The sequence below is a fragment of the Lycorma delicatula genome, chromosome 3 (assembly GCF_047948215.1).
Source record: "Lycorma delicatula isolate Av1 chromosome 3, ASM4794821v1, whole genome shotgun sequence".
Lineage (NCBI taxonomy): Eukaryota > Metazoa > Arthropoda > Insecta > Hemiptera > Fulgoridae > Lycorma > Lycorma delicatula.
Genome location: NC_134457.1, coordinates 203,980,982 through 204,034,756, shown reverse-complemented (window position 1 = coordinate 204,034,756; position 53,775 = coordinate 203,980,982). Strand labels below are relative to the sequence as shown.

The following is a 53,775-nucleotide window of genomic DNA, read 5'->3' as shown; positions in this document are numbered from 1 at the left end:
GAAATGGTCGTCTTTCGTCTTACTGACAAATCATTTCGTGTAAAAAATCGTTATCCATCCACGGCTTGCTTTAAAATCAACTTTATTCAACGATTTAGCGATTTCACGAGCATATGATTGGCACATTTCTGTCGTGACAGCATAACCGTATTTTCTTTTTTCCATAACAGTCATACAATTTTTTTCCTTATGTCTATGTATTTTGGTTTTAAGCCACGAAAAGCCCTTTTATTACCAATACCTTTCACCAGAAGTTGTTTCTTCTTACGCCAGTTTCGAATGCAGCTTTCATCTACGTCAAATTTTCTTTTTGCCGCCCGATTTCCAATTTTTTCAGCCTCTTCTGTAACGCGCAGTTTTTCATTTACTGTAGAAGATCGTAGACGCTGTCCTTATCTACTCATTTTAATGCCGTAATTAAAATAAATCATCGTATTAAATTTTACAAGATAAACTAAACAGATAAAATTTACATAACCGTCCACATATACAAACAGTACAATGACTACGGCGAATAGACAAGACGACGATAGGTAAATGTGTCATTAGAAGCGCGGATGCAGCATATACTGAATGAATCAGTTTTATAAAAATACCGTAACTTCATTCCTATCGATAATATAAACAGCATCTTAATAATCAAGGATGCATTCTGTATAAGCGGCATCCGGTATTGACAAACGAAAGCATAATGTAACTATACTTATGTGATTGAATTTAGGTACTTCTAAGAAGACGTTTACTTTACATAAATTATCCTGGCTAAAGGCTATGTTTCAAGTAAGCCCCGTACCCTTATTTTTTCTCCCCAATTCCAAGAAAAAAGTGCGGGGGTACTCGAATAAATACGGTATTTGGTTAAGAGGCTAGTTAGATTGGTTACTGACTTTATCATCAACCGCTAGTAATATTATTATACAATAATCCTTCAGGAACGATCTAATTAGAATGTAACAGAGAAGAATTTTGTGTAGAAATTGTTTAGATACTGAAGAAACAAAAAAAAAAAATTGGTGACACGTAATTCACTGCAATTAAATTCAAAATCTGAACCTGATTTGAACTTAAGAATACGAGAACACTCTTATTTTGGTTATACGTATCGGCAACCCACATTAAACGTTGCAATATCTCAAACCGACAAAATGTTTTTTGTCGAAATATACGAAACTTTTGTTACGCGACGTTCTAACCCCTATAACCTATTGAAAATTAAATAAAACGTAAATTTAATGTTTACTAACATTTAATAAGTGTTATAAAAGAGAATACAATGGTATAATAAACTTTTAAGCCATCTACCGAAAGCACCTATTCTACACGCGAACTTGCCAACCTCGACGTTCTGTATACATATATCATAATTTTAATCCAAATTTTCTACAGTTTGAAACAATTTTGGTAACGCAATGTGTAAAAAATGACTTTCTTTTGTATGTTTTCACCAAAATAATATACTTAAGTGTCACTCATATGACCGAGATTAATTATTTGATACAATTTTATGAAAATCAGCCATTCAGGAGTTACAAAGAACTAAACAAAACAGACGGATCACCCAAACACATTATAATGCTATTTATTATAATTGAATAATAATAATACAAAATAATTTCAGAGTGGAAAGATTGTAAAACTAAAAACAATTGCCCTTTAATTTGTTGACATTTCAATTTTATTAGTATAGAGAGAAAATTAATTTGAGATATATGCTAAAATTCCCTTACAAATTCTCTATGAATAACAAATAGGTAATCAAATACAAGAGCAGGATACAGCTGATGATTTCTTCTAAGTGATTGTTTTTATCAGTTGCTTTTTTTAAACAATTAAGTAAACTTCTTTGTGTTTATTTGGTCATATGTTGAATAAATTTGTACCGTATAATGTATAATTTTTATTAAATAAGTTTTAGAAAATGATTTGCAAATAGTATTATCAATATGTAACACATCAAATTTTACATTTTAACTACAAAATGAAACCAACATTTTCTTGACATTTAATACACTGGATTATCAATAAAATTATCACTTAAAAGCTCCTGTAAATATTTATACATATTAGTTAACTACATACTTTTTGATATTAGTGAAGTAAAAAAATAACCTTAAATGATGTAAGAAAGCATAATAAAGTAAGACATAAATTTAATTGCATTAGAATAATTTTGATTTGATATGATTTGATTTTAATAAAAATGAGCAACCCAAATGATCTTGTGTTGTCTCTCAATGATTTGAAAGATTGTGTTAAGGATATTGATGTTGAGGGTAAGAAATTACATAGAACATCTTGCATTGAAAGAATAAAATGTAAACAGTCATGGAAAAGAGGACTTCCTGTAAAATCAAGAAAACATGCTTTAAATGTAATTAAATATTCAAATATATATTATAGTTACATGCAAACATGTGTGCGTGTTGAGGGAATAATACAATGTGTTGAAAATTCTATAAAAAATGAAAAGATTATAGAAAATGCAACACAATACATTAAAGAAATATATCGTCTGTTAAAAGATGAAAAATTTGATGGAGCAAATGAAACAATGGATAATTTTGAAAAAGAAATTGGAAGTCTTAAAGTAAGAAGTTCAATATTAAACAGTAGTTCAATATTAAACAGTAGTGTAAGTAGAACTATGAATGAAAATCCAGATAGGGATGTAGACAGTCTAATGCAAGAAATAGTTGAAGAGATACGAGAGGAAGCAAAAGAAAGAATTTCTATGCAAATAAATGAGGCAAGTAGTGAAAATGATATTGAAAAGTTCCTTTCTTCCTTCAAAAAAAATATTGATTGAAATAAATTGTTTTAAATAAAAACCCAACAATGTAGAATCACAACTCTTTTAATTTTGTTTTTATTTTCAGGCAAATGTTTTCTTACCCAACATTTCCAAATAAGTGAAATAATTTTCAAACTATTAATTTTTTAACAAAAACGTGAAAGTATTTTTACCTATGTCAAGAGTACTCTCACTAAGTATTACTACAAATGAAGTTAATTGAAAGCATTTTTTTTATGAGTTATGTGGTTTAATATCAGGATGTGATTTAAAAATTTATTGAGTTGATATTGAGTCATGTTATGAATGTTTTTTTTTTTAGTTTTTTACTTCATCATCAAAAGGGTTTCTTATTTATGAATAAACTGCATAACCAGAATGTTAGAATGTTGTTTCTCAGAGATAGTCTGCAAATGTGTCTAGAATAATGTTGAATTTCTAATTGTTCCTGTTGTATCTACCTTCTTCAGGATATCCAATTTTGAAAGCACAAAATAAATATGTGCTTATAGGTTAGCTTTTAACTATTTGTCTAACATTTTTGAACCCTTGTTAAGTATTAGAATTTATTCAATATTAATTTTTGTAAAAACATTCACAAAAACTTATTTACCAAGTGAAAGCCATTCAAGAAGGAACTATCTATATAAAAAAAATTAAGTAAATACTGCACAAAAAGAAAAGATATTACCATTGAATGGAAACTTACAATCATATCAGTTAGCTGATGAAACATGTACACTATTATCAATTCAGTATTTATTTTGAAAACCAAGTAAATTAATATTAAAAATACATTGCACACACAATATTCATTTTGAATAATGCAAACATTAAAGATTTCCTTGACAAGTACCTTATTGGCATCATGCAACCCCTAAGACATCCAGTCAATTGTTTTCCATTTTTCATACCACCATCCACTGGTTACAGATAGTTACTCAGTGACATGTTCTAGATAGGGGATGCAATTTATCATCTTACTCAAAACATATAACAAAATGAGAATACTGGATTTTATTATTTGTTCATCTGTAATAAAACACAGTGAAATTTGTTTCACTTAATCAAGTGTCATTTGAATAATTATGACTTAAGGCCAGTAAATGTTTTCTGTATAAATACTTCCTTTCCCATATCATTTGTTAATCTTGTCTTTTCGTACTGGTTTTGATTATAGTGGAATAATTAAAAACATTTTCCTTTGATGATTAGGCACCCAATTTTAAAAACCATATTGTAGAAAACGTCAGTGTGTATTTATAAAAAAAAATATGGCTCACCATGATGTGTTATGTCATAATTCATGAGGTTTTGACTATGCAGCACCTCATAATTCATAAGATGCTGCATAAACAAATATAAAACCTGCTATGTATCATTTAGTAAGCACTGTTTTTAAACAATTAAAGAACATCCATCTTGATTCTGATTCACTTTTTCGAAAAATAATTTGTTAAATGCAAAAGATCTACAAGCTCTATTTAGTACGACCATTCATCCAAAAATGTTTGAGTTCCAGTAAGACATGGCATATTTCATTATGCTACAACACTTCCATTCCATATAACCATGCAAAAGCTTCTAAGTTAGTAAATTCATCTACTAAAAATTTTGCAGCATTACTTGTCACAATGTTTTAAATTGATCTACATAATTTCAAATCACTACCTTTTAAACTTCATTTCTTTTTGCATCTTGTTAAGAGATTTCTATAACTACACACACAGACAATCAGTGTGCCTCATAGGGACGCACTGTGTTATTTTATAATTGTGATATAAACACAGAATGAAATTGCAACAAGCAAACATCTCATTACAATTTTTAATTTATTGTGAAATGGTGCTTTGAGGGGAGGGGCAGTGAAACAGGGTTTTACTGCCAGTTTTGATTTCTGGTTACTAACCCTTAAATATCTGGGAAAAATCTTTTTTTTGTTATCAAAGCAGTAGAAAAACGTAGGTATTAATGTAGTAGGCAATCTACCATTGTAATTAATAAATAAAATTATAAATGTAATCTAACCTAATGCTTGCTAATCTTAACTAGCGAGCAAAGCGAGTGTAGGTTAAGTTTGATAATAATATGTGATATTTATATATTGTGATAAATGGTATTAATATAGTAGGTGATCTACTACTGCAGTTAGTTCTTAGGTGCAACTGATACGCTATATTGAAATAAGAAAATAAATAAATAAAATTATAAATATAATCTAACCAAACTTAACCTAACGCTCACTAACCTTAATTAGTGAGTGAAGTGAGCATAGGTTAATGGTGAGATTATATTTATAATTTTATTTATTTTCTTATTTAAATATAGCGTGTCAGTAGCACCATCTAAGAACTAAGTGCAGCAGTAGATCACCTACTACATTAATACCAAAACTTATTTATGTTTTGATGTGTGGTCACAGTATATTTAAAACAAAGTTAGCTCTGCGAATTTTAACAAATATCAAACAGGAGAAGGTTTTCAATTTGATGTACATGTAACTTATTTTTATGTCATCAAATTTTTCCATTTTTTGATTATTTTTATATTTTTTGAAGTTCTTCTGGAGGTCCTGTTGTCTTTTATTCAAAACTTTATGGGGACAATTTTTTAAATGGCAAAATTAAATTATTTACATTAAAAATGTTAAAATGTCCTTTTTTAATCATTTCTGCATCATATTCAGTTATTGCTGAATAGCATAACCTAATATAATTGACATAAAAATAATTTCACATGAAAATTAGTGGAAAACTTAAGATAAAAAGTTAGTGTATGAAAGAGATTAAATTTCAAGACTTACTCCATAACTGCTCACCACAAATGGGATCATTTGTGCGTATCTTGTGTAGCGTAAAAAAAAGGATTGCTGGCTGGTGGCTAAGTCTGCATCAAGATAGAGACCCTGCAACAGACAGCATTCTGTGCTCTCCTTTTTAACAACTGTTAATTCATGATAAGTGTATAATTTTTATTGACAGTACATCAATAACCTGTACCTCCTACTGTTCAGAACATTCAACATTGGCAACAACAGTTTCACGACCAGGATGTTTGTATAAAGCAAAATGTACAAGTCATCCTGTGAGTTGAACGAAGACAATGAACACAACCGAAAGAGTTTTCCATGTAGCCCAGAAAAGTCCACACACTATTCCTCATACAACTGACTGGCATGTTTTGTTTTGCAATGATGTTTGTTTCTCAAACTACACAAGATTGAACTGGTATAATCCCTTTGCAGAGGTGATAAACATAAACTGTGAGTTTTGAATATTTATTCTTGACCAGCAGCAAGAAGATTACACTTTTCTTTCACACTTAGTGTTCAGTAACAAGGCCAAGTCTATTTAAGTGGATAGGTAAACTGCCACAATATACGGAGACCAGAGCCACAACTTGCTATAACTGAGCACCACCAAGATCTCCTTATTCTTTTTTCTTGTAGGGATTTCAGAAACACACTCCATCTATCCACTGACTACTATAATCAATGATTTACTAGTCTTCCAACTCATGTTATAACAGATTAAATTAAAGAAAAATTAATATTTTTAATTCATATTTATCAATCTATTGTTTGGAATTAATTTGTCCAATGAGAAGTTAACAATACATATTTATTGATAGAATACAAATATATTTATTTTATTTATATATACATATTTTTAGTAATATATTTACAGGTTTTTTTTTGCAATGCACAAAAGTACACAGACATCAATTAGATGCCTTAAACAATTAATTATAGGTATGGTCAACTCACTCTATAGTTATTATTTGGTACTTGCTTATATATCATTATCAAATCTTGTTTGTTCATTTATTAATTTATCATTGTTAAAATATATATGGTGTACTTTTCTAAATTATTGGTAATGTGTATATTGTTTGAAAAATTGAGTATGTCAATAAAATTTTCTGGGTTATAATTATGGTTGTTATTTATAATATGTTTAGCAAAATTAGATTTTTCTATTAGAACTTTATTTTATACAATTCACATGTTCTCATACTCTAATATAGTGGACCGATTGGTCTTGCCAATGTTTTTTAATTTGCAATCTGTGCATTTTAACCTATATATGTCTTGTCCATCTAAATTAATTTTATTACTGTTTTTTATTGTTTTAGATGGATCTATATGATTTAAATATTTTATTATTAGTTACATATGCAGTTTTTAAACCAAGTAATTTAAATATTTTGTTGAAATTTCTATAATTTGTTATACTTGATTTTACAGATATGTAATTTATCTATTAAATTTTAGTTACATCTGTTAGTTATGACAATGTATTTGATATTATTTATTTCATTTTTTAATTTTATATCATATTTTAAAGCTATATATATATATATATATATATATATATATCAAGGTGTTAAAAGTGGCCATTTTTTGGTTAGGATGAAAAGATTTGTAATGCATTATTGTATTTTGCTTGGTGGGTTTCCTAAAAATATCACTATTCAATTTATTTTTATATTTAAAAAATCTATACTATTATTTTCCTGAGATAAGGTAAACTTAATATTATTATTTAAAGAATTCATTTCATTTAATATTTTATTTCATCATAGTTGCATTGTTGCTTATAATTAAAATGTCATCAAAGTATCTTTTATACAGTAAAATTTTATATTTTTTAATAATTCTGTGTAAATTTTTGTTTTCTAATCGCTTATAAACGTACAGGCTAATATTGTTGAAAGTGGAGAACCCATGGTGAGACCACCATGTAAATATTATATACAAGAAAAAGGTCTCCACTTTCAGTAATATTGGCCTACATATTTATCAGACTTAGAAAACAATAATTTACACAAATTATTAAAAAATATAAAATGCACTGTATAAAAGATATGTACATGACATTTTAATTATTTATAAAAAACAATGCAACTATGATGAAAATAAAATATTAAATGAAATGAATTCTTTAAATAATATTAAATTTACCTTAACTCAGGAAAATAATAATAGTATAGATTTTTTAGATATAAAAATTATAAAAATAAATTAAATAGTGACATTTTTAGGAAACCCACCAAGCAAAATACAATAATACATTACAAATCATTTCATCTTTATAACCAAAAAATGGCCACTTCAACACCTTGATAAATATACAGCCTTAAAATAGATGATATAAAATTAAAAAAAAAACAAAATAAATATCAAATACATTGTCGTAACTAATGGATTTAACTAAAATTTAATAGATAAATTAGTTAATAGAATAAAAAACAAAATTTACATAAAAGATTATTTGTTATTAGTTAATTTTATGTTATCTTTTTTATTTTATGTTATGATAATATCTGTACTAAAATAGTGTAACATAAATTATAGAAATTTCAACAAAATATTTAATTATTTAATTTAAAAACTGCATATGTAACTAATAATAAAATATATAAATAACTTAGATCCATCTAAAACAATAAAAAACAGTAATAAAATTAATTTAGATGGACAAAACATATATAGGTTAAAATCCACAGATTACAAATTAAAATACATTGGCAAGACCAATCGGTCCACTATATTAGAATATAAGAACATGTGAAATGTATAAAAAAAAATTCAAATAGAAAAATCTAAACATTATAAATAATAACCATAATTATAACCCAGAAAATTTTATTGATATACTCAATTTTTCAAACAATATTACACATTACCACCAATAATTTAGAAAAGTACACCATATATATTTTAACAATGATAAATTAATAAACGAACAAACAAGATTTGATAATGATATATAAGCAAGTACTAAATAATAACTATAGAGTGAGTTGATCATACAGTTCCAATTTCACTTTACTATAACGGTGGGGACATTTATAATGACAGCTGTTATATTTTATATCCAAGAAAATTACAACAAAATTGTAAACAATAAGGTAACAGTCTCACAGTTATTTCTTCTGCTCAAAAAACAAAAATTTCTGTAATACATATAACTGTTTTTAACAAAATGATACTGACATCAAATTTCTATTATCAAAATTTGTCATTAATTTAGAATTTTCTTTAAAAAATTAAATACATGTTAAATATATGTAGACAACAGATAATGTTTAAGCATTACATACAATAAGAAAAAAAGAAAAATTTTTTCTAAAACTCTTACCGGCCCGATTTCATTTATTAAACAACAAATAATACATATCACATTTACAGAAATAATACAATTCTTATGATTATTCATTGTGTTTAATAATTGAAATTGGGCTGGTAAGTTTTGTAACAATTTTTTATTTTTTCTGTTTATTTTATTGAGCGCATCAACACTGTTTATTATCTATTATTGTATATCTATTGTCTATTACATATTTTTTTTTAAACAAAATTCTAAATTAACAGATTTTGATAATAGAAATGTGTAGTGTTCTTACTTTTTTTTGATATCAGTATAATTTTGTTAAAAAGTTTTATATTACAGAAATTTTTGTTTATTGAGCACAAGAAATGATATCTGCCAAATTCTTACCGTACAGTTACAATTTCGTTGTAATTTTTTTGGATATCACTGCATTTTATTAGACTATTCTTTTATTTTTTTAATGAATTACTGATTGTTAACTTATGGAATTATTATTCAAATTTATTGCCTTTCTAGAACAAATTGAACTCCATGGCCTTTTTTTTTTTTTGTTGGTCATATCATTCACTTCATACCATATTTTTACTTTTTTAATAAAATTAATATAATGACCTTTACGAAAATAAAATCCGTGACGTAACATTGCACTTATTACTTTGTAATTGTAATTTATTATCTTTGAATTTTTATCGTTAAATTCACCAATCGAATTTGTTTCTGTTTTATTATTCCTTTTTTAATAAAACTAATATAATCTCTTGTAAACTAATACGTTTATTTTTTTTATAAGAAGTGATGGGAATTAAAAAAACTGTTTCATCTTCAGTACACTTACATAACAGCATGAATATTAAAACAAGCATACTAGCTTGTTTTAATGGTAATGCTTGCATTAATATTAAAACAAGCTAGTATAACAAGTAGTATCTTCATCTTCTATTATATTTTATTATTTTTAAGTACATTATCAAATTTTTGTATGCTACCTAGTACTATCAAATGGCGCAATTTGTAAAGTTACATTTAAAAAAATGAATAAATTGACATATTCAAGTACCATTGTTCAGCAAATGAAAAAAACATTGTCTAACAAAATTTGATGTATTTTTTGAAAGTATTCTTTATTACAAATCTAATTGAACTGAAATATGGTTTTACGCTTATTTTTTCTACCCCATTTTCATTTCATTATTAGGTTAGGTCATGTTCAGAACTGTAAACGTAGTTCATTGACTTCTAACAAACTCCATGATACTTTATATAAACAACTTTACATATGACAATGAAGTTTTAGTTTCATTAAGAATATAATAATCATTTTTAAGTTCCTAATGATAGAATTCTATTCTGAAAGAGCTTGAACGCATAAAAAAATGTTAAGTGGGTTTTTTAATTATTAATTATATAATCATATCATGATAAAATTATAGGTAATCTGTTGCAACATGAAGATGGAATAAGTCATGTCTGAAAATGGTACTATCATTTTTATTTTTTAACAAGCACTTGATGACTGCCTTACTAGGGGAAAAATCTCACCAGTTAAGTATAACTTCCATTGGTTCTTCACTTAACACACTTGCAGACCAACATCCAAGCCTACGAAATTAAAGTCTTACAAAGTCATGTTAACTACATAAACTGACTGAATAATGAATATTCAACCAGTCCATATATCAATATTTTAAGAAAAGCAACTTTGGCCAGGTTTCTTGTAGCTAAGATTTTTAAATCAAAAAATTAATGAATTTCTGTGATAAAATGGTACGAACATTTTTTTCGTGTTGAAACATATAAAATAGACCCAAGAGATAGACATGCTCATACACACATTCTGCAATACCCAAGAGCATAACTATACAAATATTGTGATAAATATAAATTATGAATAATTTTTAAAAAATGAAGAAAAATTTTTTTTTAAATTTATTTTTAAAAAAATACTTTTTTAAAAATGATTCATAATTTATATTTATCACAATATTTGTATAATTCTGCTATTGAATTAATTTATTGGATATATCCAACAAACAAATTATTTTTTTCTTTAAATATTATAAATGATGAAAGAGATTGGAATGGAATGCAAAGTTGGCGGCAGTTTATTACTCCCTACTTTATCGCAGAACCTGGACAAAGTACCTTGCTGCTGGATGATTCTATCGGGCGTGTTTTTAAAAGGATTATTTTTAATTGGCGGGTCTAATTTTTCAAGTTTTCTTTATTATTATTTAGTATTTTAAGACGGATTTAATTGCATTCCAATCCGTTGTTGAACCAGCGTTATCGAACCCATTTCATGGGCCGACCACGGAAGGCTAGGCTTATAAAGCCTGTCCTCCCGACGCAATTCCCCTTCAGACCGTCTACTGAAGTCCTTTCGGTGCTAACGCTTAATAGGCTAGCAGGAATACGCCACAACGGGGCACTAACTATAAGGAGGGAGCAATGCGACCCCTACTCCGGAGGAGTCGCAATTGCTGGTTTGTTTTCCTCTTACTTGTAAGCTTTAAAAGGAAAGGTTGTGTAGAAGCTCTTCATCCGCTTCTGCTATGGCTGCCCTTCAGGTCACATCTCTGCTGGGCTCTGTTCCGGACTCCAGTCCGCGATGTTGGGACGAGTAGTGGGTCTTCCTTCTTCACCTTCTTCTTCCGAAGACCTCTTCATTCTTCTTTGGCCTGCACTTTCCAAGAATTGGCAGTAACCGAAGTTACATACCGTTAACCTTGAAATTCCCGAGGCCCCGAAGGGCTGAACGGGGGAAAGTGCAGGTTTCTTCGTTCTTCCGTGCTGTCAGTGGCTGCTGGGCTGATGGCTGCTGGGCTCGTTCCCTTTTTCTTCTTTCTTGAAAGGAAAGGAAGGTAATAGGGAACTTACAAAATGGTGATACCTATTCGCGATCGCGGTTTTGGGGCGGCGGTTTTCTTAGAAGAAGTAAACAGAAATCATTCACTCTACGTAATTATTAACCTTCAGACACACGTGTGTCCGAGAAGGGGTTGGGGGGACCGCGTGGCCGCAGTGAAGAAACCATTTGTTTTTGTGGTGGCTGTTGGTATCTGCAACAAAAGAAGCAGAACACACACAGACGAAGAAAAAAATAAATAAATAAAAATTTGATTTTTACTTTCCTTTGGACTGGCAGGATGAGAGGAAGGAAAGGCCGTTTCCCAAGACGGCACGACGAGTCGTTCCACATCCACGTTTCTGCCGTTTTTGAAACAAGAGAAACAGAACAAAACACACGCGGAAAAAAAAAAATTAGGACCGCAGTTTTGTTTTATGCGCGACTTCTATTTGTATTTGACATCTTCAGACTATATAACTCGCGAAAATTACGCACTCGCGACCCCGGAAACGCCTCTGACGCGCTATTCCGTTTATGGCTCATGCGATATGGAGGCCCCTAAGCCTGGTTTGTCGATTCTCGGCTCCCGCACCGCACCATCACGGTGGTTCGTCCAGTACGGCGTGAGGCCGCTTCCTTACAACTGTCGGGGTTGGGTCCTCTCGGCAGATGTCCCGAAGATGACTGTGTTCGGACACAGGCGCTCTCCCGAACAGTCTGCGCGCCTGCGCCACCCCCACCTCGGACACGGATTGAAATCTCGCATCAGATCGGAGAGTGGCGTTCCTGACGAACCACGGAGCTCCAAAGATCGTCCGCAACGCGATGTTTTGGACGAAAGATATTGACACACAATACCTTGCATAATGCACTAAGGTGCAGTATAATAACATTAAAATAAATAGTAAATTATCAAAACACAACTTACTAATATGTTTTATTCCATATTAACAGGAAAAGAAATAAATTTATAGCTAGTTAGTATTAACACAATGTTAGAATAACAAAATGAACATATTGATGTATTGATAACATATTGATAACACATATTGAAGTAAGTAAGCATCCAACTAATATTCATGTGTGTAGAACATATTACAAATGTTAAAACATTAACGACAAATTTATACAAAGATTAAAAAAAATCACAGCAATTACTAACAAACATATCTTAAAAACTATGGAGTAAGCAGGAACATAATCATCATCAATTTGCCATAGTAACCCTCTGTTGATTATTTATTAAGGTTGGACAAGTAGCTTTAACATCTGCCTTTAATCTCCGGAACAATAGTATGTGCGGTTCTGAAAAATAAAGAAATCAAAAGTTATCTCATAATCGAACTGCTAACAAGGTTATTATTGATAATAATATTGACTTTTTCTAAATTATTAATTCACAACATTTTCTTGTGATCATTTAAGTCGTAAAAGTTTTCAACTGACTAAAACAATCAACTTTAGTTGCAGTAAATATTAGTACTTAGTTGCAGTTAAAATTAAACTGCAATAGCATTATTTATTACTAATGAAAACAGGACATTTTTTATCATTACTTAAACATACTTAGCAACACTTTTATTGTTCTAAAATGGTAATCATTAAAAATTCAATATGAAAATCTTATTGTCAGAAACAAATTGGGAAAATATTAAGATTAACTTTGATGATAAACTTAATAATTTTATTAATTTTTCTGTAAGCTTTCTTTTTAGCTTTCTAAAATGTACTAAAGGAATTGTAAAATCTAGCTCCATGTCAAAAACAGATCTAGAATTACATGGAAAGTTATCAAAAGTGAAAAATAAACTGGAAATAAAAAGGTCAAAAGCTTCACCATAACTCAGTAGGACTCCACTTCTGCTATCTCATCCCCTATTTTCATGTAGCAGGAATTTAAAATATCACTTTAAAATAATATTGATCCATTTCAAACAGCACCATTTTTTTCATCTTGAATGGTTTTGTTGATGATTAGTATTTTATTTCTTGCTGATATCTAAGTAGTTAAAACTTGTATTTTAAACATAGAATAATCATTCATTAGGTATTGAAAAAATTCCTACTAGTATTTTGAAAGAAATCATAGATGCTATTGACTTACAAATTATTCAACAATGGAAAAATTCCTAGCTGCCTGAAAGGCCCTGGTTGTTATTCTATTCCTTGAAAAACGCTGAGCCCTTAATTTACAAAATTATAGATAAATATTGTTTTTGTCCATATATTCCAATAAATTGAAAAAATGATTAAAAATTTCTTAAATTGCAATTGATTAAAATCATAGCTTATTATCTGTAAACACCTAATCAAAATTTTTTTATAAGAAAGAGAGTTCTTGAATCTGATACTAAGTTGGCAACAAAGGTTTTCCATTTTCCGCCTTGGCAGACACATCAAAAACTACTTGTATTTTTGTTGTAGTGCTATTTTCTTTACACATCACATGATGTGGTAGATAGTATGGATTCTCAATATTACTGCTATATGTTGAATAATCTTTTTGTATTGATGGTGGAATCATCTGCGTATGACCAAGATGAAGAAAGTATTCATTTATAAAATTGTTGTAATCAGTTCATACGGTACTGGCTTTGTTCAGCTTCTCCAATGCCAGGACTCTATGTTAGGCATTGTTAAGAGTTGCCTAGAGGAACATGGTTCGGAATTCTTGGAAATCACACAATATATCTTCCATCTTCATCTCTCTTCAGGTTTTCTAAAAAGTGCTGTTCACATAAGTTTTCTACTTTGGTGCGAGTTTTAGTAACAATCTCTTCTAATTCCCAAAACTTCAATTTATTTTGAATATTCGTTTAATGTTACACAAGGAGGTTTATCTTCTGTATTTGTGGATGGTAACCTTCCACCAATTATTCAATCTAATTTAGTTTCTTGAATAACTGGAAAATGTTTGCCTTTCTTGATTTGACCCTTTTTAATTAAATGTAAGAATAATTCAGATCCAACTAACATGTCTACATTACTGCGTGTATTAAAATTACTATCCGCAAGTGTCACAAAGTTTGGAAATTTCCACGTATTTGTATTTATATGTACAGTGGGCACCAAACTTGTAATATAAGTAGAGTAATGCTCATAGTTGAAATACAATTCAACATTTACACTATATTTTGTCATTGTGAAATGTTATCTTCTCATGTCATTCTAATGTAAATCTTCTCGCTGTAGTTTCAGTCTTAAGCGCTGCACCATGTTTTTGGTAATAAAATTGGCCTGAGAGCTGGCAAGTAATATACGGCAGCATTGTAATCAATTGTCCAAATCTTTAATCCTAATGACGGCCGAAGCAAGAAAAATCTGAGTTACACTTTGAATTTTTAAACTACAATTGCTACTTGCATTTGTATTAAAATTAAGAGCATCATTTTCAACAGTGCATCTGTTGTCAATTTCATTTTTGCCGTTTGAATCATTCTCAGTAGTTATGATTAAACTCAATTTTAGCTTATCATTTTAGAATTTTCGCTTATCATGTAGAATTGAATGGTGTTCTTGCTTACAATATTTACAATAATGAGTTATAATAATCCTTAACATTGTGATTGCTATTAAGGCAATTAAAGCATAGTTTGTGCTTTTTGACAAATGATATTTTACCACCAATAGGTAACTTCTCTTTCAAGGTTGGTGGTACAGCATCTGTACCACCAAATTCTGATATCTCAAAGCATGGTGGTACATTATTTGTACCACCATGTTTATATGGAAATATCATTTCAGCATGACGGTCTAATCTCTAAACCACTTTCTGGATGTCTTTCACATAGTTTTACTTACTACCAACAGATGGCAGGTGCTTGTAGTAGATGATTTTTTTGATATATACCACTTTGCTGTTATGAACTAAGCATGTTCTTTGGACTTCACCACATAGGATTCATTTTATATGGTTAACATTTACAATTTCAAGGTAAGCGTAACTTATAAATTGTTAACATTTTAGTGTTATTTCCATTTAAAAGAATGCAAACGAACTATGTATATATATATATGTTGGACTCTTTTATATGAGTCCAAAAACTGAACCACCATGCAATAAGTGAATCTGAACAGTTATGTTCATGAAATTGTCGATTGACATATGATATTTTAAAAATTCTTTCAAAGCAAACAAATTTAAGCAAGGAATTTTAATTTAGACTTCACTATCATATTTATTTTGAGGGCACAAAGTGACTTTTATGGGGCCTGTGTAGTGTAAGATTGGAATTGAATCATCCTATTTAAAAGGGAATGATACAAAAAGTTAAATAAGAAATGCAATTAATTTATAATTTATCTATTCTATTGTGGTGTGGGTAATGGCTTACTATAGAAGAAAGAGACTAACAAATGGCGAGCTAGAGTGGATTTGTACAATGTTATTACATCTGATGACGAATCTATCTTCAATGATTACAACGCAGATCCAGATTTAGTTGAAAATGAGATTGTGTTATCCAATAGCAGTTCAGGTGATTCAGATTACATTCCATTGAAGCAAAGAACAGCGAATAAAAATATAAGTGTAACAATAAAAATGTCAAAAATGCAACTGGTCCATCAGCATTAAGTTCTACAGATGTAAATATAGACATCAACAAAAGTACTAGTGTTATCGACACAAATGCTGCAGGGCTATCTGGAAGTGTAAATGGCCATCATACCCTATCAGTTTCACGAAATAGTGATACTACTTCTACCTCTACTATCACTAATACTATTAATAATAAGAACAGTGTCCAGGCACCTGCATGGGTCAAAGTAAATAAACCCCAAAACACTCCTGCATTTTCATATGAAAAAACACCTGCAGCATTTGTGAAAGCTCTTGAAGAAATAACGCCATTTAACATGTTCAAACTTTTCATTTGTAAGAAAATTACAGACATGATAGTGTATTAAACTAATCTATATGCAGAACAAAATTATCAGAAAACTGGTGAAACATATACACCTACAAATGAACAAGAAATTAGTACATTTATTGGTATAAATATTCTTATGGGCATAAAACAGTCACCAAGTTACAGGGATTACTGGAGTACTGCCCCTGAGATGAACAATAACTATCAGTAAATTGCTAACAGTCAACTGATTTGGATAGCTGCTATCAAATATTCACATGAATGACAACAGTATGGTGCCAAAGTAAGGGGATTAAAATTATGACAAATTACCTAAAATTAGATAATTAATTTTTCTGACTCGGACATTTGAGAACTTCAAAAACACTCTGCAACTCAGCAAAACAATGGCTGTTGATGAGTAAATGATAAAGTTCAAACGTCATAGCTCATTAAAGCAATACATGCTAAAGAAACCCATAAAGAGGGGTAATAAGGTTTGGATTTTAGCTGACAAAACAGGCTACGCTTGGAAATTTGAAATCTATACAGGAAAGCAAGACAATACTGTAGAAGAACAGCTTTGAGAAAGATTTGTAGAGTTTGGTGTGCGATATCAAAGACAAGAGATCATATAGTTGTCACAATATGTATTGTGACAACTATTTCACAAGCATAGGTCTAGAAGCAACAAAATATCATGCTTGTGTAACAACAAATCCATCACGAAAGCACCTCTCAAACATGCACACTGACAAATCAATGAATCGTGGTGAGTGTGACTGGTTTACGAGTAACACGGATCTTGCAGTAATGAAATGGAAAGACAAGAGAGCTGTACAATTTCTGTCTAATTTTCACGATCCTGAACATTACGGAAGTAACAAAAAAAGACAAAGATGGCACGCAAAGTAAAGTTCCATGTCCCAGAACTCTATGGGACTACAATGACAACATGAACTGTGTGGATAAGTTTGATCAACTGAAAGGGGTTTAAAAAAGAGATAAGAAAAGTAAAAAATCGTGACACCATATCTTCTGGTACTTCATTGATGCGAGTGTTATGAATGCTTCCATTGTATACAAAGAACTGGACACTCCTGAAATGACTTAAAGATTTTTGTAGGAGCATTGCTACAGATTTCATAAGTTTTCTCTTGCATCTTCAAGAAACAAACTATCATTGAAAAGAAGAAATTCCAACAGTCCTGTCCAGATAAAAGGAAAGAAATCATTTGTACCAAAGGCAGTGCATTTGGAGAGCTCGGCGCATCAACCATGAGGCACAAGAGAACAATGAGCTAAATGTAGTACCAAACTTAAACAGATGTGTTGTGAATGTGAATAAAAGTGGCAATTTGTCTGGGAAAAGCAAAAATGTGTTTCTGGAATTACTATACTTCATGAGGTCATTGAAACATGTGGTACAAATAGTAACACCATCTATCTGATAGATGCACCACCTACTTAACTAAATAATTATGATAGATTGTTTTTAAACAACATCAATTGATTAATTACCTATTTTTCTTTAAATAAACAAGTTTTCTACTTATAAAATGTTTAAATTATATTTCTGTGCAAGTAGCCTATGTAAAACTACAATATTCCTGTGCTTCAAGGAGTTAAGAAAATTTACACATTGAGAGAGATTGTTTGCAATACGGGCATTGTAAATTAGTTTTGAAAGCATAAGCATGCGCCTGATAGAATGATTTTTATCCTGCTTGGATTGATTAGAATGTTTCAAAGAAGAAGAAAACTCCAAGTATTTTTGCCGTAGATTTCTTTGAAATACAAAGGCAGAGCTTTCTAACATTTGTCTCCATTTTTAAAAAAAAAAAAACAATAAATTCATCGATAGATGGTAAAGAATCAGCTGTCAAAGTTGATTCCAAAGATCGAAGAGTTGATTGTTGATTGATATAAGCATTGTGCAAATAATTGAATTAATATATATTCTGCACAGTTCGTATCGATTTCTAAGGCCTTTAAAGCACTTATATTACTAGAAATTGTGTCAATAAAATTAGCCAAGCCGGTGGCAGATTCTTTGAGAATAATCTGTATATCCAATATTTTGCGAGCACATAATTGTCGGCTATAAGTGATAGATTTTTAATTAACTGCCAAGCAGAATCTATGAAGGATGATGCTAAATAATGAAATTTTTGGACTAATGTTAACTTATTGTCATGAACAACTGTGCAGAAACACTAACTAAAGGCTAACCAATTCTCATAAGAATCATTTAATTTAGGTAGATCAATTTGAGGAAGATTAAGCGATGCTCATTTTTTAACAAATATTAGTTTTTAAGTAAATTAGATGCTTTTGAGGGTAATGACTCTTCACAATTAGATTTTTTTACATTTTCACATGAAGATTATGTATGTCTTTCTTTTCTTCCCTGTCTGCTTCAGTTTTCAGCATTATATTCTAAAAATGTTTGGACCTCATTGTATTTATGCCCAGGTCGAGATTAAATGATCGAATTTGACTTGCAACAGTTCAATATCTTCATTTTCCATGCTAAATGATTCCATAAACTTTTTTATTCACGTGATGGAACCGTTAAGTGTACCCCTTTGACGATTTTGTGTGTTTATTTGGACTGGAAGCACATCTATTGCACATTCACCTTCACTAACTCCCTCATTCATATCAGACATTTTGTATAATACAAATAAAAGAGTTAATTAAGATTACATTTTCGTAAGGACATGTTTCAAAGAACAAAGCTGAGACATATGAGTGAAGGAAATAGTAGGTTTGAATTACGAAGTGATAATCTGAGCATAGGATACAAGTCAATAATTTTGTAATTAAGGCCAAAATATTGACAGAAACAGTCATTAAAATATAAGTATTACTGCTTTAGATAGGCAGTTAGCTTACCACATTGGAATCCAAAATATCTAGTGATGATGAAAATACATACTTTAGTTACGAATTGCAATCAGCATATAGCCAGTTAATTAGTTAGCATACAAATCATCACAAAGCCAGCACTAATTAAAGAAACACACATTTTCATGTTCACAGATTTAAGTTTTGTTCTTATAAGTAAGTAGACTCATATACATTTGATTGCTTCTGACTCCATGATGCTTTAATAATGTTAAATTACACTCAACATTATAAATTTAGTTGATTTCATTATGTAATACATTCCAAATATCCGGCCCGGAGGACCAAATTATGCTTCGTTTATGTTAAGTGGACTGTAAATAAAACAATACTAATTTGAATTAGCAATTGCATATTAACATGTTCATGATTTAATTTAATCTGTATTACATTGTTAAAAAATATATACAAATATGTGTACATGTCCATTGTATGATGTGTAAATTTTTACTAAACAATACGAGTCTTCAAGTAATAGACTGAGGTGAGACTAGCTAGATGAGATGAAACTAGACTGCCAGATTCTAGTGCTGAGCCGGCTTATGTAGTGTAGATGGAGCCAAGTGAATCATCAAGAGCTGTGTCTCGACATACTGCCTGCCATAATTTAACACACCTTACAATAATATAATAAGATTGAATCCAACAAGCTTGGCAACTAGGCCGTATTGTATGGTTGCATGTTATAGACAAACAATTAATGAATAAAAACACATGTTTAACAAAATACAAACAGATTATCTTGAAAAGAAGGAAAGACTAATATTTAACATCACATGGTGCCAGACAGCAGTGCTACCAGAAAATGATGGATTTAATTTGTAAATCGCTAATTATTTTAGAAATTATTACAGATTACAACAGTAATGGGCCACCTATAGAGGGCTAATCCAAACTTACTTACTATCACCACCAGATAAACTGTCAGACACATGATTGCTAACTATGAATAAGGATTTGAAAATGAAGTTAAATGAAATGTCATTACACTTACACTTTGATTAACATAAAAAACTGTTTTATAAAAACTGTGCAACATGCAAGTACATGTTCACTCTAACAGACACTAGTTGATACAAATGAAACTGTTTTACTAAGACCACTTTATCCTAGAATGTATGGATAATTAGAAAAAAAATGAACTATTTGGAGTCTCCTTCTAAGTGCAGTATCTTGAGCTAGTAGAATCTATCTTTATTTAAAGAAAGCTGCACTTGTAGATCTAATACAGATAAATCCCAGATATTTTTTTTTGTAATTCATCAGTCACAATGGGGTCTATCTAACAATATTCATAACCTTCTAGAGAATAGTCTGGGTCATTCTCATCCACTCATGGCAATATATAACTGCATCTAACTTGCTGTATTCAGTATAAGTACATTGCTTTTAATTATTTTTAAAATGGGCTCTACAAAACTTAATTAAATATACATTTTTCTTGATCGTCATAAAATGTTTCTCAATCCATCTCATTTAACAATTTGCTCTAGTTTTGATAATTTATTATTTTAATAAAATAATTTTTTCTGTAGCAGCAGCTGAAACTATTTTACAACTAGATGTAAAATATAATTAAACAGAAAATATACTTTATTGAAAACAGCTTGTATTTGTCTTTTGTGAAATATTTAGCTTAAAATAAACTTTTCCAAAGATTACAACAATAAAAATTACTTTTTATGTATTTTTAAACTGAAACCAACATAAAATTAATCTGAATTCCTATATTTATAAAATTTTGTTATTATCTAAAAGTAAAGATTTTATATTACTCAAACAATATTCTGTAAAATTTATTTTATTTATTTGATTCACATCAGATTATTCTCTGAAATTTTGTTTCTACTAGTATATCAACATTAAAAAAAAAATCAGTAAAACTTTCTGTAGACACTACATGAGGTCTGTCTAGAAAATATCTAGTCTTATTCGGTAACTTTGAATGTAGAATTGTTACACGGATGCACTAGTTTTACAATGTTGCCAAGACCAACATGAATATGCCCACCAAACAGCATGTCAATCAAATTATTCATTCAGCAGCAGTATGTTATAGTGTAACCATTGACATTTGTGTCCATTACATTAATTTCATAATGTAAGAAAACAAAAAGCAATAAGTCTACATTAAATGTAACAAAAAACTTAGACATTCTTGTTCAGAAATCATTACTATGATACATAAAGTCTGTGCCAATGAATCTACAAATTAAAGAATGAGTAAGAAAATTTAGAAATGGTTATACTTAGATTGAAAATTATTTTCAAAACTGTTCTACTTTATGAAAATTGTTGTTTGACAATTCAAGAAATAAAAAAATACCTTGGGAATATCAGAACTTTTGTGTCAAGAATTTGGGATGAGTTAAACTGCTGGAAAATTTGTTCCATGGTTATTGACAGAAGACCAAAAGAATTGAGGTTCAATTCTTTGAGGGTTGAAGACCCTGAGACTAAAGTAAAATTCTTACAGTAGAAGTCTAAGCAGCCATGAGCCACTAAAGCACAACAAAGCTGAATCAACATCAAAGCAAAGCTTCTGTTTTCTTAACTGGGAAGGTATTATTCACCATGAATATGCTCCAAAAGGTCAGACAGTGAACAAAGAATATTAACTTGAAATTTCTAATGGATTACGTGATTCAGTAAAAATGAAATGCTCTGATTTGTAGAAGAATGGTGACAGTACTTTATAACAACAAACCTCCCAATTTATCCAACAATTTTTAATGAAATGCTGGATTTTGCAATTTTCTAAAACCCTGTACAGTCCCGACCTGGCTCCCTGTGACTTCTGAAGAATCCTGATTTAAAGAAGACTTTATGACATACAAGAAATTAAAAAGAATGCAACAAAGCAGCTGTTAGCTGCTTTGTAACATGGTGCAAGAGGAACATTGAGGAGAAATTATCACCATTGACAATTAATTCTTTTGTCAGCTGCAGCAAATGGTAGGATGTTTATGTGGCACATACACAATGTGTAAAATGAAGTTTATTCCTGTATTTTGGTTTATCTGTTTTGGATGAAAAAGTCAATCATGCTTTAAAAATAAATTCAATACATTTAGAGTAGGTTTGCATACTTCTCATGTAGAAAAGCATGCAAAACTTGCACCTTGATGGCTTGCACTTTCTGTTGCACGTCAGTCATACAGTTAATACATAAGTATAATTTTCTAAACAATTATTTTAGAAGTATCTTTCATTATTGAACAAGATTTTTTATTATTATTCTAAAACATTAATACATTATGCAAACTCAATCTACAACCCAACAATTCCCAACCATGTCACTTGTATGATCATTCTCTTATACAATCAAAGTTAACAGTAAATGCTCAGAAAAGCAAGGTTTATATTATACAAATTCTAAGTACCTAAATCACATTAATATAAGTAACCTATACAAAAATATTAATTTTTAATGCAGAATTAAAACCTCACACCAATTACACCAGGAAAATTATTTAACAATTGTATTTTAATGGATAAATAACCATAAAAGTAAATAACTTTAATTTTTATGTTGCAAGATAAAATATTCAAAAATACAACTGCTTAATAATTTCAGAATACTCTAGAACAGCATTTCTAGCAAAATTAGCCTACAAATTTATACGTGAACAATAATGAAATCATTATATAAGAAAAGAAATCTTTTATTATAAACATTTTACTAACATTTGAATTTGTTTTTCATTTAAAAGTTTCTCCACACGTGAATATGTGTTAGACACATATGTAAAAGCAAATTGTTTTCAAGTCATATACAACAATTCCTACATTTAGTTTTTTGTGCAACCATAGACAAAAAACCCTTTTCACAGAGGTAAGACATGGTGAAAAAGGATTAATATTTTAAACATTTCTGTGAATAAATTTCCACATTCACTTCGTCAGCAAACCAAAAGGTATTTGAATTCCCTGATGTGAATTGAAGTTTATTGGTAGACATTTTGATGAGCTCATTGTCAATCAACACTGGTAAGTTAGCAGCTGGAACAATGTTTACACTAAATGGATTCAGTAATCATCTCTCTAAGAAATTATCTTCTGGGAAATACTCAACTAACTGACTTTTTAGCTCACGCAAATGCATCTTCATGCTTTCCAAACTGTGGTGAATAATAGTTGTCTTCTTCATCCACATTTTTCTCAATATAATTAAAAGTAAATGAGAACATTATCAAAATTTTGCATTGAAGGCGAATAATCCAAATGTGTTTCATTAAGAAGCAATAATTAATTGCTTTTTAATGAAAGCATGAAATTTGTCATAAAATGTTTTTATCACATCCTTGTAAATTTACATTCAAGTTGTTTATATATAAAAATTCATCAGCTAAATACACCAACAGCAACATACACTCATTATTCTGTAAAAACATTGAGAACTGCGTTTCTTCATCCTGGAAAAATATTAATTCATCTTGCAATTCCACTAACCAGGTTAACACTTTCCCCTGTGATAACCAACCTTCTGTATGGAAAAAAAGAAAGTTTTTCGTTTTATCCATTTCATCACATAGTTTAGTAAACAGCCTGTTCTGCAGTGGTCAACTTTTAATCAAATTAACAATTTTTACAGCTTTACAAAGAATTTATTTGAGATTTTCCAGCACTTTTTTTTGCTGAAGGAAGCAGTGCATCCAATATGTCCTTTGCACGAGACAATCTATTAATTTTTTCAGAAATCCACTGTTCTTTATTGTTATTGCCTTTGCATCATCACTATATATTGTATACATTTCGTCCAATCCATGTTATAGTTTTTAGCAGCTTCATAAAAAAACATCAAAAACATATTGTCCTGCTGCATGACCAGGTTAAATTTGCAAAAAAACATATTTTCTTTGACTGATCTGTCCCTATTGCATCTACCTCACAAAATATAAGAACTCAGAAAAAGTTTTGCCATTCTGTGAATTCATCAAATTGAATTCCAAAAAAAATTCATTTGCTGAATTATCTGATCACAAACATTGGCAGCCATGTTATCAATTTGCCTTGATACTGTGACGTTAGAAAGCGGGGTTTTCTGTTTCTTCTACACCTATTAAACAATGACCATAACATTTGCAGCAGGCAATAAGAGGTTTTCTGCGATTTTAGAAAAATAAGTTGCTTCAAGTGTATTTTTATCAGTATGGCTTGATTTACAGATAGAAGCTTGTTGATTTCTCAAATATGTAATTGTCTTTTGACAAATTTCAAGGGTTTGTTTTTATGATCTGGATGTTTAGTTTCCAAGTGTCAAATTAATTTTGATGGCTTCATGCTTTCACTGGAGAGGACTTGAAAGCACACAATGCACTGTTCTTTACATCCAATGAGGTAAAATCATAATTTAAATAACTGTCATTGTACAATCTTAGCTTTTAACCAACTGTTTTAGTAAATGGCTCACTTCACTTTTTTTCCATTTAGCATGAGAATCTAACTGAAAAAAAAGAAAAATGAAAAAAAAAACAAAACATCAATTATTATTATTTTTAATGACACTAAGCTTTTAAAAACTTAAAGGCACCAGATGCAGACTTCACATTTGAAACTAAACTGACATTCCTCTTTTATATTGCTAAGAGCATGACATGTACAAATGTATCATATGATGCTTTCACAGTGAATATTATGCAGGTAGATCAAATTACAAGGAACATATATACATGAAGTTGGACCCTACAAAGTGCTTATGATTGTACACTTCATACATGCATGTTCATACCCATTGCTATCAGTGCAGCTATATAATTAACTAGGTCGGATTGAGTTGGAGTAGGGGGATTGTGAAATATTTGCTATATTTTTTTTTACTTTTTAGAGGCCGTAAAGCTAAAAAGATTGAGAATCACTGCTCTAGAAATAAGAATATTATAAAATAGAAAAATAAAATTCTAAACTGTATTATAATTCACCTGTTGTATATTTATAAATGTAAAAAACAAACATGAAGTATAAACACAATCAGTTCAATTCTAAATATGATTTGATTAAGCACAAAAATGCAGCTGGAAATTACTACATTTCTCAACTGTTTCTGAAAATCTAAAGATATGTTTCATCACAATTCTAAAAAATTTAATCCTAGCATGAGAATTAAACAGTTTAATTATAATCAAAATAAAATGTCACTCACATATCTTGTATTTAAAGAAAAAAATGTTCAAAATCTAAATCTGAGTAACTATTAATTTCAAACTACCCTGTTGCCTGAAAATCTACAAACTGTTTCAAAATTGATTTTCAAACTGATTTTAAAATTGTAAAATATTTAATTTTATACAGAATTTTTCCTTTTTTTATGAACAACTGCAGTATTATAACAACAGGTGGAAAGGAATATGTATGAAAATTGCAACACAGCTTTAACTCGTCCAGTGTAAGAAGGTGAATAAATAAAATACACATTTAATACAGAAAGATTAAAGGTACAGCTACGAGTATTTTTTTTTTAATGCACTAAAACATTTTACTATTTAAGTTGATTTACACATTTATGTTTTAAAACATTTAACACTAAATCAACATACTATTTAGATACCAATGGAGTTATATGATGTTCTTTAAAACTAAATGGGTTAGGCCGTTACAAATTAATAAAACTAATTACCAGGTGAATGTGTCATATAGTGAATCCAACCAGGACTCTGTTGAACACCAAGGTTTCTCCATTCTCCTTCAGACATCAGATGAGTTTTTGGTACTTCACGTGCAAGATCACTTGGTAGGATGACATGCCTGAATAAAAGTTCAATATAAGTAAAAGTTTATGAAATATCAATTGTTTAATTAAAATGTCAGCATAGGATATAATGTACTCTACATGTTATGACTTTATAAATGACAATGAGCAATGTCGTGAGTCTCTTGCTGATTCTATCATTTCATCTGGTTTATTTCTGGGCTGACAATGAGGAAGAAATGCTGATTACATAAATGTAACATTTTAATCCATCTGTTGTAATCACAAATAAAACTAGCCTTTAATAACTTTTTCTGTCATTACTTATAATTTTATTATAAAACTGGTACAGTAATGAAAAATAACACTTTATGAATAAGTTCTACAGCAGTTGGCAAATACACCAACAAGCAAGTAAGAACTGTCAAGCCTTCACCTAGATAAAAACTCAGAAGCTATTGCAAACCACAGATACCAATATTACGTGAGCCAGAGGGTACAAAACTAAACAGCTGACAACAAACTACTAATTGATAATAGAACTATTACTTCTCAATCACCTCCATGGGAAGGTTTATTTCCAAAACATTACTACAGCACCAGCTTGTAGGCTACCCTTAAAATTTCCTTCCAAATTAAAAAAACGTTTTTTTTTTATATTTGATACAATTACTTCAAAAAACTTAAATATTCATACATAAAAGTTCCTAATTCACAATTAGTAAAGAATATATCAATTAATTCTTCTGTATCTAATGTACATTAATTTACATTTTCTGTGTAGAAAGTGTATGTGCATTTAATACATACTTAATAAATTACGATAATGCATTTGCAAAAACAACGCTGTAACATAACCCCAGTTGTTACCTGTATTCATATTTTTCATCAGTGTATTTATCAGAGTACTGGATTTCATTTACTGGCATCTTAAACGTCGATTAAACAATTACACACTTATTTAACAAAAAAAAAAAAAACACTGAGAGAAGTAAGCACTATTTACACCAAAACAATCAAGCAAAGAGTAAGCTGTTAACAAGAACTAAAGAATGTTAATTGCCAATAAGCCAACACGAAAATACGGTACAAGATTTGGCGCGCTTTTAGACAAGGCAGCCAAAACAATTCATCAATCATATCATTTATAAAAGAACTTTGTAATACTACGCAGCTACCAAGTAAATAATTCCTTTAATAAAATAGTTTTAATATTTAGAAACTTAACTTGAAAAATTAAATTATGCCATTACGCATACTTTATAATTATTATTTTTGTACCTGTAAGTTCTTTCGCAGAACTCGTAACAATTATTTTTTTAACGATATAATTGTCTTTAAAATAAAAATGGATCGACTGATTTTTAAATATCTAAAAAAATAAGTAAATAAGCCACAATTAATCATTGAGTGAAGGTACTTTTTTAATAGAATGAATAATCTGTCATAAACTTGCTGTTGTCCAAATTCGTATGCATTCATGTAACTCAAGATTATGTCTCCCAAAAATTCAGTATAAATAGTTAAAAACGCATTATTCCAAGCCAACCTCAACTTAATTTTCAATTAGACATCCTTCTGCCTAAGATCCATGAATTTATTAAATTATTGAATGGAACAGTTGGTCTTGCTTGAACTCAGACGGGCAACTTTTGACGTTGAGTAGCGGTTGCATTAATTCAACTCCATACTTGTAGTAACATCTATAACATTGTTAATTTTTTTTCCTGTTTAGCCTCTGGGAATCACCGTCAGGTATTACTTCAGAGGATGACTGATGATATGTATGAGTCTAAGCGAAGTGTAGTCTTGTATAGCCTCAGGTCGACATTCTGAGATCTGTGGTTTAATTGAAACTCAACCACCAAAGAACACCGGTATCCACGATCTAGTACTCAAATCCCTATAAAAGTAACTGCCTTTACTTGAATTTCAACGGTGGAATTCTCGACTTCGAAATCAGCTGATTTGCAGAGACGCGTTCACCAATGCAATAACCCCGTGAGTTATAACATTACCAATTAAATCCACTTAGTTACATTGTATTGTATATAATACTATTGCTACTTGTATCTAAATCTGACTTTATAATTCCATTATACAAACCTTTCTTTCGTAACTACTAATCGTAGTGCTACCCATCTATATATATTTGAAGTACTTGATTCATCAGGCAAAGTTAAAAGATATTTAAAATAGCAAAAATGTCTGTCACAGTAATTTGAACGAAAGTCATGACTCAGTACAGAACTGCCTGAAACTGAAATGACAATTTCATTGAGACTTAAACAGCTTCATGGTAATACTGAGCGCTTATAAATTCATGATTTGGCCAATGTCAAAAAGTGAAATTTAACTCAAGTGTCAAAGGAATTTTATTGATTTTTCTTTCTGCTTAGATTGTCTGAACAATTAAAAATCATTTTTTACTTCCTTGTAAGAAGTAAAGGAAGTATTATGATCGCGAAAAATTTCGGTTTTCAGATTTCAACGGAAATATCCATTTTGACCATCCGTGAATCCATTTTAATTAGTTTCGGCGTGACGTCTGTACATACGTATGTATCTCGTATAACTAAAAAATGATTAGCCGTAGGATTTGAAATTTTTGATTTAGGATTGTAACATCTAGTAGTGCACCTTCTCCTTTTGATTGCAATCGACTGAACCAAAAGTGTCCATAAAAAACCCAAATTCCAAAATAATTTGGATTTTGGTTAACTGCTGCAACCCTCATTGAAAGATTTTCAACGATATATCATAATAAGAGGTACTTATTTTCATTGGTTCCAAAGTTATAACCAAATGAAATTTTACTTAATTAAATATTTGGATCTTACAAGGGGGAAGGCCCAATTGGTTCGAATCAGACTTCATCTCTTGTTTTAACTTTTTTGTAAATTTAAACATTGATTTATTAATAATTATTAATCTCAGATTGTAAAAATGTTTTTACAATAAGTAATAATTCAATAATAACAATAAAAAAAAAAGATAAAATACCAGAAGTTGTTAATGAAATAAAATTTTATGTACTTTTCATTTTAAAAAATGTGTAATTAGGCGTTCAAGGAAGTTAAGTAATGTCCACATCAGATTTCTTTTATATATCTTGTTCATGTTTTTGAAAAACTCATCATCCAAGATTTTCTATTACCGTTTAAATGCAGATTCATTAAAAACTTATTTCTAATGGCAAAATAAAAATTGCTTCTTCCAAGTTTATAATATTTATGTTATATGTATAACAAAAAAAATTCACTGTTCAGTATCTTAAATTCTGCTGAAACTTCCAGAACTATCCCATCATACAGAGTGTTTTTACTGCATTATTTTTTTAATTAATTTTATCACCGTTTGTTTATCTTTCTTTTATACCATATTATTTCTGGAATAGAAAATTTAATCGAAGTTATCAAGTGAGTTGTGGAAATATGAAGGCAATATATCAAGATATCAGAAGTTGAATATTAGCTGTTACGTGTATAGTTCGGTGTCCGCGAAATGGCTAATTTGAGCGGTGTGTTGGGTAAATTCTATGAAGAGTATGCGAATAATACCCCCAAAAAACTTAAAATAATAGACGCATACTTGTTATACGTGTTTTTAACTGGTGTAATACAGTTTCTTTATTGTTGTTTAGTGGGAACTTTTCCATTTAATTCGTTTTTGAGTGGATTCATTTCTTGTGTTAGCTGTTTCGTTTTAGCAGGTATGACTCGATATCTCTCCATTTAAGGATTGTTGTAGTTGTTTTTCTCTATTGATTATGTTACTGAAATATATGTTTTCATTAGTCGTTAGGGAAACTCTCATAGTTCCGTATGTGTTATTTTTACGGTTGTATAATTTAATTATATGACCGTTATAAATTTCAGGGTATAAAGTGCCCTCAAAAAATTCATTTGACTTTAATTTGACTACAAACACATAATATATAATAAGGTTAATCGTATATATTCCATTTTAATCTACATATTTCACTTTGGTATGGTGACCATAATGTAGGGTAAGATATTGTAATAGAGTAGTTTAGTAAATTTGCATGAGAATATCAGAATCTTACTTGACAATTGCAGAATAAGGAATGTGACATTGATAAAGTTTATTGCAGCTAGACAAAAAGTAATGAAGAACTGAGTGTGTTGATAATAGATGTTTTAACTGTTTCTGTGGTCTTCAGTGACTGTTGCTGCCGTTTCTCACCATGGTGTTGACTTATGTTTTTGCAGACAATTATATTTCGTGAGGAAGATACGTATTTAGATTTTAATAAAACATTGTGTTAGATTTGAATTCTGTTTATTGTGTATTTGATCATTTCATAATGTTCAAGTCTGTTATGATATGATCTTTTGTTTGTGTCTGCTCGTAAAGAAAAATTATGTATTTTATTGATTTTATTTAGGCTGCTGTTAATGCTGGTGGATTTTGATTCACATCTACAAGGCCAACTTTGAATCTAACTTTCTTTGTATTTTGTTTCTTTGAGGCAGTGCCAGAGCTGCTAGATTTTATGCTACAGGAGCTTGTTGAGAGTTTATGTGTATTAATTTGTTTCTGGTTCTGAAAGCTTATGAATGTGTTCATACATATGCAATTCCGTAATAATTTTATGTTGTAGGGGCATATTGTGTTTGTTGTTGATAGTTTTGTGTGTAATGATCTGTTTGTTGTTCTGAAGACTATATTTTACTTAGTGTATTTAGCTTGGACTATAAGATGACTTTGAATGAGGTTATAACTTAGACCAAATATAAGACTATATTATTCTTAACTTAACAGAACAAATATAGACTAAGTTGTGTATATGAGCTAAGTACTTAGTGTATATATACTTGGTTATGCAGTTGTGATATTTTGTTTTTTATTAATATTGCATTTTTTTTTTGATCCTCTTGGTTTTATTTTAATTTATATTGTACAGGAATGGAGTCCGAGTATATATACATTTGTGTCTATAGATACGTCATTGTGATGAATATTTTATATTTCTTTAGGTGATGGTGGATGTATAAACTAAAGTAGTATTCTGCACTTAAAAACAAATAATCTATAATCTTAAATGTGAGGTCAAGAATGTAAATCATTACGGAATCACCTGTAATTTTAATGAAATTTAGAGTGTATCTTATTTAGAACCTTAGATATTCATTATAATTAAAATTATTTATTGGAAACATCTTTTATCAGAGTCAAGTCCCATATAAGTTATGCAAAACCCTAATCAAAAATTTTGTAATTCAGCACTGTACAAGTTTAATGTATATTATTTTTTGATTACATTATTGTATGCAATTATGGACTAACCTAACAACCAGCCAATTTAATATTTAAAGTGATGATGTTAGAAAGCAAGTGTAAGGTTATGTTTGCTGATATCCTAAGTTAGTACACGGTATCGTTAGTTTTGTAACTTAAACTTAACTAAACCCAATTAAATTTCATTTAAACTAAGTTATTTACTTGCAAGTAAATTTACAACAAAGTTATTGCACATTTACTAAAACCTTCATCTTAAGCTTAACCTAACTTAGTTTAATCTTAAGTGAATCTAATCTTAACTTAATTAAATCTAATCTTAACTTAATTTCACAAATATTTTAAAAATAGCTGTTTTAAAATTACTTAATTTAAATATACTAATATATATTAATTTAAATGCACTTAATTACACTAAAACCAAATTATATAGTCAAAAAATAATGCATAATATACTGCACAGTGCTAAATTATGAAACTTTTGGCAAGGGTACAGTTAAACTTAGGAGGGATGCAACTCTCGTGAAAGACATCTCCAATAAATAATTTAAATCGTGACTAATAACTTAGGTTCTAAATAAGGACCTATTAGGTATATAATGAATTCCATCAAAATCAAAGACGAGTCCACAATTAGACATAATTACCATCAAGAAAATTTAGTTGTTTATTAAGTTTTTATTCAGTTGTAAAGTTTATAGTTTAATATTTAGGATCCAGTTAGCATACCACCTAATCTTTTACACGTATAAACATGTATGATGATTACAATCTATGAACACATATATGTGCATTTTAATTTAAAAAAATTAAATTTATAAATTTAATTCATTATTGAATTATAACATTCATTTATATCTTTTAAAATTGCTTCAAATGGATCAGTGCTACTCAGTTTTTTCTTCCCTGTAAATTCTGCTAAATATGATTGCATGAAATTTTTTTTTGTTACCCCATTTCACATTTGCATTTGTTTTAGGGTTTGTGAATTTACAAAATTATAATGATTAAACTGTATAATGTTAATATCCTTCTTCCCATAAATTCTGATATATATCCAGCTGTTTGATGCAATTATTGAGCCAGGCATAATATTTTCTTTTGTTATAGGCAGTAATGTATTTTCTTCTCTGTCAAGAAATGAAATGACTAAATTTTCAATAATCTTTCTTTATAACTTCTAGCCAACTACTTCTTACACCATGTTCCTTGTGACAACTCTTCTTATAACTTCTCAACCTTATTTTTGGACTGAATTTTAAGGACATTTGATGATTATTAGAAAACATCTTTATCTTGGGAATTATTCCATTATTTTGCAAAAAGTTAATAGCCATCATCTCCTCACTGTTGATTCTAAAAATATTTTTTATGTTGTATTCAAATGAGCCATTTTAAATAAAACTGTTCATCTAATTTAATATATGTCATAATAGATGTAATAATTATATGTTTCTGTAATTTCAAAAAAAATTTGGTGGAAATGCTAACTCACAGGTATCATAATTTGTAACTTTAAACAGTATATATGCATTTAGAGGAGGGTTTTTTAAATTAAGAATTACAACAATATAATTGTCCAAAGATCTTTTTGTCCCCAACCAATATGGAGTAAACTCTTTTGCATTGGGATGTCTTAAGCGATAACTAGTTTTAACTGTTGGAGCAAGTAAAGTTAGCCGGAATCTGTTCAGAATGATAGTTTTGATTATATTCAGTAATTTCTATTATTTTGAATGTAGTTTGTTCTTTTATTGCAATTTAATCATTAGAGAAATTAAAAACACCTATAAATAGTTTTTTGCTTCGCAGTTTATATTATTTTATTTATATTACCTTGTTTGACTTCTTCTTGTGTAGTGTACTATTATTTGACAGCAATATTTTAGTATTAATACTATATTAACATTTCAATATTTGACATGAATTTTTTAAAATGATTTTTTTTTGTCTTCAGTCATTTGACTGGTTTGATACAGTTCTTCAAAGTTCTCTATCTAATGCCAGTCATTTCATTTCAGTATATCCCCTACATTCTACATCCCTAACAGTTTGTTTTACATATTCCAAACATTATTCCAAATGTGCCTTACCTACCCAATTTTTCCCATCTACCTGCCCCTCCAATATCAAAATGACTATTCCAGGATGCGTTAATATGTGACCTATAAATCTGTCTCTTCTTTTAACTGTATTTTTCCAAATGCTTCTTTCTTCATTAATGTGCTCCAACACCTCTTCATCTATCACTTTATCCAACCATCTGATTTTTAATATTCTCCAGTTCTGTTTCTCAAGAAGCAGAAATAAGAATGTAAAGGTCGGAGAAACCGGGAAATATACCTAGATTAAAAACAAATTCAATTAGTAAAAAACACTCAAAAACTGTAATAAAAAACAGTGCATGCATCTACACTTGACTAAATAAATTATTTGTGCATATTAATGAAGTAACATAAATATGATACGAACAGATACATGATACACAAAGTTACGATTACAAGACTATAAATTTACACAAAAAAATCTAACGTATGTCTTTAGCGATATTTTTTAATAATATCTATGTAAGCAATAAAATATACAGTAAATAAAGGAGTGTATTAAAATGCATTCAACCATAAAAATTAAAAAAATCATTATTCATAATTATGAGCTGGCATTACTGAATGAGCTGGCATTACCTTCTAGCAATCCGACGGACAGGATGGAAAAAATTGAATTTGAATTTTTTCCTCAGATAAATATACGTTAAAATACTACTTTGCACAGAAAACGATACAACCTAACCAATTACAAACTCATTTATAATCTTCTTTTTTTTTTTGTATTTTCTGCATCATTAGAGGCGTTTCCTTGATCTAATGTGAATTGAATGATAATGTTCTAATATTATACCTGATATTTTATAAACTGTAATAGTTATGAAATAAGATAGATGTACAGACATCTACCACATCACCTCATCTACCTCAAAAAAATAAAAGAATATTCATAGTAGAGAATTTTTAAGCTTTACTGAACATAAATATTAATAAAAACACAGAAAATTTACTTTTGGAAGAAGGTTACGATCAATTAAAAAAATTATTTGCATTAATTTGTTAAATTATATGAATTTCTTCCATTCCCTTACAGTAATATAAATTTCAGCTCTACAAAAAAAAAAAAACAGATAAGAATACATGAATTACAATAGTTTAAGTTATATGCAGAATTTAAAATTAATAATAAAATTAAGTATTTGTATCTATGCTTCTGTAAGAGAAAAGAACTGGTCAGTTCTCCACACCTCTTGACCGCAGACAATTTATGTAATGCTGCTTGTTCTTTATATAACAAGCACTGGTAATAGTAGGTAGAGGTGCAGTAATTTACACCTCACCACTTATCACTTGGAAACAGTATTTATATAAGTTGATAATTTAAAAAATTTAAAGGTGAAAAAAATTAAGAAAATTCCACTTTTTAACAAAATGTCAGAAGCCTAGTTTGGGACAAGAAAGTACAAGTAAAATGCAAAGAAGCCCTTTAAAACTTATTTGAATTTGTATAGAAATAATGTATGGAATTTTTTCAAGGGTACGGTGTTATTCATGATACGTTGTAGAAATTAACAGTGAAGGTTTGCTACATTACTGTCGCCATCAAAGCAGATTTTTTTTTGACACCGATATAATATTGATAATTGTATCCTATGTGTTTAATTGTTAGCCAAAGAAATTAGTTCATTGTTAATTCCTAGCAAGTCTTGATTAATTTGCCACCGTCCATAAAAATTTTCATTGCCATCCACATTTATTACGGTATTATCAATAAAACTGTGTTCACTATTTATCTCTATTAGTGAGAAATATTTTCTCATCATTTTAACTAGTTCATATATCAATTTCCAATTTTAAAAGGAATCATGCTTTCAAACTTCTCACAAAAGTTACACTCTACCATGACATTTCATTAGTGACCAGATCTTCAGTCAAATTCAGTACGACATGGTAGGTGGTAGTCTTAAAACTGAATGACTCTTAAGGTGCAATAAATCGTGAGATTTTTTTTTTCTTCAGTTATTCAACTGGTTTGATGCAGTTCTCCAAGATTCCCTATCTAGTGATAATCGTTTCATTTTGGTATACCCCCTACATCCTACATCCCTAACAATTTGTTTTACATACTCCAAACGTGGCCTACCTACAGAATTTTTTCCTTCTATCTGTCCCTCCAATATTAAAGCGACTATTCCAGGATGCCTCAATATGTGGCCTATAAGTCTGTCTCTTCTTTTAGCTATATTTTTCCAAATGCTTCTTTCTTCATCTATTTGCCAACAACACCTCTTCATTTGTCACTTTATCCACCCATCTGATTTTTAATATTCTATAGCACCACATTTCAAAAGTTTCTATCTTTTCTTCTCGGGTACTCCGGTCGTGCAGGTTTCACTTCCATATAAAGGGCCGCTCCAAACATATGCTTTCAAAAATGTTTTCCTGATTTTAAATTAATTTTTGATGTAAGCAAATTATATTTTTGAATGAAAGCTTGTTTCGCCTGTGCTATTTGGCATTTTATGTCGCTCCTGCTTCGTCCATATTTAGTAATTCTTCTTTCCTTTTAAAATGATTAAACATTTAAATATTTTTTAAGAGATTAAAAACAAAACAGAGCATTTGTTATGTGACCAGTTTAATTTTTTAATCTGGAAATTATTGGTAATTTAGTTTTAATAAAGATGTACTTCAAAAATTAATTTTTAATTAAATATAATTTAATTACATAAACTGTCAAGACAACAATATGAGACACCCTCCCAGTTTGGGAGGGTTTTACATATATATATATTTATATATATGTATTGTTATAACATATATGCCTAATTTAATAACGGTAGCAGCTCAGATGTCAGCTGGAACACAGTATACGTACGCGCTGGTACAAGTGTCACTCCCGCCGTGCAGATGACCATGTTGTTCTCCCACCAAAGTGGCGCTGCGGCCCCACCACTCTCATGCTCCAATAAAAGAGCATGCACGACAGTGAATTTTTAATTCATTGTCGACCACCATCTGGAGAAGACCAAGAAGTTCCCTGGTCGCCTCAACATGGGACCTCCCGGCGGATGCCATCCCTGCAGGAGCAGCAGGCCTGACCGGCCGGCTGAGGGGGTCGCTGTACGCAGACGTTAATGTCCCATTCCAGCTCGCCAGGCTTCAATCGCCCTGGCCGGCAGACTCAGCAGCAGGAGCTGGCCCAGTGTGGGATGGCTCGGGGAGAACTACCTCGGTCACACTGGCGAAAGACGACCGATGTAGACTCGACACTGCAGGGCTCTGGGGACTACCACTCCCATGCTGTGTGGGGTCCCAACTGCCAATGAGGGGAAACCACAACTCCCCGACTGGAGACCAGCTTCTGGACTAAACAGCTCTTCTCAGAGTGAATGCAAAAAAAGGCCCTTTGTAGGGCTACTATAAGGTTATTAAATGCCACGTGCCGTCAAAGCCATTCGGTGACAATATATTTATAGTTCATGGCCATAGTAGTATATATTCTTTTTTTTATGAGACAGACTGAGTTATTCATGAGACTTAGTTAAGAATTAGACTGAAAATATGAAAGCAGTATCAGGTTGTCATAATATTGCTCCCTTGATTATTAATATCACTTAACATAAAATTGCAATTGAAAATGTAGTTTGTGTTCTATATACTATTTTATATGCTAAGTCTGATTATGTATTCTGAAACAACCTATCACGTAATGTTCTTAAGTTACAACCCCTTAAATTTATTTGTTCCATCATTCATTGAACAAATGATACAAATAAGGTACTACATCTGTATGTTTGCTTATTCACATCCGATTTATATTGTGATGCATGCTGTAGACCTATATTTGATACGTAACAGTAGAATGCCATTTCATGTCAAGCCAGACATGTATAGTCAAGTAGACATGTGTAGGCATATCATTGAGTTATGTAATGAGTAATTCAACATAACAAAATTTTCTTCACGTTATTTTTTTTTTTCAGTATATGAGTTCAGCTCTTGATTTGTCGTGTTCTTTAGTTGTGGTAATGGTTTTATCATACACAAATTATAAAGATTGTTTCATAAGTGATGTCATAAATTAAGTGAAAGATTTTTGACACAACAACTTTTGGTATTATTTTATTGAACATAAAGATTTGTTAAGCTACGTGTTTGTGTTTCACGCTGTGTTTTATTGCACTTCATGGTGAAAAAATTTTATGAAGTATTTTAAGTAATTAAATTTTTTAAAATTAAAACTTAATTGTTTTTATACTTAAGTATTTCTGTAATGTCTTTACTTTCATTCATTAAACAAATTTTGAATTTTACAGTGAATAAAAATCAGGCTTGTAAAATTTCTCCAAATATTTTTTTTGTTATGTTTATGTAGATTTCACCATGAAAAGTCAGTGAAAACCAGTATCAAATCTGCTGAAAATTGCTTACAATCATTATTTTAACCGTCCCTTCAAGATAAATCCTGGGCTCCCCATGTAGCATGCATAAAGTGCTATGTTAAATTAACCCAGAGGTTAAAAGGAAAAAAAGAGCATTTGCCTTTTGGCATATGTATAATTTGGCGAGAGCCTACTAACCATTATGGTGACTGTTATTTTTGCATAACAAATGTTACCAGTTTCAAACTATAAAAACAGTATTGTATTGCATACCCAAATGTTCATTCAACTATGAGACCAGACACCATGGTGTTGATTTACTGATTCCAATCGCTCCAACTTCTTGGAAAGAAATTTTTGATTTCCCAGAAGGCTCAATCAATGAATCCTCAACTTCAATAGATATTAATTACATTCCAGAAGAATCAAATACTGAAACTCACCATTGAGGTTAGCAGAATTAAGCGACCTAAATGTGACTAGTATCTGTCAAAACAACAAGTAGAACTCCTCCTAGGTTCATGTCTTAAGGAATGGAATTTATTAAACAATGATACTAAAATTTCAGTATATAGAAATTGAAATGAAAATTTACTGAAATACTTTAGAAGAGATGGTTTAATTTGCTCCTGCCATGTTGTTAGGGGGCTAATGTCTGAACTGGACATTGAATATGTTATTCATGATTGGCATTTATTTATAGACTCATCAAAAAGAAGCTTAAAGGCATTTTTATTGCATAACTTGAATAAGATTTCTTTTATACCAGTAGCACATACTGTAGGAATGAAAGAAACATATGAGAGTATGTCAAAAATTTTAAAAGCCATTAAATATGATAAACACTCATGACAAATCATTGCTGATCTGAAAGTGACAGTGCTTTTTCAGAGATTAGCTAGGTTTGGTTTGGCAGATGGGTCTTTGCCTGAACTGTAGGATCGATGGTATCGTGGACCATGTCCTGTGTGTTTCCCCGAAGTAAGAAGCTGAACGTTCTGGAGTTGTTAGGTAGCTTGAAAAACTTTGTACTTTTCTGGATGTGCGAATTAACTGGAAGGCAGAGAATGGTTGATAGTGGCTGGCTTCCTCAGGTTACTTGCCCTGCAAAGAGCAGTTAAAGGGGTTTGATGTTTATTTTTAGTCACAGTAGTATCCTGGTGGACTTGTTTGGGCGTTTTGTTTATTTAAGGTTGGCTATTTTGCATTGTGCCCTGGTTAGATAAATTTAATTTGTTATTTGGTAGGGAACTCAGTATGGGAGGGGCTATTTCAAGATTCCGAAAGTGGATCAGACCAGAGATCTAGTAAGTCGGTGGAAATTTCCTCAATGTATTAGGGTACAGAGTTCCCAATTAAAATTAAACTTAAAAGTTGACTTGAACTAAATTGATATATTTCAGATGACATTTATTTTTAATTTCTGAATTAGGAGCAGTATTTGGTCTAAATTGCTGTAGTTGCAATCAACACTTGTGTGGTAGAGATTATTAACACTGATTTGGACTCTATTTTGTTATGTAATTACACTCTATGAATTTTGGGTTACTTAAGACTATTGACTAGAGTCCAATGATTTGATCTAGGCGCAGTTTTCGCGCTTCCACGAGCTTGGTTGGATAGATTTGAGGGCAACTGTATAGGACAAAAGAAAGAAGATGTCCGAAAAAGCTTGCAGAGAAGGCAAAGGCCGAGTTATTAACTGATGGAAATATCTACAGAGGCATTTGCATTGCTGGCATCCTGACTGAGGCCTAGCTAATGACTGTTATATGTAATCAGTGAAGAGGGTCAGTAAGACGACCTGTGGGCATAGCCCATCAGAGCTAGGAACGGAGACAGATGGTGTGGTGGATTGTGACTGGAATTGTCACAAGGTCTTCCTCTACGGCGGTCAGGATGCCCATGGAAAATTAGCAGGGTAATTTCATCTTTCTCCGGCCCGATTCCCCTTTAGTCCGTCCACTTTCGATGATAGTGTCTTTTGGTCTAGCAAGGGTGCGCCTGATGGGACTCTAGTTACTGGAGGGTGCAATGCGCTCATTTCACCAGAGTCTCTCATGTGTTGGCGATAGGCCAAAATTGTAAGTCGAAGGAAGGAAAAATGGTTAGTGAATTTACGTTTTGCAGGCTCTTCTTCACTGTCGCCATCTTCATCCTGCATCAGCCCAGTCAGGGCTTGGTCTAGTTCGTCATCGTGAGATGTGAATCCTGCTTCTTTCTTCCTTGGGCTGTCTTTTTGTATTCGGTTGTAAATAAATATAACCGTAACCATAGCCGTAACCGTAACCATGTGAGCCCTGAAAAGGGCAACACAGGGGAAAGTGCAGGCCTCTTCTGTCAGGCGACTGCTGGGGTTTTCTTCCATCGCTGTATTTGGTCTTCATTATCTTCTCTAAACAGAATTAAGGATTTTGGGGGTGACTTACAATTTATGTAAGTAGAATATTGGCACACATGAAGGAGCAGTGATCGCCTTGTGTGTGCTGTAGATGACAATAGCAAGAAACAACAAACATTCATTTTCTTTTAGACATACATGAATTTAGGAGGTGTTTGGAGAGACTGCAAGGTCGAAAATGGTGTCCTCCTTGTTTGTTGTAGTAAGTCTGTAGCACCTGTAACAGACCTGAAACAAAAAAAAAAAACAGAAACTGGATGTACCCTATCCGGGGGTGTGTTATTGTTTTGTTTATTTGTTTCTGGTGTGTCGTATAAATAAAAATGAATAATAATTAAATTATTCCATTTAGTGAAATGCTGGTTACAAATGTTAATTTCCAACTTACTGTGTAACATATTCAATTTTTATTGTTGGATTATTTGCTGAATAATCAAAAATGAAAAAAGATCAATCGTACAGGAAAATGAAAGATAACAAGAAGAAGAAATATATCTGAAAAAAAAGTCAAGAAGATTAATATGAAGAGGAAGAAAATGTTAAGAACAAGGGAAGAATAAAAAGATTAAGAGAGAATGATGAATATAAAGGTAGAGAAAATTTGAAAACTAGAGAACGTGTACACGAATTAAGATCAGAAGAAGTATATCAAACCAAAGAGCGATTAAATGATTGGCAACAAAAAACAGATAAAAGAAATGAAGATTACCTCTGACTTAACGGAGACTATTATCCAATAGTATCAGAGGAGTAATGAACTAAAAAAGAATTTTTTTCAATTTATTAAAGATTGGGCATGTATGTATGTGTTGTTCTTGTGAGGATCTGTTTTTCAGTCGCTTTGTAGTTAACTTTAATGTAGACAAAGTTAAACAGAAATTTCAGAATATTTAAATAGAATTAAACCAGAAAATCCAAAAATAATACGATTCTAAATTATCATTTTCAATTAATATTAAATAATCAGATGTTTCACCAAATCTATTACACATGCACATATGTAATAATGCCTATTAAATTACATATACAGATTTTTAGAAGTACATAACATTTCATTTCATTTATAAATTATGATTATTGTTTATTAACAATAAACAATATTTTATTGTAATTATTGAATGAATAATTATTGTAAAAAAAATTTTACAGTCACCGATTAATAATTTTTAATAAATCAATATATTTGAATTAAAAAAAAAAGGAGATGAAGTCTGATTTGAACCGATATGCCAAATAAGTATTGATTCGAACCTTGTAAGATCCAAATATTTCGTCAATTAAAATTTTATTTGGCTATAACTCTGAAACCAGTGAAAATTCCACTTGACATATTGTTGAAAAGCTCTCAATGAGAGCTTATTACTGCAATTTTAAAAAAAAGTTCAAATTTTTTTGGATTTTGAGCTTTTTTTTGGACACTTTTGGTTCAGTTGATTGCAGTCAAAAGGGGAGGTGCACAACTAGTTGTTACAAAAGTTCTAAATCCAAAAATTCAACATCTTACGGCTAATCTTTTTAGTTATGCGAGATACGTACGTACAGACGTCATGCTGAAACTAGTCAAAGTGGATTTAAGTTGGTCAAAATTTATACTCCATTGAAATCTGAAATTTACTTCGTACAAAGAAGTAAAAACAGAAATGGGAGATACTCTGTCCGGGGGTGTCTTATTGTTACTTAAGACCCTAATCCACAGCACTTATCTGTATGTAAACTTAACGTTGGAGGGGTATGATAGTTGAATGATAAGCCTAATAATGACAAACCTTACAACTTAAGCTTTCATTGTTTTATTTTATCGGTGCCGATGAAACAGATCTTACTTTCGCCCTTTTTTTTTGTTAACTTTACCTTCTGATCTTACCTTAGAACTTTGGGTCTTCCGGCATCTTCAGTCTGTGTCATTCTCATATATCATCTATTAAAAAAAAAGAGGGATGACAGAAACGCAATAGCGGGGCTCCTGACCTGGTGAATTCGGCAGTACTCCTGCATACCATCTAAAAAAGGGTTAAAATCTTACCTTCTGATCCTACCTGACTTGGGAGTCTTCTGGTGGTTTCAGTTTGTTATGCTCGTACATTGTCTAAAAAAAAAAGGCCAGAACACCCTATCCAATTGCACGAGGCTCAGGTTTGTTATCCAATTTCTCCTAGCCTTGCTAATCATGGTGGCTTGTCAAAGACAGCATGAGGCCTTTTCCTTATGCCCTGTGGGGTAGGGTCCTCTAGGCAGATGTCTTTGAGTTGCAGGTGCTCGGATATGGTGGTTTTCCCAAAGAGTCTGTGTGCCTGTGCAACACCCACTTCTGATACGGTCTTCATACATTGTAGCAAAAATAGGGTGTCGATGGTTGTTATAATAGCCAGAGGTACGTTCTGGAATGCTCGGGATTTGAGCCAATCTGCCCCTGGGCTTTATAGGCTTGTTGCCTTAATAATCATGGTAAACTCCTTCTTGGAGACGCGGTCTATTTTGCAAGGGGGCCTGCCCCACCTGATCAAAGTAATTTACAAGAAATGTTTTCACCTGGGTAGCATGGTTTACATTATGATCGGGGGAATTCGAGATGAACTGATCTTCCAGGACATCCACGAGCACCTCTGCCTGGTCAGATTCATAGTAGCCAAAAGGCCTCTTTGACCATGCACTGTGTGGTGGGGCTTCTTTCCTGCAGGTAGTCTTTTATTCAGCCTGAACACCGAAAGAACTTCTTTGTATATAACAAGGTAGTTATGCCACGATTCCTTGTGATGCTTCATTAGCAGCAGTTTCATCCTGGCCATGTTGTTGTAAAACTCTCTTTTAAATTGTGGGGCGGGGCGGCAGGGTGAGGAAGATTATGTGGTGTTGTGTTTTTTAATCATGTTTCTGTGCTTTAAATAGGTTTTTCTAGAACACTTGCATTCTTGAAAACATGACAAGCAGAACTTTTTAAAAAGTTTTCTAAAAGATGTTCTTTATTCTAAATATGATGAAACACAAATACATAAAAGATTGTAACGATTATCTTTATGAGGAGCTAGCTACTGATGTCTGTTTAACATCAGTAGCTTAAGTGAAGGGAAGATGTCAAGAATGATTATCAAACAAAAAGAAATAAAGCACTTTTACTACAGACATGTAATTAGATTTTGTCCTAAGTACAACTTTGCACTATAGATAATTAAAAAAGGTTTATGACTAAGTAGTCTTTATTCATCGTGTAAAATTAATTTATATGCTGTACTCTAATGTAATTTTTTATTTAATTGAATCAATGATGAATAACTTGCTATTATACGGTGAACAATTTAAAACCTGCCCGAAATTATTTATGACTGCTGTCTGGATTGCAACTATATTGCTAATATTGGTTGTTTCTGTTACTAATCTTTATTGTTGTTAGTTAAACAGTGTTCATGCATCACTGTATGTATCTCATATTTTTCCAAAAGTTTTATTTTGTGTCAGAAAGGATTATGTTAATCAAAGCTTATGTGCATTTATAATCCTTTAAGGAAATGTGAAATATTTTCTTAAAAGTTGCTTAATTTAAATATCACAGTAAGAGTAGCAATTAAATTAAAAAATCACTTAACAAAAGGAGAATCAATGTATGATGTGTAAAGTATAAATCCTATTGTTGGGTCACTGTTTTTTTTATGACTATCAATACAAGAATGCTTTTATTAAGAATGAAGAAGATATCACACATGTAGAACTTCACTTTCCTGCATTCAAACAGTTTTTGTAGTTTGATCATTTAATGTGGTGGCCTTCACATTCTACAGATTGCCTGCTTGTGATTTCTACCTGTGGGGTTATTTGAATGATAAAAGTTTTAAAAACAAATCCTCACACATAACTGAGAGTGAATATTTAATATTATTAAACCCGTTGATTGTAAATGTTTGTTTTGATGTCTCTCAATGTGATTACTTGAGTAGAAAAATGTATCGCTGAGGAAAGTGCCCTCTTCCAACATCTTGAGTAAAAATAAATTATAAATTTTCATTAATTAATGGAAGTACAAATGGTTTTGTGTTTTTATTTAATTTATTTTTAAAATCATTAAGTAATTGGTTGTTTGGGCAGGCTTTCTGAAACAGGCCGGTTTTGGTTGTCCAGTCTGTATTTCATAATAATTAACTCCTTATAAATTATATTAGAATTCTTTCAAAACGTCATGAAGGATCAAAAATAAAAGATAATTTGTATTATGTGCAATGAATTTGTTTTAGTGTTTCAGAAAATAAATAATATTTTCTAATTAATTAAAAAATATTTTAAGTCTTTACAATTTAATTTCTATTGAATTATAAATGTTGGAAAGGGACTACAGACATATCACTTTCATATAAACAAGTTTAGATTGCAGAAAAGTTTAGGCTTTTGATTTTCCTATTGAGGGTCTAAATATAATTAATAGAATTGAAGTACTTTCTCAAGTAGAAAGCAAATCATTTTATAAATTAATACTAATAAAATAATATTTCATAACCTCTCATATAAAAAATTAAAAAAAGTATTACGTACACCAGTAACAGTTTATAGTAGCTTCTTTTAGCCAATTGACAACTTTATTAGAGAAATTAGTAATTTAATACCTGCTTCAACTTTTACAGAGATGAAATTAATTAAAAATCATCAACTATAACTATAAATAAAACAAATGATTGCTCTAGTTGAAAGATTGATCTTTTACACCTTTTAATTGCATGAATGGTTAATATTTAAATATAAGGAAAAATTTTTATTTATTGATTTTCTTTGCTGCTAGGATGCATTTTACTAAAAATATGTTAACGGATGCGATGCTATTTTATTTTTTACTTTGTTTACAGTATGTCTAAGACTTCAAGTTAACCTACAGAATAAAAATCAGTTTTATGGTATAAGCCCTGAGCGTGGTTTTGCAGATTTTATCTTTGCACATATTATTCTACATATTGTTGTTATTAATTTTATTGGGTAAAACATTGGTAAGTTTGATTACATATTAATTAAATTTCATTACAGTAGTTGATTAATTATTACTTCAAAAAATTAACCAAAATATCCTACTCTACTATACAGCATTTTTGTTTGTCTGTCTGTGTGTGCGCCCCCCCTAGCTTAGCACTGGAATGTACCGATCACTAGTGGAAAATCCCAATTTGTTTGTACATATCTTGTGGTCAGCTGTATACTTGTTTTTCTTCATATAATCAATAATTTTTGTTAAGACTCAGGTTTCATTTCTTCCTTTTTTATTTGTAAAAATGAATTTTTTTTTCTTACTCTATATAAATTTTTACTCTTTATAAATTCTCACTTTTTTCTTACTCTTATTAAATGAGTTTGTCTAATGCTGTATTGTTAGTCAGTCTTGTAGTAATTTTAAGAAAATTAATAAATTTTACTATCGTAATATATTCATTCATTATTGTAGCAGATCTTAAAACATAACTGCCTTTGACACAAATAAATGAATACTGAAAATACCATAGATTATCCATTAAAATTTTATATATGATTTTTTTTTTGGCCTTGTAGTTACAGTTAAACATACTTATTGGAAAAACAAGTGGGTCAAATCAAATGGTAAACAATAAAGGTCAAAATTAGAAGAAACAATAATGGTGAAAATTAGAACTTTGAATCTTGTTTATCCTCCTGAGCGATTTTTTAATTTTGAAGCCAACTTCTCTTTTGTTATTGTGTCAAGGAAGGTTAGTTTCATATTACGATAATTTGTTTTCTAAATTGAATATAATGTATAAATAATAAATTTATACATTATAAATTTATTATTACATTTATATTTAAGCTTCCAGCTCTCATATTGAGTGAATTTGTATATGGATATTATGGATCTTGATGAAAATGTTTAGTGTGCAATCTTTAAAAGATAACTAAACTGATCCAGACCAAGTTTAATGGGGAAGATTTGCTGATATTTTTTCGCTTTTCCTTGATCAATTTTCATCATTAAAAAAAAAAACACATTTTTACATAAGAGATAATCAATTTAAACACCATAGGCACGCCCTGCAGCTAGTGTATTAAAACTAAAAGTAGGAAAGCTGTCTCTTTTATATGAGAATATTGGTCATCAGTTCTGCATTTCATAAATGAGATTGTGCAGAACATTTTTATTCTACAAAAACACTATCAGACAGTGATGGGGTGAATTTTTTCATCAGCCTATATGTGTATTATTTTGATCCAAGACGTTGCCATATGAAAAAAAAAATTTATATTTATTTCTCCCCATGTAAAATACATTTTGGCAGGGTTTCTCAATCTTTCAGTATTTGTGATCCAATTTTCAATCATAATGCTTATCATACCCCTCCACTCATACATTAATAATGTATTTTGACACTAAAGGTACACTATGACCTTAATTACAAATCTTACAAATTGGCAAGAATAAGTAAATTTATTGATATTTGGAAACACTGATCCTCTGCATTGACAAAACTAGAATCGATGCTTCTCTATAGTTCTGTCTTATATCCACCATATCAAACATTCTCATGGCTTCCTGAGAAGTTATGATTTGTCTCGAACATTTCTGGAATGTCTGCGCAAACATGTATAAATGCTGCAACTTGTTCAATTCCAGTCAATCTCAGTCAAATCAATCCTTCTATCGCTATCAAATCTATAGTGAAGCATTAACAAGTGCACAGACAAGCGTGGTTTCGAAAATAAAATCAAGAAAATATTCTCATGAATATTTAAATTTTGGGTATACCAGTAGTGAAGTAAATAAAGAAGAAAGGCCCCTGTGTGTTGTTTGCTCAAACATTTTGGCAGCAGACAGCATGAAACCTGATAAACTTAAACAACATTTGGAAACGCTTCATAGTGAGTGCATTAACAAAACCCGAAAATTCTTTGAATTAAAATTAAAATCATATGAAAAGCAACATCATTTTAAAAAAAAAACTTTGTGAATGAAAAAGGTTTACTTGCCTCTTACAAATAAAATCGCTAGATGTAAATGCCTCAAAAGCCATTGGTGAGAAGCTGCGAGCTGCAATTGAGATTGTAGAAATTATGTTTGGAGATAATTTTTCCTAACTATTGCAGTCCATACCTCTGTCAAATGATACTGTTGTCCATCAAATTGGTGATGTAGCTGAAGATGTACAGCATCAGCTTTTTGGGAAGTTGCAAGACAAATTGTTTTCAATTCAGCTTGTTGAGGCAACAGATAGCATTAAAAATTCTCATTTCATTGCCTATGTTTGATTTTGTTATGGTATGTCAGAAGTAGAACTACTTTTCTGCAAACCAATAGAACTCAAAGCAACAGCACACGCATTATTTGCTGTCTTAAATGATTTTATAAACAAAGTGAACATAGAGTGGAAAATTTGTATTTGAATATGCACTGATGGTGCTTCTGGAAGATTGCAAAGTATACAAGCACTTGTGAAACAAAAATCTTCACAGTGTGTCTGACACATTGCATAATTCACAAGAAGCTGTGGTTTCCAAAGAAATGAGTCCTTGTCTGAATATTGTGCTATCAACAGTTGTAAATTATACAAAAATGAATCCCTTAAAGTCAAGAATCTTTTCTGGACTGTTTAAAGACATGGGTGTAGTACATTCTGCATTACTCTTATTGCAAGGTAAAATAGTTATGTGGGAAATTTTTGTAATGTGTTTATGAATTAAGGGAGAAAATCACCATTTTTCTAGAAGAGGAAAATTGACCGGAAGCCGAGAAGTTTCAAGATGATTTATTTGTGATAGAATTGAGCTACTTGGTCGAAATATTTGAGAAACAAAATACCTTGAATCTTCAACTTCAAGTAGCAAATATAGATATGTTGGATACGAGCGATAAAGTTAATGCTTTTTGTAGAAAACTGGAATTGTGGAGCAGAAATTTAAAGCAAAAAACCTAGAAATATTTGCAAATGTCAATGAATGTGTTAAAATTTACAAGGCTGAAGAACATATGAAAGTTGTTTTTGTAACCATTGAAAATCATTTAGCCATGCTGGCAAAGAATTTAAAAAAGTATTTTCTTGCTGATAACAACTTTGTAGCAAGTTACGACTGAGCTAGGGATCCATTTCAAAATACTCCTAAAGGGCTCTCCGTTGCTGAAGAAGAAATTTTCATGGCAAGTGGCAAAATCAAAAGACAATTTAGTAATAAATCACTCTGAATTTTGAGCAGGGGTGGAGTTTTTGTACTGAAAACAAGAGCATTTTGTACACTATAACAATTTTCAACATCCTAACTTTGCAAAACCGGATTTTCTGCGGTGGCTGCTTTGAAGACAAAATATAGATCTCAGCTAAATATAGAAAAAGAATTCTGTGTCTGTTTCTAATATTAAATCTTCCGCCAAAAAGCTTTACTCTGCAAGATAGGGCCAAGGAAGTCAGTAATAATTATTGAATTTGTTTTTAATTTAGTATTGATCAGCACAGATACAATCCTATTTATAAGTAAATGTGTATTTTATATTATTTATTATGTTCAAATGTATTTTGTTTTGCTTTCCTTTCAGTAAATTAATAAATTTTTTAAATATTTCCTTTACGATATGCTCACACTCCCTTAGGGGGCACGTCCCACAGGTTTAGAAACACTGCATTATGGTATTTAATATGTAACTTGATTTTGTTAGTTTTTCTTTTCAATAGACGTTTTGAGTTGAATTGTTGGAACACTTAGTTTTATATCATTATTTAATAAATCACAACGAACATCTGACAAACATTAAAGTGGTATCACTGGTTAAATGGAGCAATAAAACTAAATTTATTTTCTTTTTCTTTCTATTCTTTATTGCAGTTTATGTTGATTTCAGAATGAAGTATATCTTTTAACTACTTCATCTTTAGGTAAATTTTCTAGTGCCTCTAATTCTTGCTATAACAAAACAACAATCTGCATTTTATTTTTCTTTCATTTTTTAAATGTATCTTGGTAACAAACTTAAGATATTATCTGTACAACTGATGAGATAATATGTGTCATTAGGTTTCAATAAAGTTTTTGCAATGTTTTCTTATTAACCTACGTAGTGTTCACATAAACATTTATAGAGTGTATACTTTATAAATATAGATGTGACTTATAGTTAAACATAATCTACATTCTTGTAGGATATAGTCAACCATTGATGTGTTAAAATTTAAGAGAGACTTTTACAGACATTATAAAATATTATTATTTAGTAATTATATAATTTAAATAAAACAGATTATGGGTTGTACATGTTTACTCCTAAATTATATTAGCATTTTGGATGTAGTTTAGCTCAGCAAATTTCAAAATGCAATTGCACTATTTTTAATTAATCTAAAAAAATTTAATTTTTAAATGACAATGGATTTTCAGTATTTTAAATTTCATCCCCGCTATACTATTTCTAGTTATCAAGTGAAACAAAAAAAAGCTACACATGTGTTAAAAATTTAAACATAATATTAGCTGTTAAAGAGTACTTTTTAATTTTTGAAAATTTCTTACTTTGGCTTCCTGGTGAAACTGTGAAACCCTGTCACAGCAATTCTATAAAGAACGTTGTTAAATTTTTATGTTTCTGATCAATAGGTATAAATTGTTAATTTTATATTACACAAATATATATATATATATATATTATACATTTGTGCAATATAAAATTATGATATATATTGTATTAAGTGCTTCCTTACTAATACGAAAAGTGAAAATTGCTGGCAAAAAATCACTGGTGTTAGGTGTTAAACAAAATGTTATAATGATTTTTTATTAGTGGTTACTTTTTTGCATTCTGGGAAATTCTGCTGAACTAATTAAGTTAGATCTTCAGCTTACATGGTTAGTGATAATTATAAATTTTAAATCAATAAAAAATAACATCCAAATGTTTGGAATGGTTAAATTTTGTAAGGACAAAAATTCTTAACAAATAAGTCACTATAAAATAATAACTTAACAATGTTTCTAATAATTTTAACTACGGTAATCCCTTTTATACATATTCTGGATATCCAGACTATCAAGACCAGTTTAGCTGGCATTAGAATACTTAAATTCATGATCAGAAAATTTAGACTTTTTATATTCACATCAAAAATGAGCAACCACAGATTACAACTTAAATTTGTGTGTGTATTTATAAGCAAATGTAAGCTTTCCCAACCGTAATTATGTTATAACTTGCCCATCACTATTTAAACAAATGAATGACAGAAATTATAGGCCTATTCCTGTGTTTAGGTCAGATTTTTCCAAATTTGATGTTGTTCTAAGTAAAATTCTTAACTTCTTTCGAGGCATAGGCGAATCACTGTGTTATTGGTCTCTCAACATCTCTCCATCCTGTTGATTTTATTTAAAATCATTTTTAAGAAAGGTTCTGTATTTTAAATAAACTTCACCATTTTTGTGGTCTCTGTATTGTATATTCTTTTCCAAACTATTCATACCTTTATTCATCCAAACCACATTCAATCCCACCAGTCTGGATGAATAGGTTATACTGTAATTGATGAATGCCTATAAATTTTTTGTTATTGCAGTTGACATGCTAAATGCACTTTTAACTTAGTCAAATTGAGTTCTGTTTTGCAGATCGTGTTTGTATTCATTTGGTAATACCATATCATTATCCACATATTGTGTTGATACACAATATGATTTTGTTTTTATTGAATATATTTAACCATATCGTACAAACTTTTGTTTTTAGTTTATACAATTACGTCTTCCTATCAATTATACTACATAGTAAAACTATTCATTGCTACATAGTTTTAAATTGCACACTTTTGAAAAAAATTGTTAATTTAATATGCATATTTTGTATTGCATATAAAAATATTTTCCATTTTGTAGTGTGTAGTCTGGTTTTTTGTGCTGAATTATTTTATTGCCCTGGTCAGAAAATGTTGGTCCTTTCTGAAGAAAATATTTTTAAAAATTCATCTTTTTAAAAACTACCTCTAACAGTTCTGATAAAGAATTGCTTAGGGCAATTATTATAGTATTGTATTTTATGAGGGAGTAGGAGGAGAATATTTACTAATGAGCATTTAGTCATACTTTTTTGTGCCTTTAAGCTTACTTTGTTTGCAAAGTACAGGAAAGAATCCTTGAATTGGTCTATGAGCAACGCTCTATCAAACCACTCCCAAGAATGTAGAACCTCTACAGGCATCGCTCAATAGGGTTTAGTTTTGGGTTTTTTCCCAAAAATGAATCAGGAGGAAAGGGCTAGGTGTGAGAACGGTCTGCAAAAGTAGATCGTCCTCTACATATCTCCTCCAACAGGAGAGCAAAAACCTTTCGTCTATTTTTGTTAGCGGAACAGTTTTGTATGTGAACATAATTAATGAAAATATGTTTCTGCAAAACTAACTTTTCTTCAAGTAATAGCTCACCCATTCTTAAAATTATGTGAATTGTGGAAGTATATATTTTAGCTGTAAACCATTTAGCTAGATCTACCTCTTCTGCAAGTAAATATTTACAGAAAATTTGCCTTGTAATATTCAAATAGGTAATCTTTAAGCATGCCAGTTTCTGATGTGATGAATATTGTAAAATTTATTAATTTAAATTACTTTGTATCCATAACTTCTGCAAATAGCTGAAATTACAGACACTTACATAATGTAAGAAAATAGAAATTCTTATGAGCAAGCATCATAGTTAACAAGCATATTTTTTTAACATTATAATTCATGAAGTTCTAGTTATTAACGTGCAAATACATTAATTTATTAAATTTTGATTTGTGAATTAGAATGAATCATTCTCTTGGTTTTAAGCCTTAGATATCAGTATTGACACAGTTTAACTGTACAGAATAAGGTGTAAAGAATGTGTTGTCACACAAAGTGTATGACTTTTCAAAATATCCACATATGAAATATGATGTTAACCCACTGTTCAGAATTTTGATCTATCACTTTCATGTTAAAGTTTTTGTGGAAATCTTTATTGTTTTTATAGTAATAGCCATAGCTAATGTAATAAAACAGATGGCTTTGTTGACTTGAGACTTAAGCATGCATGATTACATGATTTCGGCCCTCTTGCCTCACAGATATTTACATTTCTAACACCTCATACATTATTACTATGAACATAAAACCTGTGTAATATAAATATTTCTTTTTTTACAGATTTTCCAAATTACATTTAAAATCTTGAAAGATGGGAAATATACTGAAGAAATGTTTTACTGTACATACAAATTAAACTGGTTATTGTTTGTGTTAAATTTTATTTGTTAAATCCTTTTCTGGAATTGTAATTTGTATTACCAGTATACCTTTTCAAATATATGTAATTTTTATATGAATAAATAAATACGCTTTAAAAGATATATATGTTTTAATTTTTTTACCGACAATTGTGTGTATTTTTAAAACTTGTGGCGTTATGTAATTTAATTAGTAATGTGTGTTTAATTGTTTTGTGTGAGATAATTTTACGAGGTTAAGTCTATTATTATCCGCAATGTAGTTATAAATTTTATTGCTATACAAATAGAAAACTTAATATACATCATTTTTCAACGTAGTCCCCTTGCATTTCAACTCACTTTGTCCATCATTGCACAAGCTTCCTTATGCCCTCATAAAGAAGGTTTTTGGTTGAGCTGTGAGGCAGGAATGCACCGCTTCTTTCACAGTTTCATCTGAGGTAAATCGACGGCCCCTTAATGCCTCTTTGAGTGGACCAAATAAGTGGTAGTCAGAAGGGGCAAGATTAGGACTATACAGAGGATGAGCCAGTACTTCAAAGTTGAGTTTCAGCAGTATGTGAACGGGCATTGTCGTGCAACAACACAACACCTTTCGACAGCAGTCCTTGGTGTTTGCTTTGAATTGCAGGCTTCAGCTTAGCAGTAAGCATCTCACTCTAATGTGCACTGTTTATTGTCGTGCCCCTTCTTTCCTCATAATGTTACAGTACCTGGGCCTTGTGAGTCCCAAACAACCATAAGCATCAGTTTTCCTGCGGATGGTAGGGTCTCGAACTTTTTTTGCAGGGCGAATTTGGATGTTTCCATTCCATACTCTGCCGTTTACTCTCCGGCTCGTAATGATGGTGGATCCTGCTTACAATTTTTTTTTAATTATTTTAAATTTTATAGTAGTTAAAAAAATTTAATGTAAAATTATTAATTTTGATCCAAATTATAGCATGGGCTGTAATGTGACAGAAGCTGGATGTTTTATTTTCTTAGTTGATTTTTTTTTTTTCATTAATTAGATAAAAGATATTCCAGTATCCAAACAACAGGTGAATCAAAAAGCAGACAAATCAAACCTAACTTCAAAAAGGAATAATTTACAGAAAATAATATACACAAAAATAATTCCGTTATATATATTTTTTTAATTGTGTGTCATTTTTTAGACAGTATTGTTAGACAACCAGACACCCACCTTTGGAAACATAAGCTTGGACGTATCAGTTTGGATTATTTGTTTTCATTTTCCTTTAAAAGCTACTTAACATCCATGAATAAATTATTTT

At 30.4% G+C, this 53,775-nt stretch overlaps 3 protein-coding genes across 3 annotated transcripts; 2 read left to right on the top strand and 1 right to left on the bottom strand.

Annotated features, from left to right (window-relative positions):
- Positions 1 to 2,200: 2,200 nt before the first annotated feature.
- LOC142321291 (uncharacterized) lies at positions 2,201 to 2,806 on the top strand. The gene has a single exon (XM_075359287.1). It carries the CDS (start codon positions 2,201 to 2,203, stop codon positions 2,804 to 2,806), a length of 606 nt encoding a protein of 201 aa, XP_075215402.1.
- A 9,911-nt stretch (positions 2,807 to 12,717) lies between these two features.
- On the bottom strand, positions 12,718 to 27,280 carry LOC142321072 (cyclin-dependent kinases regulatory subunit-like). The gene is made up of 3 exons (XM_075359074.1): positions 27,074 to 27,280; positions 26,132 to 26,259; positions 12,718 to 13,060 (listed from the first exon to the last, which is right to left on the bottom strand). The coding sequence occupies exons 1-3, from the start codon at positions 27,130 to 27,132 to the stop codon at positions 12,963 to 12,965; spliced, it is 285 nt and encodes a 94-aa protein (XP_075215189.1). The 5' UTR covers positions 27,133 to 27,280; the 3' UTR covers positions 12,718 to 12,962.
- A 2,362-nt stretch (positions 27,281 to 29,642) lies between these two features.
- Dad1 (dolichyl-diphosphooligosaccharide--protein glycosyltransferase subunit) lies at positions 29,643 to 52,615 on the top strand. Its single transcript, XM_075359073.1, has 3 exons — positions 29,643 to 29,915; positions 45,123 to 45,260; positions 52,413 to 52,615. Exons 1-2 carry the CDS (start codon positions 29,708 to 29,710, stop codon positions 45,251 to 45,253), a joined length of 339 nt encoding a protein of 112 aa, XP_075215188.1. The 5' UTR covers positions 29,643 to 29,707; the 3' UTR covers positions 45,254 to 45,260; positions 52,413 to 52,615.
- Positions 52,616 to 53,775: the final 1,160 nt, after the last annotated feature.

Bases quoted from the DNA above. Each gene is read 5' to 3' on its own strand.
- LOC142321291 (XM_075359287.1), top strand. From the start codon at position 2,201: ATGAGCAACCCAAATGATCTTGTGTTGTCTCTCAATGATTTGAAAGAT.
- LOC142321072 (XM_075359074.1), bottom strand. From the start codon at position 27,132: ATGCCAGTAAATGAAATCCAGTACTCTGATAAATACACTGATGAAAAA. The intron at 26,260-27,073 runs GTAACAACTGGG...ACTTTTATTCAG, and splicing joins GATGAAAAATATGAATACAG to GCATGTCATCCTACCAAGTG. The intron at 13,061-26,131 runs GTAATTAGTTTT...TTTATTTTTCAG, and splicing joins CTATATGACACATTCACCTG to AACCGCACATACTATTGTTC.
- Dad1 (XM_075359073.1), top strand. From the start codon at position 29,708: ATGGCTAATTTGAGCGGTGTGTTGGGTAAATTCTATGAAGAGTATGCG. The intron at 29,916-45,122 runs GTATGACTCGAT...CTTTGTTTACAG, and splicing joins TAGCTGTTTCGTTTTAGCAG to TATGTCTAAGACTTCAAGTT.